This window comes from Garra rufa, chromosome 18 (genome assembly GCF_049309525.1).
Source record: "Garra rufa chromosome 18, GarRuf1.0, whole genome shotgun sequence".
Classification (NCBI taxonomy): domain Eukaryota; kingdom Metazoa; phylum Chordata; class Actinopteri; order Cypriniformes; family Cyprinidae; genus Garra; species Garra rufa.
This window is the reverse complement of record NC_133378.1, coordinates 25973373-26045461: the sequence shown is the minus strand read 5'-3', so window position 1 is coordinate 26045461 and position 72089 is coordinate 25973373. Positions and strand designations below refer to the sequence as shown.

The following is a 72089-nucleotide window of genomic DNA, read 5'->3' as shown; positions in this document are numbered from 1 at the left end:
TGACATTTCTGTAAATTTGAGATGATACAAAATTCAAAAATACAGGTTAAAAAAAAAAGAAAAAAAGTAGGGTAAATTACTTTATATTAATACAGTACATTGTGCCCTATTTTGACAGATTTTTAGAGTGCATTTTTTTAAACAATTAGATTTATTCTTGATATTTTTAAATTGTGTGTGAAATGATGCATAAAACAAGCTAAATTGTATGTTCTGTGATTTGGTTTGTCGCATTTATTTCCCTAGGCAATCTCACTCATGTCATTATCCATCTGCCTGCATGAGAGGGTGGGTTTGCAAAGGGCAGGGAAACATTGAAATAAAGCCAGAATGCAAATATGGTGAAATATTCAAGTATAAGCATCACAGTTGTATTTTGGGGGGGAAAATGTTTAATAATAATCAACAGTGTTTTAAACTTTCTGAGTCTCAACAATTTATTAGACAACTTCTGTGCTTTTATGAGACTCTGGCATTGACATTTGTGCGTTTCACTTGAGTTGTCCTCTCCCCACTGTGCTCTTTAATTAGACAGAATCCTGGCTTGGACTGCCTTGGCATGCTGCTTCTCTCTCTCTCTGATTGTGTCTTTCTTTGTCTCTCTATCTATCACTCTCCTTTTTTTTTTAAATCCCAGCACACCTCTCTGTAGCAGAGGAATCAACATGATGCATAGGTATCTTTTATCTAACAATGGGTCTAGGGCTGGGAACTAAGAACCTGTTCAACTTTTAAATTAAACATGAGTGAGATTCAGATCCGTTCGGTTCTCACATGTGCATTCTTCCACCGATGCAAAGGAACACCGTACTAAAATACTCTGGCAGTGTTTGTGTTTCTTGCACTAGGCTACTATAGAAGGTTTGCACTTATGTCACGATTTGGTCAGCTACCGGCCATGCTGGTGATACTCAGATGTAAACAACAGCATGGATTGCACGGTTAATGTGCTACTGAATATGATGTTCTGCTAATTTATGCTGTCTAAACCACAAAAAAACATGTGGAAACTGCTAAATCATATAGAGATGGAGTTAGTAAGCAGGAAGGGGTGCAATATTTTGACAAACTAAAGTTAATAGGTGGTAAAGATACATACGAGCAGTATTAATTAAGATATTAGCCTAATATTTCACCTATCTGACCGGAAATGATAAGAACAAACATGAATGTTGTCAATATCCTTGCCCTGGAAATCCTGGTTCAGTTTGGTACTTTTTAGTAAACCAAAAACTTACTGTGTAGCCGTTGCAGTCCAACAGATTCCCAAATGAAACCATAAAGGTCAACCAGCATAGTCCAACCGATTTGCAAACAAATGAATCATAGGAGCCGTTTTTTTTGTTTGGTTTTTTGAGCGAATCAATGATGCATATCCTGTTTAGTGCAAACTATTCTTAAACTAATAACTCTGTAGAGCCTGTTCTTTTTGGCTGATCAAAACCATATTACAGCTCTATCAGCATGATCCAAACGATTCCCGAGTGATACGAGCCAACTCATTTGAGTGAACCAGAAACATACTGCGTAGCCACTTTAACCTCTGTAAACTGTTGTCTGGTAATGTGTTTTATTCTCTAGTTTTGTATTTCAATCATAACTCATAATTTAGAACAGAGTTTCTGCAGTTTTTATGAAGGTAAATGTAAGACTTTTTAAATACCTTTTTAAGACCAAGTAAGAAGCACACAAAAACTTACAATTTTGAAAATACAACTTCCAACCAATCTCCATTAGTTTTTAAATAGATTTACACACACACACACACACACACACACACACACACACACACACACACACACACACACATACATATAAACAACAACACTTGAACACTTCTGCTGCCAACCAAAGGAATCAAAAAGTGATGTTTTTCCTTTGTATTTTTGTCTTGTTTTTGGCCATTGAGCTCAGAAAAAAATCAACTGAATTATATAAAAAAAACAAGTTATCATACACTATTAGCAGATATTTGTGACCCAGGACCACAAAACCAGTCAGAAGGGTCAATTTTTTAAGACTGATATTTATATATCATCTGAATAAATAACCTTTCCAATAATGTATGGTTTGTTAGGATAGGACAACATTTTGCAGATATAAAACTATTTGAAAATCTTAAATCTGAGGGTGCAAAAAAATAAAATATTGAGAAAATCGCCTTTAAATTTGTCCAAATGAAGTTCTTAGCAATGCATATTACCAATCAAAAATTAAGTTTTAATATATTTACGGTAGGAAGTTTACAGAACTCTTTACTTAATATCCTAATGCTTTTTGGCATAAAAGAAAAATCGATAATTTTGACCTGTACGATGTGTTGTTGGCTATTGCTGCAAATACACCTGAGCTACTTAAGACTATTTTTGTGGTCCAGGGTTACATTTGTTCTTGTTTTAAACATGACCTTACTTAATTTTGTTCCATTTCTCAGAAAACAAGACTTCTTTTTTCTTTTGGAAGAGCGAATTAAGACATTTTTAAGACCCACAAAAACCCTATAGCAGTTAGGTCATATATGCTCATGTCAATAATCATTCTGAAAAAAAAACCCTGATCTTAATTTTTTGTGTGTAAGCCCACAACCATGAGCCCTCATTTCACCTCCGATAATAGAGTGTTGTTTGTGTGTCTGTCTTTTAGCATAGACTCTGATGGCATTTGTTTGGGTTGATTCAACTGTTTCTAGCTCTATTTGTGTGTTTACATCATGACACTACAGGTGTCAAAGAATGTAATGCATAAGTAAATGCACTTTCTGATTCAGAGCAGTATATAGCTATTCTTCTGCCTGATTTGGCAGAGTAGGCCCTTAGATTCCTGAGAGATTCTCAGACGGACTTCACCATTAGGGCACGAGAGCAGCTCTGGCAGAGACCGTGCTTTGGCTAGATTTCCAGAAGACAGATTGGAAGCCTCTTGTTTCAAATGTTAATAATTAGCAAAACCCTGTGTTACCACTTGTGAGAGTTAAAAAGAGATCATCATTCCTCTGTGAGAATGAGGAATTAAAATGATGGCTTGTAATTACCTTCATAGAGCTATAGAAGGCTATAATGTCCACAGAGCGAATATCACTAGAGGGTAAACTGGACACAGAGGAAGCATTTGCTTGCAGGATGATGGAGCAGTGATGTTACTGAGAAAAGAAATACTGAATTACAGCATTTGTGGATTTTTACCACTATATAAATTATTGACTGCTTTCAGTAGAGCCAATTAGATGCCGTTTTATGGGGATATGAAATAGGGAAGACATTTTTTGGGGACTATCTGTCTTGAATGTTCATATAATATACCCATGTATATCTGGGACAAATTAAAGTATATGCTGGTTTAGATGCTGTCATTTAATGTCAAATTAAAAACCTGCCATAAAATTATACTTATATTAAAATAAGTCCTATAAATCACCTCATAATGGTGGTGCTGATGTTGGTTAAACAAATGCAAACTCCAATGTCTTTTTCACTTCATCAGTTTGGCCTAGCATATCATTTTCAGTGCAGTCATCAGGACAACAAACATTGTTGTCCATAATTTATTTACTGCAGAGGCACAAGCTACACACATCACTGAAAATGTCATATGTGTAAATCACTGCAAATGTCATAAGAAGCATCTATAATATTCCACCCACTCAAACAGTCCATCTCTTTTGTGTCAGAGCCACTGAGATAGTCTGAGTTATAACAACTTCAAGCATTATATGATTGCTGAAGGCAGATTTAATGGTTCTAGCATATTTAAAGCAACTGAGCTTTGGACACAGTTGAAGTCAAAAGTTTACATACACCTTGCAGAATCTGCAAACTGTTAATTATTGTAACAAATTAAGAGGGATCATATAAATGCATTTTATTTTTTTATTTAGTACTGTCCTGAGTAAGGTATTTCACATAAAAGACGATTACATAATAGTTCACGAGAAAGTGATATTTGAATTTATAAAAATGCCCTTGTCCAAAAGTTTACATAAGCTAATTCTTAATACTGTGTTGTTACCTGAGATGACCTTTTTGTTTTTGTTTAGTGATAGTTGTTCATGAGTCCCTTGTTTGTCCTGAATAGTTAAACTGTCCGCTGTTGTTCTGAAAAATACTTCAGGTTCCACAAATTCTTTGTTTTTGTTTTTTGTTTTTTTGTATTTTTGTGTATTTGAACTAGTGGTGGGCATAGATTAATTTTTTTAATCTAGATTAATCTAGATTAAATCTTGAAATTAATCTAGATTAATCTAGATTAAAATGGCTAATTTGAATTCTTCTGAAGGCATTCAGAATATGTGTGCTACCCAAATAATGACTAAAAGTAAGTCTTTGAGAACGGGTTTCTCAAGCCAGGTGGCGCATTAGACCAGGCGCTCATCTCCTGTTTCCAAAATGCATTACAAACTGCTTGACAATTGCATTTACAACACAATTAACTATACAAACTTGTGTAACCAAGTACTTCTGCGCAAAAGGCTGTACGACGTGCGCGTTCCAGTAAAATATACAGGCGCGCGGGTATGGATAGCCTATCTGCGTGCATAGTCTTCCAACAAACTGCGTTGCTTTTAGAAGCGTCAATTCAGTTGTTGCATATAGTTTAATGTCTTTATTTCGGGATTATCAAAGTAAATTATAACTCAAATTTGAGATTTTACTGGGGCACAGCAGATTTTCACTGGGGCACGTGCCCCAGTAAAAAGGGTCTAGCAACGCACGCACCTGCCCTGAAGCGGCTTCATAACTGCATCCATGTCTGCGCGTCTCATTTGATGTGGTAATTTCACAGTAGTGATGTCCGGTTCGCGAACGAATCGTTCTATTTAACCGGATCTTCTTAGTGAACCGGTTGAACCAGTTCACCAAATCGAACTGAATCGTTTGAAACGGTTCGCGTCTCTAGTAAGCACTAATCCACAAATTACTTAAAGGTTTGTACTTTTTAACGTGCCCGACACTCACTCTGATTCAAAATAAATCAATTTCCCGAGTTATTCAGTTACTCAAACAGTGTTTGAACGGCTGTGAAAAGAGAGCTGATGATGCGCATGAGCAGAGCAGCTGCCAGAGCGGTTGTCGTTCTCGAGTCATGAATCGGTTGCAGCGGTTGTCGGATCATCAGTACACTGAACGAGAATCGCTTTCTTTCGGATCACCTCACCAGTACACTGAACGAGAATCGCTTTCTTTCGGATCACCAGTACACTGAACGAGAATCGCTTTCTTTCGGACGTGTCCGATTTGAGAATCGATGAGCTGATACTGTGCGCATGCGTGTAATTTTTCAAGCGAATGAAATGAAGCACATTAGTCAGGTCTATTTTGTTAAACGTTTTGTTAAAAGTTTACTTAAGGATTCTGTTAGGTTATTGGCTAAAGGGTTTTTATGATCTTGGTCAGGGAAGTGCCGTGGTACCATAATAAATGAGATGTTTGATTAAAAGAAAACATGTGATTTATGAATTAGCTGCACTGTAATAAAAAATAATGACATGCAAAAATTGTGTTTGTATTAAATAAACAATGTTTTAATGAAACTATACACAACTATAATTTGAACCATGTTCAAACTAAAATTATTATAAAAAAATGTATTTAACTTTTAAACGGTGGTATAATGATAAAAATGACGTAATCAAACTACTGCACAAACAAACCAAGCGGCACGTTTCAGTAACTCTCCGTGTGAGTTCTCCAATCTCATTCTTGACTCAAGAATCGGTTGCAGCGGTTGTCGGATCACCAGTACACTGAACGAGAGTCGGTTTCTTTCGGATCACCAGTACACTGAACGAGAACCGGTTTCTTTCGGACGCGTCCGATTCGAGAATCGATGAGCTGATACTGTGCGCATGCGTGACTCCTGCAGCTGCCAAACAAACAAGCTCCTGCTATAACTGACTCCATCTGAGCCGAACTAGTTCTTTTTTTACCACTGTCTCTGTGCTAATGCTATGAGCACGGTTAACTGAGGACTTGAATGAGGGGATCTGGTGAAACGTATGACTTGTAAAACTTACTCATATATGATCACTGCATGTAACTGTATATGGGTGCGGGACGATAGTAATTACGTTAATGACGTCATTACGTCATAGCGTAAAAGAACTGGTGAACCGGTTTTTTGAACCGGTTCTTTGAAACGAACTGTCCGAAAGAACCGGTTCGCGGAAAAGAACCGAACTTCCCATCACTATTTCACAGAAGTTGAAGACTCGTTCTCGCCCCCTACATTGCAATTCAACTAGATATACGTCATCCGCGCTAAAATATCAAGGTGAAGGTCATCACAGTTTACGTAGTTTAGACCCAGCTCCCAACCCAACTTTGAGAATAGATTAACGGCGATATTTTTTTTATCGCGCGATATGAGTCTCACGTTAACGCAGCACGTTAACGCCGATAACGGCCCACCACTAATTTGAACCCTTTCCAACAATGACCGTTTGATTTTGAGATTAATCTTTTCACACTGAGGACAACTGAGGGACTCATATGCAACATTTACAGAAGTTTCAAACACTCACTGATGCTCCAGATGACCTCTGGGAAACATGTAAGCATCTTCTGTAGCATCTGAAAGGCAGTACTAAATGAAAAACATGATATTCAGGCAAAATAGGAAAAATGGACACATCCTCATTCCGTTCAAAAGTTTTCACCCCTGTCTCTTAATGCATCGTTTTTCCTTCTGAGGCATCCTTCTGAAGTGAGTGTTTGAACCTTCTGTAATAGTTGCATATGAGTCCCTCAGTTGTCCTCAGTGTGAAAAGAAGGATCTCAAAATAATACAGTCATTGTTGGAAAGGGTTCAAATACACAAAAAAGTGGGCAGTTTAACTGTTCAGGACTGTTCAAGTGATGATTTCTTCAAATCTGTTCCGAAAAAGAAACAAACTCATCTACATCTTGGGTGGCCTTAGGGGGAATAAATGTTCTGCAAATTTTCATTTTTGGGTGTACTGTTCCTGTACGTGTTTTCATTAATTGCTCAGCGGTAGTGCGGTAGTTCATATTTCGGATTCATATGAGCAAAACGGGAAAGAAAAATATTAAGAGAATTTCTCCTCACATGCTGTCTGTTTTTGGCATTGCTTAATAAGGCCTCTTTTATCTCCTGCAGGCATTCTTTTTTGGGTTGTCTGGTGATTGTCTGGATGGGGCTGCCTTATTTATGACTCCAATTACATGGCCACCATTAGCAAGGCCTTTAGCCTAATGAGTCGTGCAGACGATTGGAGAGATGGCCCATGGAGCGGCATTGACGGAATTGTAAACAAGTTCGCTATATCACTAGAAGCAGTTACCATGATGTACTGTTGGTTTTAGGCAACATCAGTCACCTGAAAAGGCGCATTATCTCACATTTGCTCTGTCAGATAGGAAATACATTTTCCTGTGTGTGAGTTCTGTCGTATTTATACTAGTGTTTTTCAGACTATAGAAATAGGTCAGGCTGAAAGTCTTCCAGCCACAGACAAATGCAAATGCCATGACCTATGCAGCACGGACATATAAATGTCATCTAGTTTTGTTTAGGTAAACTAAATGTTGTTTATAATGAATACAATGGAATATGCAATGCCAGCCGATGTATTTTCTTCATCTGATCTCTTTGTGATTGTTAGCCATTCAGCGTATGAAAAATGTATGAGAAGAGCTCTTCACATCAGTGTTAATATTCACACCGTGCATGGATGCACAGTCTGAGTGACTGTGTAGGATAAAGACATTGGAACAAGGGGGAAACGTTCTCCCTGTGTACGTCTTCATGTTCCCATGACAACAGGCTTACTGCTGTGAAAATGCATGAAGACAAGGATTATATCTGTTCGTAGGAAAAAAACAAATCTACAAAGTAAGACAGCTCTTGGTTATTTGGTCTGTATCAATGCGTCCTTGAGAAAGATGGAGAGCTCATGAAAATAAAAAGGATGTTCACACAAAGTCAAAACAGACCTTGCTGCAGGTTGAGATGATGAATATTTTATGTACTTACATGGAAACCAGACTTATTGTGGTTCTTTGATATTTAGTCCACAAGCTAAAATTTTATTGCATGATGACATGATATTATCAGCATAACCATTTGAGTAAAAACTTGAATTTTAAAATAAAGAAATTAGCGTGGATTTTTTTATTAGTCACCTAGAAATAGTGCAGAATATTAAACATAATGAATATTTATTTTTCATTCTACTATGGAAGTCTGTTTCCACCATTGAACAAAAAACAAACTCTTTTTTTCTTAGAATTTTGAGATATACACTCACAATTGGAAGAAAAAACTCAGAATTGAAAGATAAAAACTTGCAATTCTGACTTTTTTTCTCAGAATTTTGAGATATAAACAAACAATTGAGAGTTATAAAGTCAGAATTGAAAGATGAAAATCTGCAATTATGACTTTTTCCCTCAAAATTGCGTGATATAAACTCACTATTGAGTTATAAAGTCAGAATTAAAAGAAATAAACTCAGAATTATGACTTTTTTCCTCAGAATTGCGTGATATAAACTCACAATTGAGAGTTATAAAGTAGGAATTGAAAGATATAAACTCGAGAATTCTGATTTCTTTCTTAGAATTGCATGATTTAACTCATAATTGCAAGAAATAAAGTCAGAATTGAAAGATAAAAACTTGCAATTGTGACTTTTCCTCAGAATTGCGTGATATAAACTCACAATTGAGACTTATAAAGTCAGAATTGAAAGATATAAACTCAGAATTAATTTTTTCTCAGAATTGCGTGATTTAACTCACAATTGCGAGAAATAAAGTCAGAATTGAAAGATGAAAATCTGCAATTATGACTTTTTCCCTCAAAATTGCGTGATATAAACTCACTATTGAGTTACAAAGTCAGAATTAAAAGAAATAAACTCAGAATTATGACTTTTTTCCTCAGAATTGCGTGATATAAACTCACAATTGAGAGTTATAAAGTCAGAATTAAAAGAAATAAACTCAGAATTATGACTTTTTTCCTCAGAATTGCGTGATATAAACTCACAATTGAGAGTTATAAAGTCGGAATTGAAAGATATAAACTTGAGAATTCTGATTTAAAGTCAGAATTGAAAGATAAAAACTTGCAATTGTGACTTTTTTCCTCAGAATTGCGTGATATAAACTCACAATTGAGAGTTATAAAGTCAGAATTAAAAGATATAACCTCAGAATTCTGACTTTTTTCCTCATAATTGCATGATTTAACTCAATTGCGAGAAATAAAGTCAGAATTGAAAGATAAAAACTTGCAATTGTGACTTTTTTCCTCAGAATTGCGTGATATAAACTCAAAATTGAGAGTTATAAAGTCAGAATTAGAAGATATAAACTCCGAATTTTGACTTTTTTTCTCAGAATTGCGTGATTTAGCTCACATTTGTGAGAAATAAAGTCATAATTGAAAGATTAGGGTTAGGGTTAAGTTAAAACTTGCAATTATGACTATTTTCCTCAGAATTGCACGATATAAATTGAGTTATAAAGGAAAAATAAAGTCGGAAGTGTTATAAAGTCAGAATTGCAAGATATAAACGTGCAATTCTAAGAACAAGCATCACAAATACGAGATATAAACTCGCAATTCTGAGAAAAAGACAATTTCTCAGAATTGTGGCTTTATAACTCACAATTGTAAGTTTATATCTCATAATTCTGACTTCACAACCCACAACTGCGAGTTTATATCTCATAATTCTGTGAAAAAAGTCAAAATTGCCAGTTTGTATCACAATTCTGAGAAGTCAAAACAAAATGTTAAGAACACATAGTACGTCTTGTACGTGCAAACCAAAATTTGGTATGCTTACCTCACTATCAAAAAGAACAACTGTGAAGTGAAAAACAGCAGTGAAGCGTGATTAAAGCTACATCAACTCCCAAATACCAAGAACATGACTTGTTTTTGGATCCCGTCAGCAGCACGGAACATAAAGTCACTCTGTGTTTCTTACATAACCTCCTTCAAGCTCACTTTGTGCTTCACTTCCTATATAGTCCTTGTGAGTACATGGAGAAACATCCTCCAAGTGCTTGTTCAGGGAGTGTGATTCCTAATCGCAGCCCTGTCGTTGGGTTTTAAAATCAATTCTCACTCAGTCCAATTCCTCGATCCTCAGCCTTTCAATAAGAGCTGTGCCTTTGAGAGCCAACCTCAATCCGACAATAACAGCAGCTATTTTTGTGCTTTGAACTGGATGGGTCAGGCAATCAGCTGACAAGGTGGAAGTGAAGGTCTGACACAACATAATACTTTCCCACGCTGTGTAATGCTCTCAGCGTTGGACTCCTTTTTATATAATGGCACAGAGGTAATTTAGAGACCTTGAGGTGATAAAATCTCATGGTTCTTCACTCCACACATCCTGTTCTGTGTAGCCACATTGGGTGTAAAAGAAGCAGTTGGGATTTAAAGGGGAAATCGGAAGCAAAATTCACTTTTACATGAATTTGTGTGCATATAAACGTGTCTTAACAGTATGTAGACACAACCACCCTACAATGATAAAAGTCCATTCACTTTATTTTTAATTTTACATTTTATGTGATGTTGGTTTTGTTCGTGCCACCTCAGTTTTGACTTGAAATGTCTGTTGAGTGGTGCTATAACTCTAAAACTCCATGACGTATTAAAATAATGTACCATCTGCACTACACCTAAACCTATTCAATAGTATGAACAAAAGCGAATGTGATGTAAAAATGCAATTGCAAGCATGCCGTTTTAGCTTGTTTTTAATCTCATCCTTCAGCTCTTTCATCATGAGTCGTGTTTTTCACAAGATTCGTACCCAAGGATTCCGCATCCTAAGACGAATTCCATGCTCTCTGAGCAACCGAGCAAGCTTGTTATGTTTGTATGTTTTTGTATTCCACTGCACTGCTTTTCCATTGTTTTTCTATGTAAACATGCTACGTGTTTAGTGCCACACAGAACACATGTCAGCATTTAAAGGGATAGTTCACCCAAAAATGAAAATTCTGTCATTAATTAATCACCCTCATGTCGTTTCAAACCCGTAAGACCTTCATTCATCTTCGAAACACGAGTGAAGATATTTTGATGAAATCTGAGTCTGAAGCACGTACAACAAGAAGTAGAAATTGAGAAGAAACACAAAAAGAAATTGAATAAAGTTTTTTTTCTTTGCTCACAAAAAGTATACTTGTAGCTTCATCCTTACTACCTTTCTAGGTTTTCCTATCAGAAAGCTCTCAGATTATATAAAAAATATCTTAATTTGTGTTTTAAAGAAGAACGAAGGTCTTACAGGTTTGGAACGACATGAGGGTGAGTAATTAATGACAGGATTTTTTGGATAAACAACTTTTTTTTTTTTAAATGTGAAACGCAGGGCAATGGAATGGGAAAAAAATTAGGATCTCAAGGTTTCTAGGTGGAAGACATAAAATAATATAAACTCTAAAATTTCATGTTCACAATTATTTATTTTGGCAAGTAGCCATGTAAGGCGTCATTTATACAAAATGTGTTTTTGTATTCCACTGCACAGCTTTTCCATAGTTTTTTTTGTTTGTGTTTTGTAAATAAATGCAAGATGGACATGTTTGGGGCAGATCAAACAAAACTCGTTTCATTGTTTAAAAAAGCAAATCGCAGGGCATTGGAATTTTAAAAAATGTGATGTCTTAAGGCACGTTTTTAAAATTGTGAGAACTGTGTTGCGAGAGATGTGAGCGCAATGACCAAAGACATCCATCTAGTGCATTTACATAGACAAACAATTGAAAAGAAACAAAGTGAAATGCAATCTATGTGAACGCCCCTTTGACTATTGCACTTGTGTCTTTTGCTGTGTCTCGTGCATGGCATGGCGATTTACGGTGTGTTCACACTTGTAGTTTGGTTTGTTTGGTTCATTTGGTCCGGACCAAAAAGAAAAATGATACATTTGGTCCAGGTCCACTTAGCGTTCACACTGGCATTTTTGACAGCAAACCTAAAGGCATAGTGATACATTCACAACCTGATTGGTCTGGTTAAATGATGTATATTTTGTGACGGAACTCACCGAACACTCCAAACAGAAGGAAAATGTGTGTTCGACTTAAAGTAGAGCTGCGGGAGTATGGCGTCAAAGTACCCATTCACTGATTGGTCTGCTGATCGCCGCTTTAAGTCGAATACACGCAATGCCGTCTGCTGGACGAAGCACACTCATTGTTGCGTGCATATGATTTAATTCACAAAGAGCTCATTAAAAGGCACTTTACCTCCTTGTTGCTCCACGTTTGCCCTCTGCTCACTTTGTATTAGACACATTGCTTGTTTCCTTCGTGAAATCATGTTGCATAGCATCGCATCTTGTCATTACTTCCTGTTTTTGGTTTGTTTAGAATTATTTGGTCCATGTTGCGTTCATATTTAATTCGAACCGCACCAGAGTTTGTTTGGAAGCGGACCGAGACCCATCTTTTTAGCGGTCTCTGTCCGCTTGTTTGGTGCACACCAGGTTCGGATGGCAGCTTTCACACTTACTCAAATGAACCGCACAAACAGAGCAATCATACTAGAGTTCGTTGTAGTCGAACCAAACATGACAAGTGTGAACACATCCTTAAAAACGCATTCGACCTAAAGGGCGCTGCGGGTGTATGACATTAAAGTACGCATTCACTGATCGGTCTGCAATGCCGTCTGCTGGACTAAGCGCGCTCATTGTTGTGTGCATATGATTTTATTTTCACCACCTGTATACTCACAAAGAGCTCATAAAAAGGCACTTTACCTCCTTGTTGCTCCATGTTTGCCCTCTGCTTGTTTTGTTTTGGATAAACCGCTTATTTCCTTTGTGAAATCATGTCGCATAGTGACTTCCTGTTTCTGGTTCGTTTAGAATTATTTGATCCATGTTGGGTTCATATTTAATTCGAATCGCACCAGAGTTCGTTTGGAAGCGGACCAAGACCTATCTTTTTAGCGGTCTCGGCCTGCTTATTTGGTGCGCACCAGGGTTCGGATGGCAGTGTTCACACTTACTCAAATGAACCACACTAACAAAGCAATCACACCAAAGTTTGTTTCAATCGAACCAAACATGACAAGTGTAAATGTGTAAAAGGGGTCATTGGATGACCATTTTCCACAAGTTCATGATTCTTTAGGGTCTTAATGAAAAGTCTATAATATACTTTGGTTAAAAATTCTCAATAGTACTGTAAAAAAACACCCTTTTACCTTGTCAAAATCAGCTTTGCAAAAAATCAACTCATGTTATTGCATGGTCCTTTAAATCTAAATGAGCTATGCTCACCTCGCCCCTCTCTGCTGTAGGATTATGAGCCGTAATGTTGACTTTAGCCGCGTTTAGCGACTAAACTTGCCAACAAGCACATTATTAAGAGAGGCCATTTGCAAAGATGCATAAAAAAACCCTTATACTCACTTCTGCTGTGGGTGAAGCTGCATCAGGAATTATTCGCATGAACATAGGCGCATATGTAGATCGGGATCGGCGCTTTCCTTTTAAAAATGAAAGTAACGTTATCCTCTGCGTCTTCAGCGGCTCAGATGTCGGGAGTAAATGACTACTGCTATGTTCATTATTACATCCAACAACAGAACACCTTAATCGCTCAATCGGAGGCATTCTTGTATTCCCCTGCACCTGAGTCGACACAATGGTGATCGGAGTCAGATTGTTTCAGCTCGGTGAGGGTGGGTCTAAGATAAGGCACTCATGTCAATCAGGTATCGTGGGAGCGGCCTCTGTCGGAGTGCCATCACACCGGCAAGAAGCTGAGAATGACCTGATTTTAAAAAGGGTATATTACTCTTAAAGATTAAAAAAATACCACTGGGTGGATTTTTATCATTGTAGGGTGGTTGTGTACACAAACTGCCAACACACATTAATTTTCAAACAACATGTAAAAGTGAGTTTTGCAACCGATGACCCCTTTAAAAACGCAGTGCTCAAGCTAAAATAAATTTAATGTTGATCTTTCTGGTGCAAACTTTTGGCTCTCTATGCTTCCACTGCCATGCATAATTTTTAAACGCAAAAATGCATTTTATGTGAACGTCCTCTAACGCCGGAGAACATACAGTCAGCATTATTGCAAAATAAACCCAGACAGGGTGACCCCAACGCAGAGCACACATAACTTACATTTAATCCCATCATGGTACTTGAACTGAAAAAGCGTATTTGTGCATTTGGGTGAGTTGTCGGGGTTTGACAGGGATGAATCATCCTGGCCGTGTTCAGTACACAGTGGTTTACCCCCTCCTTGTTGTTTGGCAGATTTACTTGCAGGACACGGTTGGTCATCGCTTGAGTGCTCGCCTATATTTCGTTCTTTTTCTTTCAGTTGGAGGTAATGAGAACAATGTCAGTAAACCTGACTTGTGGCTTGAATACACGGCTTTGCTCCGGCCGCCCTGCTCAGCGCATTCAACACTGTCACATTCTGCACATCAGACCGCGCTGCCACTGCCGCAGCCTTTGTGTGCACCGTTGCCTAGTGATGGCACGAGGAAAAGCACAATGCGAGTGTGTGCATATCTTTGCATGTTTGTGTGTCTTTTCTTGGGGGTTGCTCAATATCCTGTTTCGGGTTTATGCAGAGCAGGCATGCGGATATTGTTATAATCGGAACCAATATTTAATTAGACAATTAAATGAGCGGCGGTATGAATCAGAGAAATAAACACAAACACAGCTGAAAAGAATCACGGCTAAATTTGCGATTACTCATCCAGACAGGAAACTCGGAAACACTTGACTTGCTTGACTGAATCATGGGACAGGACATACTGTTTAATGTGTTTGGATGTGTCCTAGAAACACAAGGAAGATTTTAGTGCTTCTGCTGCAAAACAACGGAAGAAGGCGAGTCTGGCAGAGCTCCAGGAACGTTGAACAATTGATCATGTCTGCATTTGCCCTATAGAGAGCGAGTGGGTGGACAGGGTGCTCATGGGAGACTACGGGATCAGACTAATGTCAGCTGGTTGCAGGATGATTAAAGGAGCACACACATGGAAAAGACATTTTGCTTGGGTAAACAAAATTGTTTAGAATGTTTGTTAACATTCCATGAATAAATTTGAGCCATTAAGGTGGTTTAGGGTCATTCCGAAAATAATATTTGGAGAGAAAATGAACAAACTGAGCATAAAACCTAGAATATTTGGGCAACACTATTGGTTTACATTCTAGTACTAATATCGAGTATAGTAGCAGTAGTTTATATTAAATTTGAATTATAGTGGGGCCCAAATATCTGGAATTCAACATTTATTTTAAACCTGGAAGTTTTAGAAAGTTCCATCTTTTTACTTTGTAATCAAAAATGTTGCATTAAATTACAAATACCACTATATAATAAAAAAATAATGTCAATATCCCAGTAGAAATACTGATCTATTGAGTATTGATTTTCAGTGTTCTAAAAGTTTATTTAATTTTGATGTTTATATGATTCTGCTAGCAGAGGGTAAAAGTTGCTCTAAAAGTATAATTAAAAAATACTTTTTAATTATTTAAATTGAATGACAAAAATCACCTCATGCTTTTCCTGTTTATGAAAACCTTAAAACTTAAAATTATCAATATTATTATTATTTATTTATTTTTTCATATAATTTGTTCATTATATATATATAAAATAATTATTATTAATATTTTCTCAGTTTTATTCAACTTACTGTAAGAAAAATATTTGTATAAATTTTCTATTATTTTTATTATTTATGTATATTATTGTTTCCCTAAATATTATTATCATATGTTTTATTTTGTAGTATTCTGAAAGGCTATTTAATTTTGACATTTATATGATTCTGCTATAGAGACTAATTGTTGCTTTGTGGAGTTATAAAAAATATTTTTAATTATTGGTTAATTTTGTCTTTATTTTGTTATTTTTTTTAACCATTTTTACAGTGACATTTTTACAGTGACCATTTTTACAATTCATATATATATACACACACACACATACACACAATATTGTATTTAATAATAATAATAATTATTATTATTATTATTATTTTCATTTCTCAGATTTACTCAAGCTTCTGTAAGAAATATTTTGATTAAATTTCTATTATTTATTGGAAATTTTCCACTTAATATACGACTCTGGACCACAAAACAAGTCTCAAGTAGCACGGGTATACTTTTAGCAATAGCCAAAAATACATTGTATAGGTCAAAAATATATTTATTTTTTTCTTTTATGCCAAAAATCATTAGGATATTAAGTAAAGATCATGTTCCATGATGATATTTTGTAAATTTCCTACCATAAATATATAAAAACTAAATTTTTAATTAGTAATATGCATTGCTAAGAACTTCATTTGGACAACTTTAAAGTCGATTTTCTCAATATTTAGATTTTTTTGCAGCCTCAGATTCCAGATTTTCAAATATTGTCCTATCATAACAAACCATGCATCAGTAGAAAGCTTTATTTATTCAGCTTTCAGATGATGTATAAATGTCAATTTCAAAAAATTACTCTTTATGACTTGTTTTGTGGTCTAGGGTCACAAATTATTATCTTTAATTTTTTTCTGTATTCTAAGTCTATTTAATTTTTGACGTTTATATGATTCTACAATACTAGAGTGTAATAGTTGTTCTGTGAGGGTAAATTCAGGGCACATGTTATCCTTGCAGCTCTGTCTGCTTCATTAGTCTGCCCAGAGCACACAGACGCTTATGGACCTTCACAAATGGAGTGCCAGATCAAATATGTCACATTAGTTTTGCACGAAAAAATAGATATATTTACATACACCGCTGAAATGTTGTGCCCCAATATGAAAACATCAATCATCCTCAATGCCAAGAGGACGCAACAGAGTGCCTGACTGCCTTGCTGACCCTGACACGCTGTAGTAAGACAGAGACACTAGTGATGGCTGCTGATGATCTGGCTGGGTCCTGCACTGCGGCAGAGACTGTGTGTGAGACAGAGAGAGGGTGGAAGTGTCTGTGGGTCTGCTGCAGAGGCAGACGGCTCATCAGTAATCAGAGAGCGATGTTCGCTTTCCCTCCTCAGGAGCTGTGTGTTCACACACATTCAGACAAGGAGAAGATATCCTAACCGAAACAGTGATCTAGTTTTTAGGAAAGCAGCTCACTGTTCTTTTAGAAACACTTTAAAAAATGATGCATTGTAGGATGTTGAGATGCAAAAGACCCACCTGTCAGAATAAGATCACAGAGAGGAAACGCTTTTCGTAGCTAATTATTATGTTCACAATGGCTAACGATAGGGTGCATTTAGTTATTTTTAGGCTATATAAATTAAAAATGTTGCTTTTGGTGATTCCACCCCAGGATCTAGATTTTAATGACTGTATCAATTAAAATCATACACCAGTGTCATATTTTGACATAATCTGTTGAACTAATATTTAATTCAATGTATTATTTTTTTAAAATAATTAATTCATTTTATTTAATGACCAGAAATCATGTTACCACATTATTTTCTACATAATTGTGCATAATAAAATGTCTTTCTTAGAAATTCAATTTTTGGCAATACTTTATTATTTTTCCTTGCCTGCTTTTTATGAATTCTTGAGGTGCACCAGAAGAGAAATGTTAAATATTTATGTAAAATAAAATGTTGAATATATTTGTCATCTATAACTGTTTTTGAACTATTAATTTATTACTATTAAAATATTCATTTTACCCATTACAAAAATGTACATTCCTTACATTCCTTTTGTCATCCATGATCTGAACCATTTCTACAATAAGACAGGAAGACAATAAAATTATAATAATAATGAATTAATAGTAAATATTTAATAACTGAATGTTATTAAATATAACATTTGTAGGAAAATATGATTCAAGAAAAACTTACATTTATTTTTGGATTATATTTTATCACTAACATTACTACTATTATGGTGATTATTAACTTTTAGTTTAAATATAATTTAAAAGTCTATATGATTTTGATGATTATTTTATTACTAGAAAATGATTGCTGGAAAAATTGGGATTTTTTTTAAAGCATCTTTGAGACTCACTTTCATATCTATCTGTCTACCTATATATATATATATATATATATATATATATATATATATATATATATATATATATATTAGTGGTGGGCCGTTATCGGCGTTAACGTGCTGCGTTAACGTGAGACTCATATCGCGCGATAAAAAAAATATCGCCGTTAATCTATTCTCAAAGTTGGGTTGGGAGCTGGGTCTAAACTACGTAAACTGTGATGACCTTCACCTTGATATTTTAGCGCGGATGACGTATATCTAGTTGAATTGCAATGTAGGGGGCGAGAACGAGTCTTCAACTTCTGTGAAATTACCACATCAAATGAGACGCGCAGACATGGATGCAGTTATGAAGCCGCTTCAGGGCAGGTGCGTGCGTTGCTAGACCCTTTTTACTGGGGCACGTGCCCCAGTGAAAATCTGCTGTGCCCCAGTAAAATCTCAAGTTTGAGTTATAATTTACTTTGATAATCCCGAAATAAAGACATTAAACTATATGCAACAACTGAATTGACGCTTCTAAAAGCAACGCAGTTTGTTGGAAGACTATGCACGCAGATAGGCTATCCATACCCGCGCGCCTGTATATTTTACTGGAACGCGCACGTCGTACAGCCTTTTGCGCAGAAGTACTTGGTTACACAAGTTTGTATAGTTAATTGTGTTGTAAATGCAATTGTCAAGCAGTTTGTAATGCATTTTGGAAACAGGAGATGAGCGCCTGGTCTAATGCGCCACCTGGCTTGAGAAACCCGTTCTCAAAGACTTACTTTTAGTCATTATTTGGGTAGCACACATATTCTGAATGCCTTCAGAAGAATTCAAATTAGCCATTTTAATCTAGATTAATCTAGATTAATTTCAAGATTTAATCTAGATTAATCTAGATTAAAAAAATTAATCTATGCCCACCACTAATATATATATATATATGTGTGTGTGTGTGTGTGTGTGTGTGTGTGTGTGTGTGTGTGTGTGTGTGTGTGTTAAATTAATTTTTTTTAATATTGCTATTTTCTTTTTTTCAGTTCTACTCACTATACTGTAAGAAAAAGTATTTATATATTTGTAATAGCTATGCTTCTAAAAGTCTATTTTATTATTTTATTTTATTACTAGAAAATTATAGAAACATTGTGATTTTTTTTAAACCATCTTTGTGACTCACCTTCGTATCTTATATTTATATAAGATATATATAATTTTTATTATTAATTATTATTATTATTTACTCATGGTACTGTAAAAAACAAATATATTTATTCATTTTCTTTTATTTGTGGGAAATTTAACATCAGTAATCAGAGATCAATGCTTGCTTTCCCTGCTCAGGAGCTGTAATAATAATAATAACATTTAACACTAAATATTATTATTATTTTAACTTTGTATTATGTATTTCATTTTCAGTATTTTATTTAATTACATTTTTAGATTTTTCACAGAAATATTGTCTCATTTTTGAAGCGACTTCGTGACTCACGTTCTACGAAGAATTCTTCCCATAAGAGTGGATGTGGCCATTTGTAAATTTTATGGGTCTGGCTTCTGGTCTCATCTACGTCCAGCTGTTTTTAGCTGTACAAAACAGCTTGTTTTGCTGCTTGATATTGCATATTGGTGAGTCCTGTTATATTATTTTAACCTATTATCTTAATTACGAACACACTGGTTTGTAGTGCAAACAGTTTTACCGTTTACTGCACGTTGTTATTCTTCTTGTTATTTCCCTATAGCGGATAATGAACCACAAGTCTCGCCCATAAGCTTACATCCCCGTTGAACAAAAAGGTGGATAAGAGCAATGTCAAGGCAACAAGCAAACAATTTAAAAAATAAACTAAAACGGAAACAATTCAGTTTCCTAACCAGCAATTTTGTCTCGTTCTTAGACTGTGCCATGATGCCTGTGGCCCTAAACCATATCTGTTCATAGCTGAGTGAGCAATTCCTTTTCCCGTGCCTGTCCAGATGTTGGCCTAATTTGCTATGACTATCAACGTATGCAGTTGCTCCCTCTCCATGCATATGAGTAAGTATATGCCCTTATTTTGTGTTAGCGCACACTAGAGCGGGCTGAGGTGAGACTGAACCCTTAGGACCCTAGACTTTAACTGCATGTGTCTAGCATGGCATTTAACAATAACCTAGATCCTTCTATCACGCTTTCATAAGTGCTGTTGAGTGGATCAAAAGCACCGCAGGTGTTCAAGAGGTCAGAGACCCCGTAAACGCACTGATTTGTAGCAGGAGGGCAGTGCTTTTGATAAACTCCCACACTGACATCACAGAAGTGGGTCTTTTAGGCCTGTTTATAAATTGTAATCAAATATTTTTCGAAGCTGTAAAAAAAAATGTAAATACTGAAGTGCATTTTAAAAGAAAATACTATTTTAGTCTTTCTACATCAAAATTGTAATGTTTAATTCAATTAATTCAATTTAATTCAATAATTTTACCAGTCTTTACTAGTAAATTGGCATTTAGAGATCATATGTGAACAGGACCGTTTAAAAAATGCTGCTAAATCAGTTTTGGCAATTTTACGGTACGAACAGTTGTAGCATTACCAGTAAATTACCAGTATGATGCTATGTGTGAACAAAAAAGATTGTGCTGATGCAAGAGGTCTGTTTAGAGTCAGTCATTAAGCTTTGTTGTAGATGTTTATAGACAGCTAAACTGCTTTTAAATTTCTTGTCTATGTAATCACGAACTAGACAGACATCTCGCACTAGAGACCCTGCCAAAGTTCCTTTAAGGCAAGTCATTTTACTCGCCGGCCATTTTTGAAAAGCCGTGCAGGAAACTATTTCAGTCATTAAGGTACAGCTTATATCTCTTTGAAAGAGGAAACATCACATTCTTGTTCACCAAGCTTAAAATTACATTTTATATTTGAAATCCCCAGTGAAACAACTGTCTCCTACAATTTTGTTTCTTATGCTCAAACAGCGTTTTTTTTTTTTTTTTTTTTTTTTTTTTGGCATCTGAAATCTATTTCCTTACTATATGTAACCCTGCACCAGCCATAAGTGTCAAGCTGAATAAATAAGCTTTTCATTGATATATGGTTTGTTAGGATAGGACTATATTTGGCCGAGATAGAACTATTGGAAAATCTGGAAGTATTAAGAAAATTTAAAGTCTTTAAAGTTGTAGATCTTAGCAATGCATATTACTAATCAAAAATTAAGTTTTAGTATATTTAGATTAGGAAATGTACAAAATATCTTTATGGAACATGATCTTTACTTGATATCCTAATGATTTTTGGCATTTAAAATCAATAATTTTGGCTGATACAATGTATTTTTGGCTATTGCTACAAATATACCCATGCTACTTAAGACTGGTTTTGTGGTCTCAACTCAACGCCTCAAATAAATTATTAAAAAAAGCAGAAGAGGATTTATGAATGGCAGTGAAGCAAGGCAACTGATTCTGGTAAGTCAGGTGATAATAACAACATTGAGGGTGTAGTATGTCCGAAATTCATTTATACTCATATTCATACTATACCAATACAATACCAATTTGGTGTTTGCAAACAGTGATGAAGTTTTTTGTGGGCAGACCCTGTTTGGTAGTAGAAAATTACAGTTTTCAGGTAGCAGTCTATTGAAGCCATGGAATAGAAGCGTAAATAAAGGTCAATTTGAGTTTATATTTCAAAATTTCAAAATTCTGAGATTCTTTCTCACAATTCCAATTAAAAAACTCGTCACACTCTCTTTTCTCTTCGGGTCAAAATCATGAGTTTACATCTCACACTTCTGGCTTTTTTTCCCTCAGAACGGACAAACTCACTATTGATGAGTTAAATCGAGTTATAAAGTCCAAAGTAGGAGATACAAACTTCCATTTGCAAGAAAAAAAGTCAGAAATGTGAGATAAAATAGAGAAATGTTATAGGTCTGAATAGTATTTCATGCTGTAACTGTAGGGCTAATACAATATGTGACCCTGGACCACAAGCCAGTCACAAAACCAGTCATAAGTAGCACAGGTATATTTGTAGCAATAGACAAAAATATATTGAATGGATCGTAAATATTGTTAGGATTATTATTAGGATATTAAGTAAAGATCATGTTCCATAGAGATATTTTGTTAATTTTCCTACAGTAAAAATATAAAAACTTCATTTTTGATTAGTAATATGCATTGCTAAGGATTCTTTTAGACAACTTTAAAGGTGATTTTCTCAGTATTTAGATTTTTTTGAACCCTTAGATTCCAGATATTCAAATAGTTGTATCCCGGAACCATACATTAATGGAAATCTTATTCATTTATGAATATGACTGGTTTTGTGGTCCAGGGTCACATATGTCCCATATGAACTGCATATAAGTATTATTGTTTAAATCAAATTTATGCTTCACATATGATTTATAGGTTTCATCCTATAGTGTGTCTGTTCAAACATCTGCGTTTAGCTTCAAATGCCTCTTTGGCGACAGTATTCAATAAAAATTATTTGCATTCTAATTGACATTCAAAGTCACAACCATTTACCTGCTGCAAATGACATAACTGGGACTTCTACTCCAAACTGGTCTATATAAAACATACTTTTTTAATGGTCGCGAAGTAGGTTCAAATTCAAATGCACTACCTACAGACAGTATTGAATTTCGGACGCACCGTGACTGTTTCTGTCTACCTTTTTGAGCGCCGTCATGATGGATTCTAACTTCCGTTTGGGTGCTCAGGTATTCCGGTCTCCATAAAACCCTTGTTAAAACGGGGTAAAAAGATCACATCAAGTAATTAAACTGTTGATAGCTGCCACAGTAACAGCAATGAGCTTAAGGAATTTCTGTTAAGTACTTGTTTTGCATACCAGCAAACCTGTCTGTGTCTGGCGCTGCTTTGCATAAACGATGACAAAAGAAAACGATCAAGGCTTACAGCTTAAGTTAAAATACTGTATGTAAAATAATGAAATAAAGAGTACTTTTATCATTTTTGTGGACAAAATCGGGAGCTGTACATACTCTGTGTGCACTGAGCTGTTTTCAATGCAGCTAATACCTTGCGTCGTTTCATGTCAACACGCACTCATTAAACTACGACAGGTGAGTTACTGTGGTCATTGCGACACTGCAAAGTGATGAAACTATGGTGTAATGTGTTTTTTAAAACCATTTCAGAGGTTTAACGTTATATTATCAGCTCGGAAAATACGATTATTTGACTAGAAACACCAGAAATGTTCATGTAAAAAATGTAAATATCACTCCGCGTTCAGGAAAAAGGTGCAGTGATAGGAGCTCTGAAATTCCTTGTGTGTTCTATAATAAACATTATGAGAAAAAAACAGTTTGATAATTCCCTTTACGCATACGCAATAACATCTTATAGTAAAAAGAAGAACACTGTTGCTTGTGTGAAAAGCACATTTGTGTATTTACCAGAAAGGTCAGTCTAGCAATTTAATGGTAGTTCACCAGGTTTATTGTGTGAAAGGGGCTAATAATGTGTTACTTGATGTTATTTGTGAAATTTAAAAGCAATTTCTGAGTGAAAATTTGGATTTGTATTGGAGTTTAAAACTCGAAGTCATGTTGCACACTAGATTAAAACAGTAAAAAAAAAAAAAAAAAGTAATTTCACAGATGGTCAAGGGACTTAACGTCTGCAGATAGCTCCGGTATAAACAAACATCACACACTTCTTTAATTTAATGTTCTGCTTTGTTGGATAAGCACTGAGAGATGTTGATTTTATAATGCAAAGCTCATTTTACATGCGCCCAATGAGTAACTTCATTATGGTTGTCTTTGTAGAGCTGTTTCCCGGTGAGATTTGAAGCTGGGCTGTGTGGAAGTCTCTTGGCTGCTGAGTCGGGGTCTCCACCTCAGCCACATGTCCTCCTGGCAGCGCTCCTCTTTTGGACACTGGCAGCAGCTTGTGCCCCACGCCTCTCCCAGATGTTGTGTCTTGAGACAGATGTGCACCCCAGCTCAATATCCAAGAAATCTAGGTAAGTATGTAGTTAAGGTGGGAGATTTCTTATACTGGCTGATGAAAGGGAGGAACGTGCCAACGTGACAGCCCACCTGGCACCCAAACAGTCGATAAGAGATGCTAACAGAAGGAGACCTTGTGTTTTATTGATGTATTTGTGTCAGCTGTGAAAATGCCACAATATCTGCTGAATGTAAAACAAGTAATCAGATATCATTAATTGATAAATTTACTTACTTGCTTAACACCAAACTTTTGAATGTTGTCTGAAGGATCATGTATCCACACATACAGTTTATACATACATATATATGCTGCTGTTCACAAGTTTGGGATCAGTAAGATTTGTAATGTTTTTGCATTTACTTTATCAAAAATACAGAAAAACAGTTATATTGTGAAATATTATTGCAATTTAAATACAGTTTTTATTTTTATTTTAATGTACTTTAAAATATTATTTATTCCTGTGATGGAAAAGTGGAATTTCCAGCATCATTACTCCAGTCTCCAGTGTCACAAGATCCTTCAGAAATCATTCTAATAGGCTGGTTTATTGTCAATGTTGGAAACAGTGCTGCTTAATATTTTTTTGGATTCTTTAATGAATAAAAAGTTAAAATAAAGTGCATTTATTCAAAATATAAATCTTTTTTAACATCTAAGTCTTTTCTGTCACTTTTTTCTATCAATTTAACACTTCCTTAATAAATAAAAGTATTAATTTCTTTAAAAAAAGAAATAATAAAAATGTACTGATCACAAACTTTAACTTTTGTTACAAAACATTTATATTTTTAATAAATTCTGTTGTTTTTATTTATTAAAGAATCCTGAAAAAAGTATCACAGGTTCCAACAAAATATTAAGCAGCACAACTCTTCAACATTCATAATAAATCATTGTATTATAATGAATTCTGAAGGATCATGTGACACTAAAGACTGGATTATTGATGCTGAAAATTTAGCTTTGCATCACAGGAATAAATTACATTTTAAAACATATTCACATTGAAAAGAGTCATTTGATATTGAAAAAAATTGCAATATTACTATTCTTTTCTGAATTGTTTGATCAAATTAATGCAGCATTGATAAGCATAATATCTTATTAAAAAAACAAACAAAAAAAAAACATTAAAAATCTTACTAATCCCAAACTTTTGAACAGCAGTGTTTAAAGTAAATAAGTTAAAAAAAAAAAAAACCATCTAATGACCTCATTTGAAGAGTTTGAGTACAATATAAAATATTTATGCAGATTAATAAAATTAATCTATATAAAAGATCAAAGAAACAAATTAAGCACATGCCTTTCTTAGTCAAAAAAAAAATAAAAATTGGGCAACATTTTTCAAGTTTTCCTTTTGTGGAAATATTTAAACATATGAATACTTAAGTACGCCAAAAGAGAAACATAAAATACTTTGTAACATGTAACTCAGCAGATATTTATTAATAAATGGCAATAGGCATATAGAGAGTTAAATAAAATACTCAAATACGCAAAAGTCATGTTCGCCACACAAAGGCAAGCTTTATTACTGGAAAGACAAAGGGAGAAGTCATTTCAAAAATAACATTTTGAAATAAAACCATGTAAAACACAAAACAGTTACCTCAAATGATGAATCCAAATAAATAGGACTAAGCAATTTTACATCAAGCACATCTTTGTCAGTCCACAACATGAACAAATATTTAATCTTGTGACATTCTTTTAGATGTCTTACAAAGATTACAAAACAGGATATGTACAACTGAAGGAACTAGAGGACATGCTTGAAGTGTATTCGTATTCGTACCCAACATTGTGCAATGGCAGCATAATGTAAATCGGCAGCTACAATGCCTGACCAGCCATGTGACGTGTATACACGCTGTTCATACTCCCTAGCACCCAAAATTCATCTTCGGTTTCTTTATTTACGCAGTCACTAGACAATGCAAAAAGGAATTTGGTGTGTGATCACAGTGGCGGAGCATGTAAACAGCCACGCGGCTGCTCGCATCTTCCCTTCCGCCACTGATGATTGAACAAAATGAGAAAAATATTGACTTCATGTAAACACAAAGAAAGCAAAAACAATTATTTAAACAGTTCAAAATGGAAAAATATCTTTCATTAAACAGGACCAGCCTGTTCAGTTTTATTCCAAAAGTCGACTTCCGTTTCCAGTTTGACCTCGCAGATTCACAAACACCAAAGCCCTTATCAGATCAGCTGATCCATATATTAAAAAGGTCCAGTCTGAATTTCCTTCCAGTCCATCTACTCCACATTAACCTCCCTTTATACTCATGAACAGAACACTAATATTCGTATTTGGTTAAAAAAGAAAAAGAAAAAAAAAACCTGGTTGCACTCCAATGGTCATATTTTCATCTAATTACTTTAACAAAGGCTGAACAGTGTCACAATATATTGGCTTGTTTTTTACAGCAGTGCTGATGTAAATCCACATAAATATACGCATGTCCACAAAGCAGTAGCATGAATTTATATAGCCTTTTTTCGTTTTATTTATTGCCACTGTACACACTTTGCATTATAAGCACTTCAACTTCAATAATTATTGCTTTGTGGTGGAAAGCAGACTTCAAGATTAGCACTTTGCACAAGAAGAACATGTTTTTTTTCCATTGATAATCAAGTTCAGAAACACATTGGACGATATTATCCTCAAATATTTCGGCTGCTAGTGCTGCAAATGAGCATGGAGGCAATGAAACGGCAGATTCTGCTGTTCGAAGGCAGAATGCTACATAAGATGAATGACAAACGAAACCCAAGCTGGTCTGACCTTTAATATCTCAAACCAGGTGACTTAAAAACCTTCTTGAATCAACATAGTGCTACAGCATCTCTCTAGAGGTCATTTTCAGGAATGAAAGATTATTCATCATGCCAAATTCAGTCCAATAGAGCCCTCGCAGAGCTAGCGTAGGGACCCCTTTGCAAATTCATGGTTGCCCACACTAGAAAGCAGCAGGGGACGTTAAGATACAGATAATCACTGTAATATGTTCCATAGTCACACCCATCCTATCTCTCAGATAGCTATTGCCTCTAAAAATAGAAGCGTGTATATATCAGACAGTGTTCTAGTAGAGAAAAGAAGGGAAAATTGACTTTGGTAGTATCATGAATTGTCTTACAAATATTTTTGGCCCGTTTCCCTTTATTCCTCCATCTTGGCATTCAGATATGGGCGGCTCCCATTTAAAAATCACATTTCGCTTCTTACACCGCAGCCAATTCGACTAGCGTGACAATGCCAAATGGGCCGCTTTCTCCTCTACATGACCTGGGCTTTACGCATAGCTCTCACAATTTTAGTGCATACTGTAGGTATTTGTTTTGTATTTATACATCAAATAGCATTGGAACCTTTTTAAACATCTTTTCCCATTTACCAAGTTGAATCATTCTGAGCTTCAACTGGCACAATGACATAATTGATAACAAGGAGTGAGTAGATGAGGCTGATGATCGAATCTCGTTTGAAAAGCAAGATACAGTACTGAAAATACATATGCACTGTTGAAGAGCTCAGGACAAGGAGGACAGCGAGGTGTCCACTTGTTCTGAAAGGTGTTTCTTTGGGGGGTGAGGAAGGATTCCACACGTCAACGATGTGGCAATCGGAACCCACCCCCCTTCCCCAGACCAAAGCGCAGGGAATGGTGTAGCTTTTGTTATGGGGGTTGAAGTTCTCCACTCACATTACAGAGCAACTCTTGGCCTTCTCCTTCTTGAAGGTGGAGGAGAGGAGCTCGGACTTGCTGGGCAGGTGGAGCAGGCGCTTGGACAGCCGGCGAGTCGGGCTGGGTTTGGCGAGCGGCTGGAGCTTGTTGATGCAAGCCAGCGCAGCTGTGCGGAACACGCTGTGGATGCTCTTCTCAGAGGTGAAGGCTGAACACTCCAGGTAAGCCTCAGCGCCCAACTGTTTGGCCATGGCAGAGCCCTGTGATGGGAGATGCACAAATTCAGTTTGCTATAGTTTTGCAGTCTTAATAGAAGCTACAGTGTTTCAAAAGGTACTCTCATGAACGCACTTCGAAGACTGACGCAGAAGAGAAGAAATTGTTGAATGAAGTTATTTTTGTTTTCTTTGCGCACAAAAAGTATTCTCGTAGCTTCATAAAATTAAGGTTCAACCACTGATGTCACATGGACTATTTTAACAACATCCTTACTACCTTTCTGGGCCTTGAACATGGTAGTTACATTGCTGTCTATGGCTCTTGGATTTCATCAAAAATATCTTAATTTGTGTTCAAAAGATGAACGTAGGCCTTACAGGTTTGGAACGACATGAGGATGAGTAATTAATAACAGATTTTGCATTTTTGGGTGAACTATCCCTTTGAATCAGCATCTGAGGTAAAATGTCTGATTTAATGATTTAAAATGGCAATTTATGACATTCTTCCTTCCTTTTCATGTACCTATTTACATCAAGAAGAGTTGTAACAATATCAAAATCTCACTATACGATAATATCTTAAGACAAAGTCCACCATACAATATTTATTGTGATATTTAAACAAAAAAAGACAAATGAAGACTTGAAAAAAAGCTTTAACTTATGTTTTTAACTAAGAAAAAAGTCAGTAAATTGACTTTACATATGACTTTATTGACTTCATATATGACTTGATTAAATAAAAAGAGTGACAGTTTTATTTGTGGTAAACTGTCTCAGTCTAAATTACACTCACACTGGCGTTTTATGAACCCAAACAAATTAGAATATTATAATAACAATTTTATATTATTGCTATCCCTATGAGAGTAGTAGCCATATACTGTAAAACAATTGCACTGTAAAATAAATGAAAATTAATATTTCATAGGTATAGTATATGCTTTACGGTACAGTACAGTAGGGAATTTACAATACTTCTTTCCTAATTTCTACACTTGAAGGAGATACTTTGATATTTGGACTGCAATAACATTACCTATTTAAACCGCTAGCTGTCAGTAATTCATACTCCACTTTAAAGCTTTTATTTTGACTAAAACGGCAGTAGAGCTTTTTTGATGGAAACTCCAGCTTCAGTGAAAACAATCTTACAAAAATGCTTCTCACTAAAAATTGCGTGGAACGCTGTTATCATCTGCCTAGAAAAAGCATAACTGGTGGCCGTTGCGTTCTCAAACACGTGACACACTCGCACCACATGCAATAAATGAGTTCACTGTAAACTGAGCCGTTCTGAGGCGCAGAAAACACCGGATCACGAGTGGATCGCCTGAACGAAGCACGCTTTGCATTGAAATGCGCAGCGAAAACAGACTTGATGAAGGGATTAAGCCATATTGTGCTTTCAGTTTTATTTCGATTGACAGATACTGTGCCAAAGCACAATGGCCCAAAACACAACTTTAAAGACTTTATGTTAGAATAAGAAGTTTTATTATATTTTAAAAACTACACTTTTTGCTCTGAAGACTTACCGTTTCATATCGTCATGTGACCACAATGATATTGAGACAGTTTTGCTATCGCGATACCATGATATTGATAATACCGTTACATCCCTAATATTAAGATAAACATATTATAATGTAATTTTTTTTTTTTTTTTTAGCATCCATTATTCCAGACTTCAGTGTCACATGATCCTTCAGAAATCATTTTAATATGCTGATTTGGTGCTGAAGAAACACTAATTATTATCAATGTTGAAAAGCTTTGCTGCTTAATATTTTGGTGGAAACTGTTACATTTTTTTAGGATTCTTAGTTGAATATCAAAGGAAAGTTCAAAAGAACAGCATTTATTTAAAATGGAAATCTTCTGTAACATTATTAATGTCTTTACTGTCACTTTCGATAAATTTAATGCATCCTTCCTGAACAGAAGTATTAAAACGTAGTGTAGTTTAGTTTAAAAATAATTTTTAAGAAACAACTTGTACCTGCTCATGAGTGATGGGTGTTTGTTTCTGATTGGAAAGCTCCATCAGTGTGCAGACGTCCGTCCGAAGGTCTGTCTTGCAACCAACAAGGAGAATACGAGTACTGGGGCAAAAGTCGAGAATCTCAGCCCTCCACTGAAACACACAGAAATATGCAATTGTAAGATGAACCAATTCTTACAAAACAGAGAAAACGCTAACTAGGGATTTGCATAACAGCGATTATCATAATTTTGGTTTTTGAGTGCCAAACACTTCTGGCAAGTATGAAGTGATAAATAGTGCAGCCCAAGAAAAGAAAAACAAATGAATCATTCATAAAGTCTAAATTAAAAAGATGTGTTTTAAAGATGCTTTGTTTGAATTCACGTTACAACCAAACATAGGTTACCCAGACAAAACATTTTTAGGTTACCTGACAAAACATTTTACAGTGAAGAAAGAACAGTGTAATGATGAGCTCCTGAGGATTAGGGTCAGTGCGGGGATTGAATATTAATAGGAATATCTAGTTACCTTCTTAAGTCCACTGTCAAAGATATCTGGACGACTGATGTCAAAACAAAGGAGCACTGCATCAGAGTCACTGTAACAGAGGGGCCTCACGTTATCATAGTATGGAGATCCTGAAACAAGAGAGAGATGCTACTTGAATAGGAGAAAACAAATCAGTGACAAGAGAGGAAATATGCCTTCTTCCTTTGAAACATGCAACAGTTGAAATAAAAAAAAAAAAAACATGATAAAATGTTCTTTCCATTGGGCCTCAATTGCAGTTTGAGTGTCCTCGAAATGTTAAAATAAATTGCCCAAAATAGATGAAAGACTAAAAACCTGGTTTCACAACACATTTGACGCATTTCTGAGTGAAGCCTGTGACTGGGTGGTTTCACCGGTGCGTGTCGCCTTGTTTAAGTCAGCAAAAAACTAAATATGTCATTTCAGAGGTAGAAAATGTTTTTTTAAAGGGATACTTCATCCAAAAATGAAAAAAAAAAAAAAAAAAACTGGCATTAATTACGCACCCTCATGTTGCTCTCCTAAGACCTTTGTTTGTCTTTGGAACACAAATTAAGATATTTTTTAGGAAATCTGAAAGCTTTTAGACTCTGCATAGACAGCAACACAACTGGCACGTTTAAGACCCTGAAAGGTAATAAGGACATTGTTAAAATACTCCATGGGACATCAGTGGTTCAACCATAATGTTATGAAGCTATAAGAATACTTTTTGTGCACAAAGAAAACAAAAATAATGACTTTGTTCAACAATTTCTTCTCTTCTTTGTCAGTCTTCACATGGACTATTTTAACAATGTCCTTACTACCTTTATGGGATATGAATGTGGTAGCTGCGTTGCTGTCTATGCAGTGTCAGAAAGATCTTGGATTTCATCAGAAATATCCTAATTTGTGTTCTGAATTTTAGATCAATCATTGCTTTCACTGCAGAGAATCCAAGAAAAGCAGATCTGACAAATGTGAATGTGCTGTATATATCTGCAGACAGACTCAGACAAAGGCCGGAGGTACAGGTCCCCTGGTCATCACTTCATTTCCAGTCGGCTCAGCATACATCCTGTTAAAACCCTCTTCCTCTCACTGCTTGCCATATTGGTATTTTAAAGGAGAAGAAAATGACAACTGAGCTCTAAATCCTCATTGATCTGTGTCTCGCTCTCTCCCTCGATTTCTTTTTTTTCCAGTAGATTATGCAACTGGAGCGATGGGGCTGGGGTAGGCACTTCCTTTCGCTCTTGCTCAGAATCCTTAAATAAGCCACCCACCCCCCTGTGCCCCCCCACACATGCAATACCTCCAGTCCCCCAGTTTCCACAGCAACAGCCTTGGAGTCAACCATCTGCAGAGCGCCGTCTTCCTAAAGGCGTCCCTTAACTGCCTATCAATCATTTGATACAGAGCAATGCCCACCCACTTGGTACCGAGGAGCTGCTGGGGTGGTGTAAACAGCCTTATGTACACCTCACTATTGTAGAGTCTCCTTTTTTGGATTAATTTGGCCTCAGTCTCCTCCTGAACTTCACATGTAACAGTCTTCAGGTCTTTGGACGAGTCAGTGATACAACTGTTAGCCCATGCACTGTATAAACCTCATATTTAGTAATATTGATTAATATCCCATTGGAAATGGAGCTTATTTCTCAAAAAAGAAAAGTTTTAGTGTGGTCCAAGTCATTGCCAAAGCAATCACGCTTATGTATTGAATGAGTTTTTCTTTTTAGTAAATCAAACATATGTGACCTTTGTGGATTCCTGAACAAAAATATGCTCTCACAAGCTGGTTCTTTGTAGTGAATCAAATATACACAGTGCAACCTGAGTAGACTAACTTATTCCCAAACAAACTGATTCATATGAGCTGGATCTTTATGTTGAATTAATACAGCGTTACTTGTGTATTCCCAAACAAACTGATTTATGTGGGCAGATTTTTAGTGAATCAAACACATACAGTGCAACCACTGAAGTCCAAGCAATTCACTCTCATGAGCTGGTTCTTTTGAGTAAATCAAATATTTAAATCAATACAGTGTGACTGCTGTGTAGTTTAACTGATTCACAAAAATTTTACAATTTCTTTTTATTTTTTGCGAATCAAACACATACAGTGCAACCAGTTACGTCTATTACAATTTCTCAGTTACAATTCCTAAACATACAAGACTCATACAAGCTGGATCTTTTTAGTGAATCAATACAGCGTAACATGTAGTTTAACCGATTCTCAAACAAACTGATTGACTTAAAATGATTTGCTCATAAGAATCAAATGTGATCTTTTTAGTGAATCAGTACAGCGTAACATGTAGTTTAACCGATTCTCAAACAAACTGATTGACTTAAAATGATTTGCTCATAAGAATCAAATGTGATCTTTTTAGTGAATCAGTACAGCGTAACATGTAGTTTAACCGATTCTCAAACAAACTGATTGACTTAAAATGATTTGCTCATAAGAATCAAATGTGATCTTTTTAGTGAATCAATACAGCGTAACATGTAGTTTAACCGATTCTCAAACAAACTGATTGACTTAAAATGATTTGCTCATAAGAATCAAATGTGATCTTTTTAGTGAATCAATACAGCGTAACATGTAGTTTAACCGATTCTCAAACAAACTGATTGACTTAAAATGATTTGCTCATAAGAATCAAATGTGATCTTTTTAGTGAATCAATACAGCGTAACATGTAGTTTAACCGATTCTCAAACAAACTGATTGACTTAAAATTATTTGCTCATAAGAATCAAATGTGATCTTTTTAGTGAATCAGTACAGCGTAACATGTAGTTTAACCGATTCTCAAACAAACTGATTGACTTAAAATGATTTGCTCATAAGAATCAAATGTGATCTTTTTAGTGAATCAGTACAGCGTAACATGTAGTTTAACCGATTCTCAAACAAACTGATTGACTTAAAATGATTTGCTCATAAGAATCAAATGTGATCTTTTTAGTGAATCAATACAGCGTAACATGTAGTTTAACCGATTCTCAAACAAACTGATTGACTTAAAATGATTTGCTCATAAGAATCAAATGTGATCTTTTTAGTGAATCAATACAGCGTAACATGTAGTTTAACCGATTCTCAAACAAACTGATTGACTTAAAATGATTTGCTCATAAGAATCAAATGTGATCTTTTTAGTGAATCAGTACAGCGTAACATGTAGTTTAACCGATTCTCAAACAAACTGATTGACTTAAAATGATTTGCTCATAAGAATCAAATGTGATCTTTTTAGTGAATCAGTACAGCGTAACATGTAGTTTAACCGATTCTCAAACAAACTGATTGACTTAAAATGATTTGCTCATAAGAATCAAATGTGATCTTTTTAGTGAATCAGTACAGCGTAACGTGTGGTTTAACTGATTCCCAAACAAACTGATTGACCAAAAAATAATTTGCTCATCATAATGAAAAACAATGGAACCAACAAAGTCTAAATTCCCAAACAAATGACTCTGAGCTAGATCTTTTTAGTGAATCAAACACTGTTTAACACTTGCAGTGTTTTGTAGTATCTTTAAATCATCTGAAAAAGACTCGAAACACCCATTTTGCAAGAATTGTTTTAAATTTATCCATTAATTAAATTATCATTATTTGCCAATGACATTACATTTCTTTTTCCAAATATTACTTTCTCACAAGCACTGAATTGTAAATGGAATCAGAATTAAAGGTGAAGTTCACTTCCAAAACAAAAATCTAGTCACCCTCTTGTCATCCAAGATGTTAATGTCTTTCTTTCTTCGGTCGTAAAGAAATAGTTTTTTAAGGAAAACATTTCAGGATTTTTCTTTGCATGTTTACTTTGCAAACACTGGGTCGGTACTTCTGCAGCAATGTATGATTTTGAAATGATTTTTTAAGATGAGGGAGAAAATGAGATGGGAGTTTTTCGACCTACTCATGCACTTGAATGAGTACGCACTCACGCATTTGAACATTTGACGTTAAAAAGTATATAAATTGTAATTTTAAAAAAATAAAATAAACAATTGTTTAGCTAGATAAGACCCTTCTTCCTCGGCTGGGATCGTTTACAGACGATTTGGGATTGTTTGAAGCTGCAGTTAAACTGCATTTTGGAAGTTCAAACTCAGGGCACCATAGAAGTCCACTATATGGAGAGAAATCCTGAAATGTTTTCCTCAAAAAACAACTTCTTTACGACTGAAGAAAGAAATACATGAACATCTTGGATGACAAGGGGCTGATTACATTATCTGTACATTTTTATTCTGGAAGTGAACTTCTCCTTTACGTTCCTTAGAATTCCCATCCATAAACATTAAGCAAAATCCAGAGACAATACAAATCTAAGTTTTAGAAAGCTTTCAACATGACACTTGAACAGTTCTTTCAATTAATCAATCAGAAACACTCAAAGAATCATGAGTCATCATTTTGAATCAGTCCAATAAATCCTTCACTCAGGGCTCGACATTAAGGCTTGTCCGCTTGTCCGGGACAAGTGGATTTTTTTGTAGGACAAGTGGAAGAGAAAATTGGTTGTCCGACTGGACAAGTTAAATTTCAAACAAAATAAAATGCCATGTTAATTAACGTCATATGCCGTTAACGACAGAGCAGAACGTGCAGCGCAAACACCAAGCAGAATATTGAACAGAGAGCGCAGCGCGCCGACACACACACACACACACACACACACACACACACGGAACGGAAAAGACCTGCTCGTGAAGTTACTGTACGTTCACACCGCCGCCGACTTGAGCTGCAAAGAAGCTCTGGCCGCCCCGTTAAGAACTCTTGTCAAAAAGTACGAGGAAGCTTGTTGACGCTTTGGCCGCTCTGACGTAGCAGCATTCTATGTTCGATCATGGGAGAGTGCGCGAGCGCGCGCGGCTCTCTCTCTCTCTCTCTCGCTCTCTCTCTCTCTCGAAATTGCGATAAATTAATCTGTGCGACCCATAGGTGCGACCTCAAATTATATTTGGAAGCATTTGTGCGAGTGAGAGAAATGAGTGTGGTGCGACTCGGTTTCAAAACTGTCGCTAGCCTAACTACTGAATAGTAGTACAAGACTAAAAGTCTTGATTAACGTATAAGTTTAAGAGATGAAAAGACGATCGCAATAGGTTTGAATAAATCTTCAAAAAGGCAATGATGTCATTGAATAAATATGCATACTGTACGTTTCAAAGTCAAAACGCTGCAGGGATGTCTTCATATGAATGTATCTGAAGGGAACAGACTGTCCTCAGAAACATGTCGTTTGCATTGTCATTTCATGTCTGATAAAACGGCGTTAGTGCTGGTTTGTGTACAGCTGTTACTATGGAAACCGTAGTATTTCAGCGCTCCTAAAGCGCCCCCTCGTGACAAACAAATTAATTTTTATTTTCAATACATTTTTTCAGCTGTTTATGGTCAAATTATTGGAATTATCGATCCATGTGTAAGTGTGAAATAATTTAATTTGCCTTTTAAAAATCTAAACAATTAAGTAATACTAATGTTATATATCTTATATAAATATAAGAAATTATATACTTGATTTATCCCTTTTAATGGTATAAAGGTTGAAATGCCATTGTATTAGATATTTTGTTTTTTGTGTCTGTATCTGAATTATAAATCATGTAATTTCATGGCTTAATATTCTACCGTACATTGTCCAACCCCACTCATACTGTTCATTTAACTTGTGCAGCTCTTAAAAAAAGGGTCATAAATTGCCTTAAATTGATATTTTAAAATTCTGCAGCTACACTAAATGGTGAAATAAAATTCTTTCCTTGATATTTGTTTATATTTGTGTATTGAAAATATTTTTGATTGACATTTAGACTCCTATCTGATTTTCTATATTTTTAAAAAATGTCTTTTTTTTAATTTGGGCTAGTTAAATTAATTTTTGGGCTATCAAATTCTGATGAGTACCTGCCCGAAGGGCTACCAGAGATTTTGACATTTTGCGAGCCCTGAGCCGTCAATCATTCCCTGTCACTGAAACTGCGCTCCGCTTAACTTAGAACTGGACGTTTTTTTTTTCTCTCTCTCTCTCTCTCTCTCTCTCTCTCAACCAAACCCTGTTCCGGCGTTGCACAAACTGCAATTAGGGGTGTGTGAAATGACGATTTTATTTTTATTGTGGACAATTAAAAGGTTTCCACAATCTGCTTTTGAAGAAATACACTATATTTCGTGCTACAGCGCACATTCTGTCAGATACAATTCTGCCGCCTCCGTGTCAATATACTATACAATGCGGCTCAGATAGCACAGTACGTCTGCAAGATGTCTGATAAAGGCTCTTGATCTGGAAAGCATCTGCTGTGTACAAACATCTGGCGTCTGTCAGATGTCAGTTAATCAGAATCGGCCATGAAGAATCAAGATCGGTGCATAACTAAAAAGAAATTGGGTGCTCCTAAATTTTTTGGGATGCTCCTAACTTTTTAAAGTTGGGAGCACCAGTGCTACCAAGTAAAAAAGTTAATTTCGAGCCCTGCCTTACACCAACAGCACCATATGAGTTCAAACGGGAACGAAAATTTGTAACCAAATGGAAAGATGAATTCGACTGGGTTATTTATGAAGACGGAGAAATGTTCTGTGGCGTCTGTCGGATAGATAGTTTTATTTTTTTTCACCAAGAGTCACCACTACCTCTGGTGATACACTGTGCACATCAGCGTGCAAAGTATTACTTTGTATTATACTATGAGTCTGGAGATCCTTCTACTGTTCCTTTCTACTTATACTTCTACGTTTCTTTCTACTGTTTCAACTGAATTGTATTAATATTGATAGTGTTTGGATGCTTTCAATGAATTCTGCATTAGCAAAACAAAAAAATAAATAAATGATATTATAAATCTTTACCCGGACAAGTGACTTTTGTGCATGGACAAGTGAAACATAAATTTACTTGTCCGAAGGACAAGTGCCTCAAAAAGTTAATGTCAAGCCCTGCTTCACTGATTGTAATTATTTCATGTTGACTTCAATTAACATGCAATCAGTGAAGGATTCAGACTCACAACTCATGATTTGAGTCTATTTGAGCAAATTGTTGAAAGAATTGCTTATAAGAGTCATGTTTACTAAGTTTTAATTAACTTAACATCAACATGAAATTAAACGCATGACGCCAATTTCATTATGGAGATCACTAGTCCAAAGGATCACTGCAGACTAACTTCACTCTGAAGCATAGATCTACAGCCTATTTTTTCTCTCCTGCTAGAACGTCACGAACACACAAAGCGGAGCGTGAGGCCGCATTCAATTGCTGCTGATCTTAATGCAGCGATCGATGTAGATGTACACCAAGGGAATAAGGAGCCATTTCAATTAAACTTGACAAAATGACACATCCCAGCAGTGAGAGACAAAGACCTCCACATGGCGAGCTTACCAAAATCACTCAAACCACTGTTTGAAATCCGAAAAGGGCACACTGACGCTTACACTGTTGGCAGTGAGCACTACCTAACTGGAATCCGGTACCACCCGCAGTCTTGGATCACAGAACTGCACTATTGAACAACCTTGCACACAGTGAACAAACCTCAACCCTAGGCCACATGTTCCCTGGCTGAACAAGAAGAGGATGTTATGCTGTCTGCGTATTAACAGACGGAGGGGTTGTGAAGCGTGCAAAAAAGGGTAAAAAAAAAAAGAGCGGAGTTGCTACAATCAGAATAAATGCTTTTTGTTGTGACGCCGTGCCTGGAGCAAAACTAGCTTCGCTGAAAAGTGGGCCAACGTGTGCATGTGATTGATACGCGACGGCCTTTTCCTTGGGCGCAGGAAGAGTCTTGTGAAGAGAACAGATGGAAGTGGAGTGGGCTGCTTTTGTGTGCCGCAAAGGCGAGAGCCGCACCGCATTCCATCTGCTGAACCCTTTCACTCTTTGAAAAACTAATTTAGCTGTTTCACCAATGACTCTGAACTGTGAATGTAACTAAAAGTTGCATTAGACACATTCTGAAACAATAAACTGCACTCCCCTTTAGAAATGTTGGTGTGCACCTGATGTCACAGTTTGGTGGACTTGAAAAGGTTATCTTTTTTAAGTGTGTATGATTCATTTCAGTATTTATTAATAGGAGTTATGATCACAGTTCTCGTATTTCATGACTAAGCCGTCTCTGACAGTCTCAATGAGACACTGATAACAGATCCTGTCAATTATTATTGCTTAATGGCATATCTGCCATTTACTAGGGAAAGAAAATATCATTCAAGAGTGAATAAGATGGTATCATATAATGAAAATAATATGCCACTGTTTCCTGCTTCTCTACACTCAATCTACAGCGGCAGTGCAAAATAAATCATTTTACTCAAGTGAGTGAGCTTGCTGTCTGTATTGAATGTGATGAGATAAAGATGTGCCGCAAAATAATGCCAGATAATATGTTTGCATTGTTGTAGTTAGCTTAACTTTAAAGGAAGCAAACATCTAGTGGGGTAGTAAAATTCAAGAACAAATTACAAATGATTCTTTTAATTAATCACAGACTCAAGTTATTGGTTTTAATCATTTTGATGAATAATTTACTCAATTAACCAACTAAATTGATCAGATTGTATATAAAATTTTTAAAAGTGCAAAAACATTTTTGTAATTAAAATGATAAGTTTTTTTATTATGTGGAAAATTTTATTTTAAAAATTCTTTAAAAACTAAACAAAAAAGAAAAGAAATCCTAATGTACAGTTTAAGGTTTAAACATTTACTTTAAATCATTACTGACTTGTTTTGTAGTTTAACATTTTTTTAATAAATATGTTATGTTTCAATTTTTTTGTAAATATGTGGGAAAAAATTCTTTAAAAACATAAAAAAAATTATTTCTAATGTACAGTTTAAGGTTTTAAATATATTTTTTAAACATATTTACTTGAAATCATTATGGACTTGGACTATGTACATGTAGTTTTTAAAAAAAGTGCACGTTTATATAAATATATATTCTCAATGTACTTTTGTAGTTAAAATGTGAAAAGTTTAAAAGTTAAAAAATATAAATCTATTCTATTTAATTCTTAAAAAAAAAAGATTTTATTTCTAATGTACAGTTTAATGTTTTAAATATTTACTTGAAATCATTACTTGTACATGTAGTTTTTTTTAAATATGTGGGAAATATATATTTTTTAATCATTACTGACTTTTACATGAAGTTTGAAAAAAGTACTAAAATATTTTGGAATTAAAATGTTAAAAGTTTAAAACTTTAAAATTAAAAGGTATTTTTATGTGGGAAATTGTTTTAAAAATTCCTTAAAATAAAAAATAAATATTAATAATGTACAGTTTAATCTATTAATTTAATGTTTATATTTTGAACATTTACCTGAAACTTGTATATCTATGTAAAATAAGTGAATAAGTGTAAAAGTTTAGAATTAAGTTTTTTTTAATATGTGGAAAAGCTAAAAATTAAAAGCTTTTTATTTAATGTGGAAAATTATTGTACAAAATTCCTTAAATTAAAATTTTTAATAATTTCTAATGTTAATGTTTTAAACATTAACTTTAAATGTTAACTTGTACCTGTATGTAAAAAAGTGCAAAAATACTTTTGTAATTAAAATGTTAAAAGTTTAAAATGAAACTTAAAATTTTTTTGGAAAAGTTTTTAAAAATTCTATAAAAAACAATTATTTCTAATGTACAGTTTAATGTTTTAAACATATTTACTGTAAGATTGTATCCTATTAGTTGTGTTATTGTTAACTAAACTAAAACTGTGAAAATTTGTATTTGTTATTTAAACAAACTGAGATAAAACAAATTATGAAAAACTAGTTATAAATGCTGCCTTGGCAACTATCTGAAAACAAAAAAAAACTGAAATATTTAAAACTAAAGAAATATTAAAGCTAAAATGTAAACTGAAATATAAATAAAAGCTCAAAATATTGGTAACACTTTACAATAAGGTTCATTAGTTAAACATTAGTTAATGTATTAACTAACATGAACTAACCATGAGCAATACATTTGTTACTGTATTTACTAATCTTTATTAACGTTAGTTAACGGAAATACAGTTGTTCATTGTTTGTTCATGTTAGTTCACGCTGCATTAACTAATGTTAACAAAATTTTAATAATGCATTAGTAAATGTTGAAATTAACATTAACAAAGATTAATAAATGCTGTATAAGTGCAGTTCATTATTAGTTCATGTTAACTAATGTGGTTAACTAATGTTAACTAATGAACCTTATTGTAAAGTGTTACCAAAATATTAATACAAATAATACTAAAACACTACATATCAGTTGACATATCAGATATGGCACAGCAAGAAAAAGCTGACTAAGAGTAAACTTCCAACGCAGTGGTATCTGTGGGAATTAATCAGCACTCTCAGACTCGTGTAAATGCGAGCAGGGGGCTGAGAGAGGTCAACGCTCACAAAGGAGCTAGAAGCAAATGAAAGCCCCTGTCCATCTTCCCAGTGGAGATGATGAGAACAAAACCTAGAGCGTTCTCCATATCCCCCACCCCCCTTTCCTTAAGATCCCAGAGATTCCATCACAGAACTGACGGGGGCCCAACAAAGAATCCCCCCTCTCTCTCACTACAAGGGGCTGGCCATGACCCCTCAGGGAATACCATCTCAGAGCTTCCTCATTGGTGCCTGTCATCGACTGCCAATGGCCACTGGAGAGCCCATTAATCTACTGGCTGTTTTAATGTGCTAATGGAGCACTATTTTTACGCTCACAATCTTGTGTAGTCATCCCATACTGAAGCAGCAGAATTCATATTCGCAGGAATGTACATCCATCAGCGTAACGGCAAATGCCATCTAATCCATCGCTAATACCTCAATGCAAATTAAATATAGCCTCCATATTAGAAATACAGACGGCCATCTTCTAAGAGCCTGCAGTGGGTCCAATTGGCTGTCGTGATTAAGTGAGAAGATTGATTTTCACCTGTAAATCCTTTCTGGGCCTCAAAGCAAGCAGCTTGAAACCCAATGATGAGGTCAGCTTAATCAATGAGGAAAAGACTAATAAGAAGCCTCATTCACATTGAGCAGCATCACAGACGGCACACAGGGAAATTCTAGAATATAACCATACAGCCTATAAACAACATACATATAAAAACGGCCATCATTATGTCATGACATCTTTGTTTCCATTCATTCAAGTCGTTTCTACTTGAGTTCAAACTAATTACTGTTGGTTATGACTTTGGCACCGCTTTGATTTTATACACCAAACTAAAGCAGCAATCAAACTTTTTACAGTGCACTAAAGGTAATTGGTCATCATTAAACAGTACAAATTTTAAAACATTTTTACTACTTAAAATTTAAGTTTTAATTTAAATATATTTTAAAATGTAATTTATTCCTGTGATCAAAGCTAAATTTTCAGCATCATTACTCCAGTCTTCAGTGTCACATGATCCTTCAGAAATCATTCCAGTATGCTGATCTGTTGTTCAAGAAACATTTATTATTATTATTATTATTATTATTATTATCAATATTTAAAACAGAAGTACATTTTTTTAGGATTGTTAGATGAATAAAAAGATCCAAAGATCAGCATTTATCTGAAATAAAAAGCTTTTGTAACATTATACACTATACCATTAAAAAGCTTTGAGTTCTTTTGGGGGGAAATTATAGATATTAGTGCTTTAAATTAATCAAAAGTGATGATAAAGACATTTATAATGTTACAAATAAATGCTGTTTCTCTGAACTTTTATTCATCAAAGAAACCTGAAAAAAAAACTGTTGTTTTCAACATAATAATAATAATAATAATTATAACTGTCTCTTGAGCAGCAAATCAGAATATTAGAGTAATTTCTGAAAGATCAAGTGACTGGAGTAATGGTCAGCTTTGAAATCACAGGAATAAATTACATTTTAAAATATATTCAAATAAACGCAGGCTTGGTGAGCAGAAGCGACTGAAAATCTTACTGTTCAAAAACTTTTGACTGGTAGTGTACATCACTAAAAAGTTTTTTACTAAATTACTTTTAAATAACCTTTATTCAGCAATGTTGCATCAAACTGATCAAAAGCGACAGTAAAGATATTTATAATGTTACAGAAGATTTTAATTTCAAATAAATGCTGTACTTTTAAACTTTATATTCAAAGAATCCTTAAATTCCATAAAAGTCAACTGTTTTCAACATTGACAATAAAGTGTTTCTTGAGCACAAAACCAGAATATTAGTATGATTTCTAAAGGACCATGTTACCCTGCAGACAGGAATAAACATAATTTCACATTGTTAAAACAGAAAACATTTGTTTTACATTGTCATACATAATTAATTTTAATTTTTGATCAAATAAATGCAGCCTCTGTGAGCATAAGATACTTCTTAAAAAAATAAATTTACATTTCTTACTAAGCACAAATAGTTATTTTAAATCTATTAAAACATGGAACTCTGTTTTTTTTATTCAGAAACAGTATAGAAATAATTGTGCGTTCACCTAATACTACAGTATATTTCACCTTCTTGGTGCGAGAATATCGGCAACGTTGTAAGGAATATTTAAATATCACTATTTCTTTTTTCTTGCCAAATTATCAATTTATCACTATCACTGAACCCATTTTCACGCCATGAATACAGCAAATTTAGTTTATATTTTATTTGGAATATCTGTTTGGCTTAATGGAAATACAGTTCAACATCTACAGCCTCCACCATGATTAACAGCTAAAAACTGGATAAATCTCTGGTTTGCCCTCTCATCCTCATACAAGCCGGGACTCATCCCCTTAAAGCGTACTCTGCGTCTCAGCTGGCTTGTCTCCAAGCAGACTAAATCAGATCAAAAAGCACGAGCAAAGGACTGAGGCATATTAACAGCGCATATTTCATTCAACAATCTGTACATGAAATCACAATCCTCGCTTGCTTTCTCACTCATCGTCTGCCAGTCTCTCTCACACGTATACAACAGACAAACACATCACAAAAAACCTAGTCTTATCAGCCACAATTCACAGTCAGTGGACGACCAGACGTTTCTGGGTGCTAATTATGATGCTTCTGTTGGCGTGCGTTTAGCACACATATCCAAAGAGACATGAGATTACCAAGTCTGTCATTCACTATGGGATTCAGAAATGAGCAGTGCGGAGCAGACAAACAACACGTTGTAATCAGGTCAATAGGCTACAATGGGACGCCGTGGGGAGATGTGAACTGCCTCAGTGACCACATACTCCCTCGTTAGTCTGCTGACTACGCATGGCGGCTGATAGAAAGACAGACGTCTAGTCTCATGCCTGATGCATATTGGATCAAACTAAAAAGCACTTTCTCGATTTGCCAAGCTCTAATCTGATTGGCTGACTTTATGCAACTTCCGGTATTAAGGGCATAGAGGGTTTATCATCGTCTGCTTCTGTCCAAAAATCATGTTAATGAGATACTGGGTTAATTTTCCAAAGTCTCACAATATTCAAGTATATTACTGGATACTAAATATACATTGTTCTGCTAATTTATGCTGTCTAAACCACAGAAAATATGTGTGGAAGCTGCTAAATCATATAGAGAAGGGCGCAATAGTTTGACAAGCTGAAAGGTTCAATAAATGTTCAAGGTTCTTCATAGAGCCATTGATGCCAATAAAGAACCTTTATTTTTAAGAGTGTATTGGCGGCACTGAATGTAAACTAAGCCACTAAACCAAATAAAACTCGCAAATTTTGCTGATTATTGCTGCTTAAAATGGTCAGTTATTGTCATGTTTTGGGCTGTACTAATCTGTTGGACTGGGAAAAACAAGTGGTAAACAGGTGGTAAAGACACGTACGAGCAGTATTAATTAAGATATTAGCCTTACCTACCTGACCAAAAATGATAAGAACAAACATGAATGTTGTCAAGTTTCTTGCCCTGGAAATCCTGGTTAAGTTTGGCCAACCACAAATGCTATTTGTTCCTCAAAAAACATTTTTGCACTCTTCTCCTTGTTATTTTATAACTTTTGGCAGTCTGTAATACTCCAAATGTGTTTCCCAGTCCAACAGATTTGTACAGCCCAAAACATGACAATAACGGACCATTTTCGGCAGCAATTATCAGCAAAATATAAGTTTAATTCAGTTTAGAGGCTTAGTTTTACGTTCAGTGCCGCCAATACACTTTAAAAATAAAGGATCTTTATTGGCATCAATGGCTCTATGAAGAACCTTGAACATCCACTGAACCTTTCAAATAGGGGTCGACCAATTATCGGCCCGACCGATTATTGGCGCCGATATTAAGCATTTTTACGATTATCGGAATCGGTTATTTTCAAAACCGATTTGCCGATACAAAATAATTTAATTTTGAAATGCGCTCTTTGGCTCCGACGCAGCCTGTCAGAGCTCACCACTCTGTGCCCTAGAGCAGTCTCCGCCCACCGCGCATCTGATTTGTTGGGAGTCGCGAGTACGACCAATCAACTCGAAGGCTGAAGGCACTGAAGACACAGACAGAACGCTTGCTGGAGCTGCGAGCAGCGTGCGGCAGTAATCAGTTTTCTCTCAAAGGTAAGTCAGCAGCAGACGTTGATTGTGTTTCAGTAATTCACAATCCTTTACGGTGAAGTTGCAAAAACACCTCAATGTTATCTTGATTTCCCGGATGCGGAAAACACGGACGGAATCGCGGAATCCAGTCATATACCGTATTTTCCGGACTATAAGGCGCACCGGATAATAAGGCGCATCTTCAATGAATGGCCTATTTTAAAACTGTTTTCATATATAAGCCGCACCACATTATAAGGCGCATTCTGATCAGATGTTTTCCATGTTTTTTTTTATTAATAAACTCATTTGTAAAAAAATAACTTATTTGATTAAAAGATAAATTATTGTTTTTATACCTTCATTTGCAGTGTACTGTAAATTAAAACCAATGGAAATGTGTAGTGTCACATAGGCCTAGGTTAGGATAACAAAAAATGAGACATTTAGGCTATGGAACTGAGTGTGCCTATAATAGGCTATTAATGTTATAGTTTCATGAAAAGGTCGTCTTAACATCTTCTAAAATGAAGAATTAAATTATTAACACTTATATTACACATTGTGCATTTTTAAGCTAATCAATTGATGTGCATTAGATGATGAATTGGATAGTCACCTCATTGGATTTAGCCATCAGAAAATAATTAATGAGAAATTATTATAGCTTATGCTATTAAATGAACATTTCTAACATGTAAATAATTTGAAGCCAAATAGTTATATTTCCCCACACTGTTTAATTTTAATACAGTATGCATAGGCTTAATCAGGAAGCATACAGTGGCCCCACTTTTAACTCTCTCTTTATATTACCCTTATTGTAGATGGATGCACGGAAGAAGACAAGAAATGCAATGTGGGAGTACTACACTCAACAAACACCAGGGAAGGCAGTGTGCAAAACATGTGGAGATGTTGTCAGTATGGGTGGTACAATGGCAAAAAGTGCCAATACTTCAAACCTGTGGTCTCATCTTACCAATTTTCATTTTTACACTAGACACATATCGGTTCAAAATATCGTTTATCGGTGCATTTGATCTGTAATAATCGGTATCGGCATCGGCCCTGAAAAACACATATCGGTCGACCCCTACTTTCAAATGCAGGAAAGGTTCTTTATAGTCGAAAAAGATTCTTTAGATTTTTAAAATGTTCTTCAAAATAGTTCTTTCAGGAACTGATCACTGAAAGGTTCTTCTATGGCATCACTGAAACAACAACCTTCTGGAACCTTTATTTTTAAGAGCGTATGGCCAATTGATGACACGTCACTATTGTCTGTACACAATAAAATAATACAAATAAAATCATCTCTACTTATTACTTTTGGAACAGACAGAAGTCCTGATCACACTGAATTTGGCTAAAGGGACATGGTTTTGAATGAGTAAAACTGATATTAAATAAACTGCATATAAAGCTTTGTAGAAATGTGTTGTTCCATTGCAAACATCTGTTGCAATTATTCGGCATTTACATCTTCCCGCACTGCTTCAGCGTTTGCATAAATAATTATATTTGCATTCAATTTCAATATTCTAATCAGGTAGTTTAGTAATCAGTATGACTAGATTGGCCCAACATGGTTCAAACAAGGCAGGCTGTTGCCTTGAACAGAATACAAAACAGCTACAGATTTTAACAACCATAAAGAGAGCAACAGAGCAGTGACGACAAATTGTAAATAAAATAGCATTATTTTTTTTAATCAAACAGTGATTTCCAATTTCTATAATGTTCACTTAGACTATGAATGCACTCAAAAGCAAAATGCATGAATAATAATAATAACATATCAATAATATATTTTACGTTAATGTTTTATATAATACCATAACTGATTTACTGTCTTCTGCCCATTTCACATGACATTTCGTTACATTGATACTGCTTCATTACAAGGCATGTACCATCCAAGTTGCATTACATGCACTAATGAAAATGTTACTGTCTATTTTGATCCATTTTGGTATTTAGTAACTGATCATCCGTTTGATCTTACCTGATGTGTCCCATAAACTCAATTCAACACGCTGGTCATCGAGCTCCAGACATGCTGTGTAGTTCTCAAATACTGTGGGCACATACGTCTGTGGAGGAGATGCAACATATTAACACGGATCAACGCATGTGATGCTGCATACATGTGATGCTGAGGGGAAAAACACTTTAAATGCTAACGTATCGTTCTTTAGCTTTACGAAAATGTATTTAATGCATGCCTTATTGTTATGCCATTAACAAATAATAACATGGACTAACTTGTTAACCAACGCATGTTACAATGAAACGAGCAATAAAATTCTTAACATGTATGAGAGAATCAACAGTTTGTTATTCGACAAAACCATTAGGCTTTATACAATATTTAACGAATGGACTTTTTCAGAAATGCTGTACTGACCTCTGGATAACAATCCTTTGCCAAAACCTGTAACATCGCAGTTTTCCCGCATTGAACATCCCCAACCAGCACCAGTTTACATCTGACCACCAGTGGCTGTGCGTTTCTTCTCTCTTTCATGGTTTTCCGATATCCTGTATCCGAACAAAATAAACGAAAAACACCTTAACACGAGGATGCGCGCTTCTGTAAGTTATATACAACACTGCGAATTGCCTGCAGCCGAAGTGAATGAAAGATGGACTGTGGGTTTATATATGCCGCGCAACAGCCAATCAGCGTGCAAGATGCTCATGACGTCTCACATTCCGCTCTTCTTCCCTCCATCCGGAAACGTATTTCCCCGACGACTCAGCCTTTTGGGAAACTTTTTGTCTCATCCTTACCGAATAAATTCCACTTAAATGCTAATTTTATACATGGGTTGTCCAAAGTGTCCACACTATGGTTGTTCTGTGATTACAAACGACTAAATAGATTTAGCCTGTATTATAAATCACACAGCCTGTGAGAACAGCATTTGATATAATAGTTTATACACTGAACGTCTGTCACATACAAACTAGGCTAAATCATGCCAGCTTTTCTTGCATAGCCTATTCCTGCATCTTCATTGTCTCTAGAGTAATTAATTAGATTGTTTTCTCTCAGCACCCCAATAGCCACAGATATGAGGTCAATATAGGACCGTTCACACGTTCTTGTTCCTCCCCCTACTGACTTTACTTTCACCTTTAATGATCTGTGAATTGCCTACTTTCTTTAGGGAAAGATTTGTGTTTTGCTTTCATTTGCAGAGGTCTTTTTAATTCATATATGATAACAAATACCCTCCTGATGATACATCCACCAAAATGTCAATAGCTAATTCTTAAACACTTGTATTTCTACCCTAATCATGAACACATGGTTATAGTCTTGATTAAATGTACCAGTTTTGACATGCATGTTTGGTTTAGTTTCAGTTTTAAAGTCAGTTTACAGTAAAGTCTCGCATGACTCCTCATAAAAATCCCCTTGAGTAAAACCATGAAAAGGTTTGTTTACAATACTAACTGACTGGATTATTGGACACATTACTCTTTGATCTCCATCTCTGTTTGTTTTGGACACACAGTAGTTTGCTTGGGAGGCCAAAAGTTTATTAGCCTGATGGGGCAGTTCAAAATCTCGGCCCTCAGGGAGTCTCAGAAGGCTGAGGTGGTCTGATAGACACCAGTGACACTTTCAAGGTTACATTTGTATGTTAAACACCTCAGAGACAGCAGGCTGAGTGGAATAGACCTTACGTAAACACTTTCCTTTTTCTCCCCTACTTGCAAATTCATTTATTTTTCAAATTGAAATTAGATGCTCTAATTTCACATCAGTGAATGGTTTCAGGGCAGTACGTTCAAGGAGCAGTACATTGGGATTTTGCGTCCCAAACATGCTTTCGTCCCCATGGCACTCTTCAAAAATCATTTATAATGGTATAAAATTGCATATAATGGATAAAATTGCGTGCTGGAATTACAATATTCTGTCTTTAATTTGACTGGAAATCCTTTTTATCTTCTCATATGTGCCATTCAACCTACTGAACCAGTTAGTGGTATCATGTATGAGGCCTGTGGTATCCTCAGCAGGGGTGGAGATCGCATGAAGTATGTATGAGAGAAGAATTCCCCTGCTGTAACAGCAGGGCACAAAGCACAGGAAAGCAGGTGGAGCTGAATAAATCAACAGCCCCTTGTGTCACAACACAATCTGCTATAGGAGACAGAGGAAGGAGGTGTCAGAAGGTGGCATTTGGGTTTCTACCGCTGTTTAACCTCCGAGGTTCATGGTCACTTGGCATCTTTTGCAGATAATTATGTAAGACAAAATAGTGTTGAATGTCAAAGTACTGCAATAATTGGTCTCAGTTAAAAACCTGCACATATAGATAGATGTGTGTGTTATTAAATCTAAATGTGCACAATAGTGGTGTCAATAATTGTTTAATAATTTGTAACAGTTGCATGATTATAAAAAATATTTAAAATAAAATATTAAACATTTTAACTTAGATGATTGTATTATTATTTAAAAATAAACTGGTATATACTATTAAAGTAATTATTAGAATTTTAGTATTTTAAATGTAGAAAAAATGGTGCAGAAACAATTTTCAGTAAGAAATTGTTAGTAAGTTTCACAATTATTTACAAAGTAACACACTGAATTAAAACTGAAATAGTATTTTCTTGTAAAGCATACTCAGAAATCTCATACATTTTTAAACAAAATTGTTTTTTGTTTTTTACATTTTATTAATGAAAGCCTATGGATATGGAAGCCCGTTTCCACCACTGAATACAATTTTTTAAAAGGTAACTGTGACCACAATTCTGTGTTTTTTTTTGTTTTGTTTAGTTTTTTTGCAAATGCATGATACAAACTCGCAATTCTGATTTTTTTTCTCAGAATTGTGAGATAAAAAGTCGCACAATTCTGATTGTCCCTTTTTTTAATCAGTGGCAGAAATGTGATATATAAACTTGCAATTCTGAGAACATCTCTGTCTTTTTTTCCCCCTTAAAATTTGACTTTATAACTCGCAATTGCAAATTTACTTTATTTCTCAGAATTGTGGTGTTATATCTCCAATTTTGACTTTATAACTTGCAATTGCGAGTTTATATCACGCAATTCTGAGAAATTAAGTCAGAATTGTGTGATATAAACTCACAATTGCGAGTTATAAAGTCAGAATTGGAGATATAATGCCACAATTCTGACTTTATTTCTCAGACTTGTAAGTTTATTTCTCAGAATTGTGGGGTTATATCTCAGAATTCTGACTTTATAACTTACAATTGTGAGTTTATATCCCACAATGCTGACTTTTTTCCCAGAATTGCAACTTTATTTTTCAGTATTGCAACTTTATTACAATTCTGTAATTCAGAATTGCAAATCTATTGCAATTTTTAGAATTCTGAGTTTATATCTCACAATTTTGACTTTATTCCCCAGAATTGCGACTTTATTTCTCAGAATTGTGGGGCTATATCTCAGAATTGTGGCTTTTTTTTCTCACAATGCTGACTTTATTTCCCAGAATTGCAGGGTTATGTCTTGTAATTCTGAATGTATAACTTGCAATTGCAAGTTTATATCAAGCAATACTGACTTTTTTTTCCCCAGAATTGCAACTTTATTTTTCAGTATTGCAACTTTATTGCAACTTTATTACAATTCTGTAATTTAGAATTGCAAATTTATTGCAATTTTCAGAATTAATAGTTTATATCGCACAATTTTGACTTTATTCCCCACAATTGCGACTTTTTTTCTCAGAATTGTGGGGTTATATCTCAGAATTCTGTCTTTATAACTTGCATTTGTGAGTTTATATCCAACAATGCTAACTTTATTTCCCAGAATTGTGACTTTATTTCTCAGAATTGTGCTTTATTTCTCAGAATTGCAGGTTTATTACTTCTTTATAACTTTAAAGCGATTTTTCTGAAATTCTGAAAAAAAAAGTTTTTAGAATTGTGTGATACAAACTTGCAATTCTGACTTTATTTCTCAGAATTGTGACTTTATTTCTCAGAATTGCGGGGTAATATCTCAAAATTTTGACTTAACTCAACTCATAATTGGGAGTCTTATCATGCATTTCTGAAAAAAAAAGAAATGTAATGTTGTAATGATGTAAACTCACAAATGGGAGAAAAAAAGTCACCTTTTTTTATACATTACCTTTTTTATTTATAGCAGTCTTCCATAAATATGTTATCACAGTCCTATAAAATGTTTACGAAATGTGTTGACCAAAATATTTACATTTAAATAAGATTCTTTAGATTCATGCAGCAGAAAATGTCAGAAAAGCTTGTACTTTATTGCTCAAGGTCCCATTACTTCTCATTTATATGCGTAGTCATGCGTTCTTAGAAGGTCTACATGCAAACTAAATTACGCCCTTTGCCAGTTTTTCCAGATTTCCTGCATATTCTGACGTTTTTTTTTGTCTAAAGTAACCAATTAAACTGTTTTCTTTCAGCATCAATAGCCACAGACATAAGGACAATAGGACTGTTCACACATTCTTGTCCCTCCTCCTAACGACTCTAACCTTTAATGATCTGTGAATCCCCTAATTTCCTTCTGAGAGGACCTCAAATATGTTGATTGCCTTCATTTTGGTGCATTGAGTCTATAAACGACTGTCCTTTATTGTCTTATGCACAGTCTGCGTCTTTCAGTGAAAAATCTGTACTGCATCTCTACCTGTTAAAGCAACAAACAAAGTCATTTGTTACAGCTACTGGGTCGTTATACATCACAGAGAAGTTTAAACGCATACAGTGTTGTATATTTGTGCCGGTTCATGCATGTAACTTCTGTAGATGGATGTTTAGCATTTGTTGACAGCACCAGAGATAAAGATAAACCCTTGTGTGTGACAGATGGCTGTGTCATTTGCAGATAAAAATGAAAGCATTTTCAGTATCAGCCTCTCAGGAGGGAAATGGAGCATAGTGAAATGAAGAGAAGCAGCATATGGAAATGGCAAATCCCATTTGTTCTGGGGCATGTGTGGATCTGATGAATATTACGATGAGGTCAAGAAGATCAGTGGAATTGCTCTCTGTCGAACTTTATGTTCTGGTCAGTCAATCCGGACCATCTTGGAAAAAAGAAAAACTCTCTCAGCTCTCTCATTAGCCAAATCTCTCTTTGAGCTTTGCTACCGAACCCGTTATGCTCTGATGACAGGGAATGTGATACTGAGAGCATATCAGGCCACACCAGTAATCAGCTCTTGCTACTGGAACACCAACTGAGAGAGAAAGAGAAAAACTCCAACAACACCCCCTGACCCACAACCGCCCACTTGCAGCAGACAGAGGCCCAGCAGGCAGCTAATTAGCATGTGTTAATGAGTTCCTGTGCCAGGGTGACCCACTCAGTAGTGTTGGAAAAGTGTAGAGGTATGGTGTGTCGGCTTCACGGTGCTTGTAAACACAATTACAAACAAGCCTGACATACTTTGAAACTGCAAATCTAGCACATTCATACAGTAGGCAAAAAGGCCTCGAAAAGTAATTCACTGCAGCTAGTTTGTGGCACCCTTACAAAACAAAAATATTTGGGAATATAGTGGAAAATGTCATTGGATATATGAAATAATTTCCATATATGTGACCCAGGACCACAAAACCAGTCATAAGAAAACTGGGATTTATACATTATCTGAAAGCTGAATAAATAAGCTTTAATAAAATATCTTCATGGAACATGATCTTTACTTAAAGGAACACTCCACTTTTTTGGAAATAGGCTAATTCCCCTTATTAACCCCCCCCCCCCCCCCCCCGAGTTAATAAGTTGATTTTTACCGTTTTGAAATCCATTCAGTTTTAGCATAGCTTAGCATAGATCATTGAATCCTATTAGACCAATAGCATCGCGTTCAAAAATGACCAACGAGTTTCGGTATTTGTCCTATTTAAAACTTGACTCTTCTGTAGTTATATCGTGTACTAAGACCGGCGGAAAATGTAAAGATGCGATTTTCTAGACCGATAAGATTAGGAACTACACTCCCATTCCGGCGTAATAGTCAAGGAAGTTTGCTGCCATAACATGGCCGAAGGAGGCGGAGTAATATCATGCAGCACATCGCAGCACAATGTGACCAACTTCATGCACAGGGAGCGTTCCTCGTTGGAAGTTACCCAGCTGGGAACTAATTTCAGGCGCTGCGTGATATTACTGCACCTGCTGCGTCCATATTACGGCAGCAAACTTCCTTGACTATTACGCCGGAATGGGAGTGTAGTTCCTAATCTTATCGGTCTAGAAAATCGCATCTTTGCATTTCCGCCGGTCTTAGTACACGATATAACTACAGAAGTGTCAAGTTTTAAATAGGACAAATAACAAAACTCGTTGGTCATTTTTGAACGCGATGCTATTGGTCTAATAGGATTCAATGATCTATGCTAAGCTATGCTAAAAGTGATATCGCCAGAACAGGAGAACGGCTGAATGGATTTCAAAACGGTAAAACTCAACATATTAACTCAGGGGGAGTTGGAGAATGAGCCTATTTCCAAAAAAAAGTGGAGTGTTCCTTTAATATCTTAATGATTTTTGGCATAAAAGAAAAATCGATAATTTTGACCCATACAATGTATTTTTGGCTGTTGCTACATACTAAAGACATGATTTTGTGGTCCAGGGTCACCTATGGGAAACTAGTGCCTATTTTTAATACACTGCAATATATGCATGGACCAAGCATGGCTATATATATATATATATATATATATATATATATGAGGACAGAATGAGGACAGAAACTGCACTAGATTTTTTACATGTAATAGCTTAAAAGAACTAGTTCATTTCTCTTTCATTAATTAATGAATGGGTTTACATAAAGCTAAACACTTGTTCATGAAATTTAAACTTTTATTTACTTCAGTGTTTGCAAAGCTGCAGTCTGTAAGTTTTGCCTCTTTGCCGCCATCTCTGTTTAAAACCTGCAGTTGCAGTCATTTGCGGAATTATCCTTGATAGGTGGGTTGTGCATCAACACGGTTTTTGAACGCGGATAAATCTAATGTTTCGAAGTGTATGTGTGGAACTACAGATACTACGTCTTAAAAAGTATGTCAAAAAATGTCATCTAAACAAGTAAGTGACATGTTTGCCATTTTTGTTCTGACCAACTGAAAAAAGTTTAACAATAGTAAATAGTGCTCTCAGTGATCTACCGATCTCAAAGTTAGCCCATATCAAGTCAAACCGCGCAAATTATTCTTATAGAGGGTTTTCACTACAGGTCATCAGTCGGCCATTTTAGCGGCAATGAATGTAAACAATGCCACTGAACCGAACTAAACTTGCATATTTTGCTGATTATTGCTACTGAAAATGGTCAATTATTGTCATGTTTTGGGCTGTACTAATTGGTCAGACCAGGAAAAACATTTGCAGTACAATAAACTGCCAAAAGTTAAACTGTCTAAGAAACAGAAGTCATTTGTGGTTGGCCAAACTAAACAAGGGTTTCCAGGGCAAGAATCCTGACAACATTCGTGTTTGTTCTTATCATTTCCGGTCAGGTAGCCTAGGGAAAATATTTGGTTAAAATCTCAATTAATACTGCTTATCTGTATCTTTACCACCAATTAACTTTAGTTTGTCAAACTATTGCGCTCTTTTATGCTTACTAATTCTTTCTCAATATAATTTAGCAGCTTCCACGTGTTTCTTCCATGGTTTAGACGCCAAATATTAGCAGAATCACGTATTCAGTAGTACAATAACTGTGCAATCAATGCTGTTGTTTACATCCGAGTATTCCCATTATGGGCACGCATCCATGTGACTGACCCTCTATTTCTGTACAGTCTAACCTATAATTGTCATACCATTTGAATGTCATCGAAAGAAATTGTTCTTATAACCTCAAAAGGCAATTTAAAGTTACTTTTTAAAATGGCAAGTTTAATTATTCCAGCTGCTGTAAGAAACCCTATAAACCACTCAAATTAGAAAATGAGACAATATTATTACAACAAGCTTACCATTGTGTATCGGGCTAAGTTAAGGAGGTAGTTTTGAACACTGATTGGTTATATACTTGCTCAATAATTGATTTTGTGTAATTTTTAATGAAAAAAAGTTATGCAGTGCAGCGGTAAGGATCTTTGGACAATTGAAAGTGTTGCTAAATTCTTGTTAAATTCATGGCAACATGGTGGAAAATCAGATTTGACATTTATAGCGTAATGGATTGAGTGCTATATAGCATGAGTTTGGTCCTCAGTTTTTTTCTCTTTTTTTTGAGTTTTTGAGTGTAATATAAGACAAAACGTGACCACTATTTTGGCTGGTAACATTAACTTATTTTTTACAGTTAAAATATCATTTTATATGACTGAATCAACCTGACTAAATTAAATTACACAAAAAAAGGTTCATAAATAGTTACTTAAAATAATGTAAAGTTTTATAAATGTAAAAGCTGTAGAAATAACAAAAATATCGTTTTCTGAAAGTTTTCTGATGCAGAGTTTGAATCATTTTGCTTTAGCAGTGCTCCTGCACTGACCTCTAGTGGAAATTTTGGAATTTATTTTTGTGATTCTTCATTCATTCTACATGTTGGTGGTTATAGTTAAGATGTCAGTATCACTATTTTAAAATGATTGTGCATGCAGCTTTATGACTTAATATCAACTTACAGACTGTATTTTAAAACTCATTACATCGCAAGAACATTTAAAATGAATTTGTGGTTGTAATAAAATGTATTAAAATAAGTTTATAAAACTTTATGTAAACATCCATAAATTGATTTAAAACCATATTATGCATCAATAACACACGCAAAAGTGACAGTCCATTTCTTTTTCCTTTTTATTTTCTTTTCATTTTTTTCTTCTCCAGAGCACACAATAGTTCTGCTCAGCATCAGGTAGTACACTTTAAATTTGTTTCTTTCTTTTTTCGAACGTAGTGCTGGGTCAGTGTTGTCACATTAGTACAATATGGTAAGTTAACTACTGGAAGAGGGTTTACACACTTACATAGTGCATTTATTGCATTGTAAACCAAAAAAAAAATAATAATCTCAAACACAAAACCAAAATAGTGCAATCATATTGATTTCCCTTTATTCAGTGATAGACCTTTATCAGTCCAAGCCATTGTCTTCCGCCTTCCACCAGTGTTGCATACAGTGCAGTATATTGTGATAGAGAACAACATAAATATCTAATAAAATAAACAGTTAGCCTTGAAAATATACTTTGAAGACCCAAAGACATAGTTCTTGACTATGTACAAATCACCTGGAAGGATATCAAGCATATTTTCGAGTGGGAAGAGCTCTTTGTGCTTTGAAGCCTGTGTCTCTTGCTTGTTGCTTTTCATATGCAGTGATTTAAAAATTGATAGTTTCATGGTCCCAAATAACATTTTTCTTCAATATATGCAAATAATATTATATATGTACATCTTAAACAAACAGAAAGTCATTTGTTTGTGCATTTATATATAGATGAGGGCAATGAATTTTAATGTGCAAACTGTATATACTCAAGCAGATGTTTGTGATGGTTTATATGTCCATTGCATCTCCCTATTCAGTTTACAGTGCTTCTACAAATGCCTGATTGTTTGTCATGCATAGTCATGATTAGCTTGAATGTACAATGGGACTGCATGTGCATGTATGCAAATAATAAACTAGTGATCATGACATTTAGTTAAGAGATTGTCTTGCAAATAAGACATAAGTCATTCTGTCACGTGTGATAATATTTGTAAATGATTTTGTTATTGCATGGAAGAACAGCAGCAAGCAAAACTCAACAATTACAGCAGCAGATATGTCAACAAGATCATCACTTATCATGCAAATAAGTGTTGATGGTAATGATGCAGAAAAGGATGTTATAAAACAGTGGTTCTGAAGCAATACATCATCATACCGTTACACATCTTACTGTTGCTGTTGAATCAATGGTATGATTATGTACAACTATACTTGTGTGACAACAAAGATGTTTGCAAGGGTCTCACTTTTCAAATAAAACCACTAGATGTCACTGTAATTTAAACCATTAGTATAGAGCAGAGGTTCTCAACTGGTTTTACTTTCAAGTCTGTGTAAAACAATATTAAATGTGTTCTTTTTCGAGTTTGTCACACCACAGATAATGTATTACTCACCACCCAGCCAAATCTGAATGAAAAAATAAAAACCTCCAATTAAAATAAATATAAGTTACTAAGAGCTTAAAAAAAAACAAGCAGCAAACTCTGGGGGCGTGCCCGTTGGCGGTGCTGGAGCCACGCCCACTCGCGGGAAATTTGCCGCCTATCTTAAAAATCAAATACCGCTACAACCTAGATTGATGACTGAGCTGTTTTGTAAATTATCACAACCAGGTAATATGCAGTTAAGTGACAAAGGCATAGCTAGCTAGCAAACTGTAGGCTGTAGTAACTAATGCTGCGTTCCAGGCAGCCCGTAAATCACAACTTCAAACCAAGTCACGCCAAACTGCCTGAGCACATTTATTATTATTATTATATTATTATTAATTTGATTGCAACGTTATATTGTTCTAAAGTCTATTTTTCACTGTGTACTACTTGAACAAACACCGCATCTGTAGGGGCTGCCATTGTTGTTTCGCTGGCTATGTGACGTCAGAACTCGGAACTGGGAGTACGTCGATCTAGTACGATTTCACGAAAGGGAAGTCACGGGTTTGACTGCCGTTCCAGTGTACTTTCATGGGTAGAAGTTTGGAAAAACACGGGTAACGGGTTGCCTGGAACACGGCATAACAGTAATGACAGTAACTCGTCATTATACAGGCAAACCACTGATGCGCTAATGCGCTCTAGTTATTATAGTGTTAGGGGACGGGCCATGCTCAATAGCTCCAGTGCCTCATATCAAGACATGATTTTAGCCCCACCCAAAAAATCCTGAACACAAAAATGGTGAAAAACTGTTTATCGCTGTGTAACTCCACAATTCATTACTACATAGTTCACAGTCTTTGTCCTATGTTTTCACATTTATAATGTGTTTAGAAACAATTCTCTGAATTACTTTTACACATACTTGAAAGGGCTTAATATAAGGTAAATGATGTATCTTACTGAAATATGTAGTTGAAACATTACGTTATTATAATCCACATTGTTTTATACAGATTTTGGTCTATGGGGGACGCAGTTATTACATGAAATGGATGCATTTTGAGCTACTGGCACTACCTGTTACAACACAACTCATAAAGTTAAATACTGATACGATGACCAGAGCTACTTTTATAAGCATTCGCTTAACCCTAGATGCATACCTCGGGTCTTTAGTGACCCAGGACGTCATTCACTACCCTCTCCCTCCTTCATTTTTTCAAGTTTGACATCAACTTTCTTAGTATTCCTCGATCTATTCATTATAAGCAATATAACAAGAAAAAATAACAAATTATAAAAGAATATCTATTTACTGTTTTTTTGTTGTTGTTGTTGCAAAGTGTATAGGGTCGCTGGAGACCCGAGGTGTGTAATAGTGTAAGTATATTTCTTGTGCGCAAAAATATGTAAATATCTGATGACTCAATGAGTGCAATTCACCTTTATTCCTCAAGGTGGCACTGTTTAATAGACAATGATGACATGATGTTTCACTCATAACTATTGCAGGCATAAAACAAAAGAATATCATCAGCAAAAATTGAACTGGTTTGAATGGCTTTACTGCAGAGAAATTACTGTACGTAATAAAATATGTCACTGTTATTTGATGGTGGATGTGGTGAATAAGCTGCCAGCGATCAAAATATTGACTTTAAAGTCATTGAAAACGGTAGTTTTGAGAATATGGTTGAGATCGTGAATATGAGCCAGATGCTGAATGTACTGTGGAAGTGTGCTCTGAGGATGACGGCCACCGTAAAATCATCTGCTCAGATTGAACCCTTTTAAGTTTCAAAAGGTAATGAAATATGCTTTATTTTATTCTTCTGTAATTGTTCTTAAAATATCAAGAGATTTTTTTGCTATTGCAGAAGTTAGGGATCCATCCGTGCTGGATAACATTCATGCATTTAAGGGTTAAATCAAATGCCATGCCATCGATTTTACCCACAAGCAGTGTAAACGCCCCTGGATGCAGATTTTTAAAGTTTTTTCATCCACAAGCATCTTCCCATTCTTTTCTCTTTTTCTTATCGCTAAGAAAAGCAGTGAAGACTTACATCGCTTCTCTTGTTGCCCTTCGACCGCAAATGACAACCAAAGGCAGCACAATGTGGCATTGTATCAGTATTTAATTTATTTGAGTTGTGTTAAAAATAGCAACACAGAGCGGCAGTAGCTCACAGAGTGCAGCCATTTCATGTCAACGAAATAATGGTGTCCACCATAGTCCAAAATATGTATAAAACAATGTAGTTTTTTGTAATAACTTAAGTCTTTCATGGGTTTTCTACTACATATTTCAGTAAGAGACATCATTTATGTTATATTAAGCCATACAAGTCTTAATACCCAGGGTTAACCTAAAACAGCACCAAGCTAGTTATTGCACAAAAGAAAAAATGCTCTTAAAATCAAACTTTAAAATGTTTTTATATTACAAATTCAAATATAGTTATAAATAAATTAACTAAAATAAATCATCTAAATTAATAGTACATAAAAACATTGGGGCACAAACCATGTTTTACTTTCATATTACAAATTAAGTTTTATATATTTTGGGTAATATTTTCTCAGTTTGTTCATGGTTTTGAAAATAAGAAAGTCATCTAGTGTGGTGGTATCTATAGGTAAATTTGCATCAAAATGCCATATAGCTTGATTAGACGTTTAATTTTCTCCTTTTAAAACTTTGAAATTAAAGTCTTGTCATCTTAACTACGCATGATTATAACATTAGTTGCATTTCATTCTGTGCATTTAGCATAGTTTTATCACCTGCTGTTCGTGTCCATGTCCAGCCCTGTGAGGTCTCAGTTGAGAACCACTGATAGACAAAATAAATAATATGTTAGGCTGTTTAGTGCAATACTGAGATCTAGGCAAAAGATGTACAAACATTCATGTGGTCTGCTTTCATTGATCTGACAGGGTGGTATTAGTGCACTGTGGTTGGAAATACTGATGAGTTACTAGATGATTTACCCTGGTTAACATAAACTTAAGTTTCCAGTGGATATGACGGAAAAAGCACAAGAACAGTGGAACAGAACAGAACGGGAAAATAAAAACATCTTCAGTTACAAAAAGTCCCAAGTGTGATTTTAGTATATGAATTAGTCGTTTGAGGGTTGTGCTACATAAAGCCTTTTGGGTTATTAATTATGAGTAAATTATATTTAACGATTGATTCAAATGAAGTGTATTGTACTAAAGGTAAGAAGAACAAACCAAAAGCGATGCATGAGGTGGAGACTGAGTGAGCGGACTGGATGTTAGTGACATGTGGTGCCCTTCTTTGTGAGAGCATGGTATGGATGCTCTGATGCCAGTGCCAGCCTCACCCCTGAGATAAGAGACAGGCTGGCAGAACCTGGCGGACAGACGGCACCACCAAGGGGTTGGGGGAAACCCCTGTTGATCTCAGTGTGGGACTTGGCAGGGATGTTCAGACCAGTTGAATGTGTGTATACCTGTGTGTGTGCGTGTGTTGGCTGAAGGCCTGCAGCAGGGTGGTCCTGAGATGTAAAGGACGACACATGTGGTTAGTGCAGGGGAGGGTGTGTGTTGTCACTGTCAGTGAGGCTGGGATTGGTCCACTTCTCCGCTGACCCTCATCTCATTCTCCATCCCTCCGTTCCTCCTCTTTCTCATCAGGGGGGCAGCTGCTCTGAGCCCCGTCTCATTCTGGGGCAGTGAGTGGCTGGCCTTTGAGGAATTTTCAGGGGGTCTTTCTGGAATGTTCTGTGTCACTCTATAACAACCAGAGAGCGGTGAAGGGAGTGAGCATTATGGTTAAACACCCTGGCCAAAAGCTTTCTGTCAGTCAGCGATATGGGTGATGTTATATTGACATCTAGTGGGCTGGATTTAGCATCGCACAATATTTTTCATTTACAGTGCTGTCATTAAAGGGATAGTTCACCCAAAAATGAAAATGGGATGTTTATCTGCTTACCCCCAGGGCATCCAAGATGTAGGAGACTTTGTTTCTTCGGTAGAACACAAACAAAGGTTTTTAACTCAAACCGTTGCAGTCTATCAGTCATACAATGGCAGTCAATGGGCACCAAATCTTTTGAGAGTAAAAAAACAAACACAGACAAAACCAAATTAAACCCCGCAGCTCGTGACGATACATTGAGGTGTTAAGACACAAAACAATCGGTCTGTGCAATAAACTGAAAAGTATTTATATTATTATTTACCTCCGATCCACCAAAACGGTCTGCGGATTGACTGCCATTATATGACTGAAGACTGCAACAGTTTGAGTTTAAAATCTTTGTTTGTGTTTTACTGAAGAAACAAAGTCACCTCTACTTGGATGCCCTGAGGGTAAGCAGATAAAAATGTTCATTTTTGGGTGAACTATCCCTTTAAATACAGCTAAAGGCCTGTTTAAAGCAAGAACGATGGCTATAAAGATAACTATATATAGATATATAGAACTAAAAATTTTATTCTAAGCGCACACTCGTCGGTTGCTTAAAATTCTCGAGCTCATTATAGCAGGTTTGCTTTTAATTGGTTGTCATTTTTTTTTATCGTTCATCAACTGGAAAAAAAAAATTCTGAAAGTGATTCCAATGATATTGTTTCTCTGTGTCTTTATTGTTATAGCTGTGATGTGGACTCTGCTATTCTTTAATATTGAGAATGTTTTTTAGAACTGTAATATAAAAATATAAATATAAATATAAAAAAATGTTTGTTAATTAAAATAAAGTTGAAACGAGATAAAATAGAAAAATGTTATGAAAAACATAAACTTAAAACATGACAGTAAGACATGTCTTGTCTTGAAATGAGCTAAAATACTAAAATGACAAAAAAACTAAATTAAAAATACTGAAATACAAAATACAAATCTGAAACTAATAAAACTGACAAAAGCATATAACAAAATCGCTGAAACTAACCAAAATTAAACTGAAAACTTGAATATGAAACTTAAATACTATTTTCAAAATATACAGTAATAGATAAATAAAGTACAGTAATAGTACACAAATATATGGAAGCCTGTTTTCTCCACTGATAAAAAAAAGGTTATTACGACTTTTTATCTCACAATTCTGAAAGTTATGAAGTCAGAATTGTGAGATATAAACTGGCAGATATGACTTTTTTCAGAATTTTGTGATATAAACTCAAAACTGCAAATAATAAAGTCAGAATTGCAATTCTGAGAAATAAAGTCACAATTCTGAGAAATAAATATATGAACTCACGATTGTGACTTTTTTCCTCAGAATTGCGAGTTTATATCTCGCAGTTGTGACTTTTTTTCTCAGAATTGACATGAACTTGCATTTCTGACTTTATAACACACAATTGCGAGTTAAGTCAGAATTCTGAGAAAAAAGTCATAATTGCGAGTTTTTATCTTGCAATTCTGACTATTTCTCACAATTGTGAGTTTATATCACACAATTCTGAGAAAAAAGTCTGAATTGTGAGACAAAGTCGCAATGACCTTTTTTATTTTTTATTCGGTGGCGGAAACGGGCTTCCATATAAATAACACCGGTTCCAGATGCCATTGTAGAAATGTCCATTTAAATTTTGTTAAATAAATAAATTTAATTATTCTGATAACAAAAGTGTAATAATGGGGGGATACCAAGATATAGTGAAGTGAATAGTAAAAAAATGGAAAATGCATATAAAATAAAAGTTACATTGTGAAACTTTTTTCTTTATGTGAAAAAAAACTTTTTTTTATGAAATAAAAATAAGCAAGTACACATTTAACATTTTTTTTATTAATGTTCATTATTAATATATGCAAAATAAGCCCTGACAGGGAAACACACATTCACAATTATATTCTTAACTGACAGAAGAAAATCAATCCAACACTCACCCTTGTTTGTGGTAGTGCTCATTCAATTAGCTCCTGTGTCTCTGAGAACTGGAGAAAGAGGACGCCAGCATGTTTAAGATAACATAAGCTTCATCACAACAAGTGATGGTCATGCAGTTACTATTTAAACACTCACCTGTTGGCTAGAGTTGGCTGAGGGTGGTGTAACTACATTTTGCTCCACTAGAGGGTTCAGGGGGGCGGAGCCTGGCAGGTGAGTGGCACGCCAGTATATATCTAAATATTCGGCCAGGTGTTCGCAGGCATCTTCTAACTGATTCTCATCCAGTATAACATCGAACATTTCCTAATGTAAGACAAACGCAGTTAAGACAAACAGTATTAGTGTGGGATATCACATATCACATCTGTTCACTTGTTGCTTCAGTTTAATGTATGTTAACAGGAGCTGAATGTCTCCTGGTGACTCACTGGTGGGCACTGTGCTAGTTTATCTCCAGCCATCATTTGCACGTTGAGATGTTTGCTTTGAGATTTCCCTCTGGACTTAATGAGTCTTTGAAGAACCTGGGGGTAAATGAGTGACACTGAGAAAATGAGGGACAAAAACAGGAGCTATGCTTCAGGGAGATCTGAACCTATCTACAGTTGAGGAAAAAGCTTTGCAGAATCTGCAAAATGTTAATTATTTTACCAAAATAACAGTGATTATTTAGTACTGACCTAAATAAGATATTTCACAAAAGAGATGTTTACATGTAGTCCACAAGAGAAAATAATAGTTACATTTCTAAAAATGACCCCATTCAAAAGTTTACATAAACTTGATTTTTAATACTGTGTTGTTACCTGAATGATCCACAGCTGTGTTTTTTGTGTAGTGATAGTTGTTCATGAGTCCCTTGTTTGTCCTGAACAGTTAAACTGCCTGCTGTTCTCCAGAAAAATCCTTCAGGTCTTACAAATTATTATTTTTTTCAGCATTTTTGTCTATTTGAACCCTTTCCAACAATGACTGTATGATTATAAGATTCATCTTTTCACGACACATTAAGAGCCAGGGGGTGAAAACATTTTGAATTTAAAGATCAGGGTATATTTAACTTATATACAGCAGGCAGTTTAACTGTTCAGGACAAATAAGGGACTCATGAACAACTATCACTCAACAAAAAAAAAAAAAAAAAAACAGCTGTGGATCATTCAGGTAACAACAGTATTAATAATCAAACTTTTGAACGAGGTCATTTTTATAAATGTAACTATTATTTTCTCTCGTGGATTATGTAAACGTCTTTTATGTGAAATATCTTATTCAGATCACTACTAAATAAAAAATAACATCCATTTTGTATGATCCCTCTTATTTTGGTCAAATAATTAAAATGTTGCAGATTCTGCAAGGTGTATGAAAACTTTTGACCTCAACTGTATATTATTCAAAAATGAAAATTGTGTCATTAATTAGTCACCCTCATGTCGTTCCAAACCCGTAAGACCTTCGTTCATCTTCAGAACACAAATTAAGATATTTTTGATCAAATCCGAGAGCTTTCTGACCCTCCATACTTTTCCGTGTCAGCAATAAATACCAGAAGTTTTATTTTTGGGTGAACTTTAATATAATTCTGTAATTGGAGAAGCACCCATTTGTAGTTTTTGAAGAGTAAATGATTTATTGACTGGTAAATACCTTTGGAGAGGACACTTTGACATAGACAATGATGGGGGCGAGAGAGGTCTTGAGAAGCTGTGCGGGGTGGTTGATAGTATCTGCATCCAAGACCACCAACTGCAGACTTTTAGCCAGTTCAAATATTCTCTCAATCTCACTCTGCACCTCCGCTGAGAGAGAGACAGGCATGATAACAAGAGCCACATTAATAATGAAACAACAAATCATCCCATATAAGGTCCTTCACACAAAAAATACTTTATGACTCTTAATATTTAGCTTTATCCCTTTACGTTGTCACTCACCCAGACTGGAGCGTGTGTTCGACCTCTCCATGATAGCTTTCTTGTTCAGTACAGACCTCTTTGCCAGAGACAGATCTGCAGTCACCCGTGTGATAGAAATCCTGCCATGGAACCACATACCAAATAAAAAAAAGAGCACACAAGTAGTATGGACTAGGGGTTGAACGACTTCAGATTTTCTAAAGTCGACATTTACGTGATAAAAGTCGAGTCGACGTCGACTAGTCGCTTATGACGTCATTATTGAACAAAAACACTTAAACCTTGAGCTGAGACTCAAACACCTTGTGCACAGCTATGACACAGCACTGCCTACATGGCTATTGTTCCTATAATACTTTGCTAATCAGTATAATCAGTAACTAATCAGTTATTTTGTCTTTGGGTCTTTATATTTCTCACAGATTTCTGCTCGTTCTAAATCAGCAGATAAAGTAGCACTGTAAAGATTACATTTATATAAAGTCATTAGTGAGAGAGCGATTGCGTGTGTGAATTAATTCTACCTGGCAGCGTCTCTCTACTAGCCTAATAATAAAGCTGTGGGTTTTAATTACTAAGAAATATATGCTAGAACTTTTCAGTTTCTAAGCTACATTAGCCAGAAATCATGGAACAGTGTTGACAATTCATTTCCCCACTGCGCTTTTGAATGATTGTGTGCGCACGATCTGCACGTGATGTACGAGCGAGCTAATGTATGTAGCCTATGGCTGTATCCGAAATCGCCCCCTATACCCTCATTCACTATTCCCTACATTAGTCCACTCATTCAGTCCACTTGAAGGAGTGAGTGAAAACGAGTGAGTGAATTCGGACACTGAGTGCACCGGAAGGACTGCTGCTTTTGCATAGTATTGCTTACTGTTTAACAATCATTTAAAACGGACAGTTCGAGTAGTTAGATTAAAGGATTTATCTTGAACTATGTCAAGGAGTTTACATATAAACCCTGGTTAAACAATTTAATAATCAATTTACAACGAATGTGTACCCGTGTTGTATGCTGTATTACGCAGTGGACAAGCGAATGGATGGATGATTCAGCTGCGGGCGCCATCGTCTGGCGGGACGCGGGAATTCAGTCGGCGCGCGACTCTCACAGTGCATTATGGGTTATCTCTAGCTGTTGAGCGTACATCGGTTGTACACTCGTTTTTGCGGTGCATTGTGGGATTGAATGAGTGCACTCGGGAACGTTCACTATGGTTTCGAACACCACTTAAAATGGCTGTCCCCTCAAATAGTGCACTATTTGAGGGTATAGGGGGCGATTTCGGATACAGCCTATGTGTGTGCGTTACAACGCAGCAGTGCATTAGATTAGAACGACAATTACAACAAGCTGTTTAAAACGTGCATTCTCCTGTTCAGTTTTAAACATCAAGATGGTATTCTCACACGTGTTGTGGAGCGCTTCCGGAGTATGCATTTATCTATTATTTTAGCTGTTTTCACAAAGCGTAAATGTCGACTTCAAAGACTTCTTATCCTGTTGCGCCCTCTATAGGACCAGCGACTAGTCGACGTCAAGCTTAAAGCGTCATGGCAGAGCATTAAAGTCGTCTAGTCGACTAGACGATTAATCGGTGCAACCCCTAGTATGGACCACTTTTCTGATACTTTACAAAACTAAGAGCTTTATTTCCTTTTTTACAAATGCACATTTTTGGGTGAACTGTTCCTTTAAGAGTGGCAGTTTCACTATTAAGCTTTAAACCAGTGAAACAAACAGTTTCTGCACTCACCTCCCATCAAATCTGTGTTTTAGGAAGTCAAACAAGGCTTTCTGCATCATATCAGTCACCTGCATCAGAAGATTGTGAGAAAACGTTCATACTACGTTTAGCCAGAAACGTTTCATATGTAATTAACTTGTCAATCTGAGGTAATTTAGGTCCTGAGCTATTAATAGTGTTAACATCCACCCAGTGATTTTGTTGTCTGAGGATCGTAGGGGGAAAATAAGGAGTCCTAAGCAGGGGATTTGGAAGAAGAGTCGTGTATGAGGATAATATGCTTTGGATGAGGTGATGTGGTTTTATTTAGACACGGGTGAAAAATGAATGACTCCAGAAATAGAGGGTAGAGAGTCAGCGGGGGATTGAAGGTCCCTGGTGTCTCTGTTAAGGAGCTGACTGACAAATGTGTCCAGAGCACCGTGTCACAGCTGGACTTAAATATTTCACATTCGTGAATCCTCTCACAAGCCAAAACTGAAAAAGAAGTATCTTACACTGTCTGAGCAGTCATATACAATGGATCCAAATGAGCTTTTTGCCATGCCTGCCAATAGTGAGTGAATTATGAGAATTTACAGACTATTATTACTTTTCAGAGGCCATGAAACTGTATTTTGCATTATTTTATTAAATATAATGGTAACACTTTACAATAAGGTTCATTAGTTAACATTAGTTAACTACATTAGTTAACATGAACTAAGAATGAACAGTACTTCTACAGCATTTATTATACTGTTAATGCTAATTCCATTATTTACAAATGCATTGAGTTGTTTGTTAACAGTAGTTAATGCACTGTGAAAATTATTTTTATTAACCAACATTAACAAAGATTAATAAATTGTGTAATAAATGTATTGTTCATTTCATGTAAGTTAATACAATGTTTACGAATGACACCTTATTGTAACGTGTTACCAATATAATTATGCTAAATATAATAACATAAATATTGTTTAATAAATATAAATACAAAAACTGACCACAAATATTTTTCATAGGTCATGAAACTATAAGAAAATTACATAAAAAATTATACAAAATTATATAAAAGTGTATTTATGGAAATAGTATTTATTACATAAATATAAATAAAAACTGCATATATTTTTACAGGTCATTGTCACTTGTGTATCACATTATAAGGCTAATCTCTGCCTTTGTTGCAAAATGTGAATTTGTCCAGTGTTGTTATTGTTAAATAAAACTAAATGTATTAAATAATTTTCAGTAATTAAAATAAACTATAAATAAAATACAAATATTACATGACGTAATTGAAAATTATAAATCTTGCCTTGGCAACTATGTATTAAAATGGCTAAAATTAACTGAAATAAAAATTAATTAAAGCTATATAATAAAAACTAATAAAAATGACAAAAGCACATTATAAATGTATAAAAATAAAAAAAAATAATTGTAATAAATGTTATAATATTAGGCCATATAAATAATATTAAAATATATTAAATATTAAATTCGTTCTTCATAGCTTCATTTTGGTAGCTTAATATATATATATATATATATATAAAACGGTTAGTTCCATTCCTCAATTCTGATTGGTCAGCAGCTGTGTCGTATTCATGATACGGCACTGCTATGACCGCTTCACTCAACGGTTTTGTGTATCATTGAACCCCCTTAGCAACCACCCTTAGCAACGTAAACACAGCTGCAGCAGTTAGGGACTACTTTTTACAGCGGAAGGCAGTTAATGATTTTACTTTATGAAAACGTACAACTTAATATATATAAATTAATATATATTTTTGATTTTAATATTTTTATTGTGTGGTAACCATTTTATAAAAGCAATAAGGTACTTGAGGCCGTGCTGTATCATGAATAAATCATGGCTGAAGGGGTTCCGTCGATAAAATATTTTGATCATTAACATGATCAGTTGTAATTTTATTACCTACCTTTATCAAAAAGTAAAATATACTGTAACAACCCTGCTGAAGAAAACAGCTAATACCAGCCTAGGCTGGTTGGCTGGTCTTAGCTGGTTTAAGATGGAAGTAGCTGGTTTTAGCTGGTCTCTCAGCCAGGCCAGGCTGGTCAGGCTGGTTTTAGCTGGTGGTTTCCCAGCCTGACCAGCTAAGACCAGCCTGACCAGCCTGGCCAGGCTGGAAAAGTGGCCAAAACCCCTCTAAAACCAGCCTGCCTTCCAGCTATGACCAGCTAAAACCAGGCTGGTTGACCAGCTAAAACCAGCCAACCAGCCTAGGCTGGTTTTAGCTGTTTTTTTCACCAGGGAAATGCATTGCTCATCGTTCATAAATGCTGGTTAATACATTAACATTATTTGACGAACAGATTTTAATCCGATTCACATATAATCACCGATCCATGCATGCAAACGTGCGTGCATCACACACGAAACCGATGCTCAGTTGCTCACTGGATCGACATTAAGACAAATTGCATTATTTAACTAATAATTTAAAAAAAATTACATTTACATTTGACCACAGTTGAAGTATTTACTTGTCTAAGATTCCTCAATCAGATTAACGTTATATTAACGAATTACGGTGAAAAAACGAGACAACACTCATATCAGCTAGGCAATCTTATTTAATGATTCAGTAATGTTAAAATGAGAACAGTTACCAACCTCTCGAAATTCTTTATATAGATCCAGATCCATATAGATTTCAGGTGCCTTGCGAAATTAGTAGTGTTAGCGCCCTTTGTTAGCACTGCGCTCTAGCAACTCTTTACGTTTACATATTGGCTTGCTTGTGTACTTCGGCTTTCCATGTTCATTTGCTTTATATCCAAAATATTTCCAGATAGCGCTGCTGTGTTCTTTATCAACCAAAGCCGGTGGCAGGGGCGCCGTACTCGCCTTTCTATTCGCTTCACTTATGCTATTTAACCAGAGCGAATGAGACGAGACAGGCACTGCGGTCACGTGTGGTGTTTGTCAACGTGCCTTTGGAGAGAAGTGAAAGTGACAGCTCGGCTAGTATCGATACTTTGGGAAATTAGTATTGGTACCGTTCAGATATTTCAGTATCGATATTTATCGAAATATCGATATTTTTGACAACACTATATATATATATATATATATATATAATGTTAAAGTGTTAATGAAATAGTATTTATTTCATTAACATTATAGTATTTATTTCTATAACATATATATATATATATATATATATATATATATATATATATATATATATATATGTCAAAACAATTTGAGTTCTGGAGAAAAAAGGCTTCAGGCATATTTCTGATGGTAAATTTTGTGCAAGTTAAAAGCAACCTGATCTTTTCACAAGACACAAAATACGTACCGCCAAGTAGGTTTTGTGACATATTCGATGTGAAATGTCCTCTGAGTGGCGTTGTTATTTTCCCCCCAGAACAGATGAACATTTATGTGACGTTGGTTTTGTACATGTCACTGTAGTTATGACTTGAAATGTTCGTTGAGTGTTGCTTTATCTCTAATGCTCAGTGACGTTTTAAAATAACTTACTATTTGCACTAGACCTAAACCTACCCAATAGTATGAACAAAAGTAATATGACAAAAAAATGCAATCGCAAGCCGCTTTAACCTGTCTTTCGATCTCTTATCTTTCAGCTCTTTCTTGAGTCATGTTTTTCACGGGATTTGTACCCAACAACCCAACAACCTTCCACATCCTAAGTCAAATAGTGCCGGCTGAGCTACCCAACAACCTTGTTACGTCCAGAAAGCAAAACATATGAAGCTGTAATCATAATTGTGTATGAAAACGATTACAAGTGCTCGCTGTTTTACTGCCTGTAGTGTTCATTTCTGTTGGAAACTGCAGTGATATGTAATTATTAGTATGTATTTCGTGTCTTGCGGAAAAGTTCCCACAGGTACATTTTCGTCATGAGATCAGGTATAGCAACAATACAGTTACTGGCTAAGTTTTACTTAACCCTCAAACTTGTAACTTTTACTTGCTTGGTGATTGTTCATTTTGGACTCTGCATAAATAGAACAACTGGCCTGTCTCTTAACTCCCACGATGATCAAATTTAATATAATTTACCTCGTAGCCTTTCAGCGAGGGGCCGACCAGAACAACAGGCCTCATGGATGGAACTACATCATAGGGTGGAACGTGCTCTGTCTACAACACACACACACTGTTATGTCTCACAAGCTCTGAATCTTAACTAACATTTCACAACATCTAATAAGTAGCCTCAAGGGATGCAGCTTCAATAACACAGCATTGAAATCTCTCACAGAGAATAAAACAAGAGAAACATTTTTAAGAAAATCTAAACAGGTTGTTCGTGTTAACGGCTTAACAATTATACTGTAGTGTTGTGTAAATCATGCTGAGTATGACATATAAATGCAGCATATAGCCTGAAGGAAAATGCAGAGGAACGGTAGTGACTCAACAATACAAGCATTACAGTAAGACAGTAATGTGTGAGAGTATTTAAATACCTCTCACCTGCAGAAGGAGGAGTAGACCTCCAGCCCCCAGATGAAGCATTTCCCATTTTCCTGTTACCAACACAAACATTTTAGAAATTACAGGACAATAGCTGATCTCATACTTTGAACTAAGATCCTATGCTGAACTGAACTACTGAGTTTTCTTATAAATAGCAAATGCAATGGCAAATCACAGCAATTGAACATAAGAGTGTTAATTTCTAACATATGGTATAGTTGACCAAAAATAATAACTAAAAATTCATTTTACTTTGATTGCTTCAGAACCAAACACAATGCATTAAGAGCTAGGGGGTGAAAACCTTTTCTCTACTGGCTCTTAATGCATTGTGTTTCCTTCTGGAGCATCAGTGAGCGTTTGAACCTTCTGTAATAGTTGCATAAGAGTCCCTCAGTTGTCCTCAGTGTGAAAAGATGGATCTCAAAATTAAACAGTCATTGTTGGAAAGGGTTCAAATACACAAAAATGCTGAAAAACACTTTGTGGGACCTGAAGGATTTTTCTGAAGAACAGCGGGCAGTTTAACTGTTCAGGACAAACAGAGGACTCACGAACAACTGTCACTAAACAAAAAACACAGCTGTGGATCATTCAGGTAACAACACAGTATTAAGAATCAAGTGTATGTAAACTTTTGAACGGGATCATTTTTATAAATTCAACTATTATTTTCTCTTGTGGACTATTTGTAAACATCTTTTATGTGAAATATCTTATTCAGGTCAGTACTATATAAAAAATAACATGCATTTTGTATGAGCCCTCTTATTTTGGTAAAATAATTAACATTAAGTTAATGGATTTTGATGTGACAAGACAACAGTTGATAGACTTTCACTGGAGGAAGTATTATTATGGATTATGGACTGGTATTTTATATGGAAAAAGCATCTTTTTTCCTAATGGACTGGAGTCGTGTGGAATACTTGTAGATTATTGTGCTGTTT

At 35.4% G+C, this 72089-nt stretch overlaps 2 protein-coding genes across 2 annotated transcripts; both read right to left on the bottom strand.

The window, feature by feature from the left end:
- Positions 1–25511: 25511 nt before the first annotated feature.
- rnd1b (Rho family GTPase 1b) lies at positions 25512–47604 on the bottom strand. Its single transcript, XM_073823124.1, has 5 exons — positions 47394–47604; positions 46992–47079; positions 30447–30556; positions 29931–30065; positions 25512–27967 (listed from the first exon to the last, which is right to left on the bottom strand). Exons 1-5 carry the CDS (start codon positions 47511–47513, stop codon positions 27722–27724), a joined length of 699 nt encoding a protein of 232 aa, XP_073679225.1. The 5' UTR covers positions 47514–47604; the 3' UTR covers positions 25512–27721.
- Positions 47605–63000: 15396 nt separating this feature from the next.
- Positions 63001–71182, bottom strand: cacnb3b (calcium channel, voltage-dependent, beta 3b). Its single transcript, XM_073823773.1, has 8 exons — positions 71130–71182; positions 70720–70825; positions 66672–66730; positions 64924–65024; positions 64637–64788; positions 63415–63510; positions 63119–63289; positions 63001–63030 (listed from the first exon to the last, which is right to left on the bottom strand). Exons 2-8 carry the CDS (start codon positions 70762–70764, stop codon positions 63001–63003), a joined length of 654 nt encoding a protein of 217 aa, XP_073679874.1. The 5' UTR covers positions 70765–70825; positions 71130–71182.
- Between the last annotated feature and the right edge of the window lie 907 nt (positions 71183–72089).

Excerpts from the sequence above, each read along its gene's own strand:
- rnd1b (XM_073823124.1), bottom strand. The coding sequence starts at position 47,513 with ATGAAAGAGAGAAGAAACGCACAGCCACTGGTGGTCAGATGTAAACTG. Across the intron at positions 30,066-30,446 it reads TTGACAGTGGACTTAAGAAG|TGGAGGGCTGAGATTCTCGA; the intron begins GTAACTAGATAT and ends TGTGTGTTTCAG. Across the intron at positions 27,968-29,930 it reads CACCCATCACTCATGAGCAG|GGCTCTGCCATGGCCAAACA; the intron begins GTACAAGTTGTT and ends CTCCCATCACAG.
- cacnb3b (XM_073823773.1), bottom strand. The coding sequence starts at position 70,764 with ATGAGGCCTGTTGTTCTGGTCGGCCCCTCGCTGAAAGGCTACGAG. Across the intron at positions 64,789-64,923 it reads GAACACACGCTCCAGTCTGG|CGGAGGTGCAGAGTGAGATT; the intron begins GTGAGTGACAAC and ends TCTCTCTCTCAG. Across the intron at positions 63,031-63,118 it reads CAGCCAACTCTAGCCAACAG|TTCTCAGAGACACAGGAGCT; the intron begins GTGAGTGTTTAA and ends CTCTTTCTCCAG.